At 42.9% G+C, this 72,089-nt stretch overlaps 1 protein-coding gene across 1 annotated transcript; it reads left to right on the top strand.

Annotated features, from left to right (window-relative positions):
* Positions 1 to 13,503: 13,503 nt before the first annotated feature.
* On the top strand, positions 13,504 to 67,842 carry AASDHPPT (aminoadipate-semialdehyde dehydrogenase-phosphopantetheinyl transferase). The gene is made up of 6 exons (XM_065418372.1): positions 13,504 to 13,571; positions 15,133 to 15,358; positions 48,534 to 48,655; positions 49,251 to 49,412; positions 61,424 to 61,501; positions 67,471 to 67,842. The coding sequence occupies exons 1-6, from the start codon at positions 13,509 to 13,511 to the stop codon at positions 67,627 to 67,629; spliced, it is 810 nt and encodes a 269-aa protein (XP_065274444.1). The 5' UTR covers positions 13,504 to 13,508; the 3' UTR covers positions 67,630 to 67,842.
* Positions 67,843 to 72,089: the final 4,247 nt, after the last annotated feature.

Here is a 72,089-nt window from a genome sequence, read left to right as displayed (position 1 = left end):
ACGAGGCACTGCATTCCATCCTAGGTGCGGCCGCCACCACTACCCCACCAGTGACCGTGGACTCAGAGGATGGGATACTGTCCACGGCCGGTTCCTCGTCGGAAATGTTAGCGGACGGGGAAGATGAGGAAGGAGATGAGGAGGACGAGGCAGTCGACAGCGCTTGCACCACTGATTTCCCCGACAGCCAGGAGCTCTTCATCACCCTTACCGAGATCCCCTACCAACCATCCACAGCCGTTACCCCGGACACCGAATCAGGGGAAGGATCAAGCAGTGAGTGCTTTAAACATCTAAACATGTAATTTTAACATAACTGGTCCACCGTGGTAACACACGTTCCCACGCCATGAGTCCAGTAAGTAGTCTGGGATCATGGCACGGCACAGCATGGCGGCATACGGCCCTGGCCTCTGCATGGTCTCCCGAAGCATTCTTCCCCTCTCGCTCTCCGAGATCCTCATTAGAGTTATATCGCACATGACGCCCTGCTTTAAATTAGGGAGGGGAATGTTAGTATTGGGACTGCTTTACAGCCACGCGGTGGAGGCGGCAGAGGGGCAGCATACAGTGATCTTTCCCGGGGACAGCCGCGAGGTGGTGGGACAGGGGCAGAGCTCATGCTTCCCTGATTGCTGCCAGCAGAGAGTGGCCTTGCATTCAGTGCGAAAGGAGCCCAGTGCTACTATTACATTTTTAAGCTGCCACAAGTCTACGGCTTACCATGTTTTCCTGCAACAAAAGTAGAGGTGTCCTGCCACGCTTCTCTGATCGCAACTGCAAGACCCCAGGCACTGAAGGCGAGGGCCGAAAATTCGACCTTGTCCTGTGTGCGCATGTGAAAGGTCCAGTGCATGGTGTTGTTCACAGAGAAAGACTATGTTCTTTGTTAGCAACTTCATTTATCTGTCTCAGGAATTTACTCCCTTTTTCCCATTCCCACAGACACATCTGCGACTGTCTCCCAACCCAGCCTGGCATCACACTCCCAGAGGCTAGCGCAGATTAGGAGAAGGAAGAGAAAGACGCGTGAAGACATGTTTTATGAACTTATGGAGTGCTCACGAGAGCAGGCAGCCCAGACGACACAGTGGAGGGAGAACTTGTCACAAATGCACAGAGCAGTCATGGAACGGGAGGAGAGGTGGCGCCAGGAGGACCAGCAGGCTACTCGAACCCTGCTTGGACTAATGAGGGAGCAAACGGAGACGCTCCGGCGCCTAGTGGATGTTCTGCAAGACCGGAGGCAGGAGGACAGAGCCCTGCTGCTGTCTATCTCTAACCGCCCTCCCCCGCCACCAAGTCCCACACCCCCCTCACCAAAAGTCCAAAGAAGGAGGGGCGGCAAGGGCCGTTAAAACTTTCAGTCGGCCCCTGCACACTGCTGCAGCAATGGAAGGCTCTCGTTCCAAAGTTTGAAAAGCCCTTTCCTACCCATCTCACAATAGCCCACGTCCAAGTTTCCTCCCCCCCTTTTCATGTGCGGTTCATAATAAAACATCTGTTTCTGTTAAGTACTGTTTCCGAGAGTGTCTTTTAGAGGGGATTCTGTCTGAAGGGGGGGAAGGGGTTTGTTACTTGGACAGGACAGTCACCTGTAGCAGGCTACAGAGGCGGGGGCAGGTCCAGCATCAGGACACATACACAGTACAGTCACCAGTTACCCTGGTCAGTCTGGGAGGCGGTTTTCATGTTCTGGGGTGCGAGGGGGTTGATCTGTGACTTTGTGGCGGGGGAGGGCAGTTACAGATCTTCTGCCGCGGTCCTTATCCTGGATCACAGAGCCACGCAGCAGGGGATCTGTTACCCTCCGCCCCCTGCCAGAAAGTCACTTGGCCGACACATACATGCAGTCCCGCCCAGGACTGCTGGCAGGCTGCGTTGAAACAACCAATCCAGCACTGCGGAGCCTGTCATTCCCGGAGTTTAGAAGCATCATTTGCATCAAAACAATAAACCAGCCCCCCGCCACAGTCTGCGTCCCCGGTTTAAAACATTCCCGCGAAAACAGTAAGAAAGAGAACCTTGTTCAGTAACAAAACGGAACAGATTTTATTTGTTGGGAAGGTGGGGAAGGGGGTATGTAACTTGGAAGGATAGTCAACAGTAACTGGGTAAAGAAACGGGGGCAGGTTCAGTATCTGTGTCCACAAAGTGAACAGTCACTGGAGACCCTGCTCAGTCAGGAACCTGGCTTTCAAAGCCTCCCTGATGCACAGCGCGTCCCGCTGGGATCTTCTAATCGCCCGGCTGTCTGGCTGGACGTAATCAGAAGCCAGGCTATTTGCCTCAAGCTCCCACCCCGCCATAAAGGTCTCCCCCTTGCTCTCACACAAATTGTGGAGCACACAGCAAGCAGCTATCACAATGGGGATATTGGTCTCGCTGAGATCACAGCGAGTGAGTAGGCTTCTCCATCTCCCCTTGAGACGGCCAAAAGCACACTCCACCACCATTCTGCACTTGCTGAGCCGGTAGTTGAATAGTTCTTTCCCTGAGTCCAGTGCGCCAGTGTAGGGCTTCATGAGCCAGGGCATTAGCGGGTATGCAGGGTCCCCGAGGATGACTGTAGGCATCTCCACATCCCCAACAGTTACTTTGTGGTCCGGGAAGTAAAGACCTTCCTGCAGCCGTCTATACAGACCAGAGTTCCTGAACACCCTAGCGTCATGAACCTTGCCAGGCCATCCAACGTAGATATTGGTAAAACGTCCCCGATGGTCCACCAGTGCTTGCAGCACCATGGAAAAGTACCCCTTTCTGTTGATGTACTGGCTGGCCTGTTGGTCCGGTGCCAGGATAGGGATGTGAGTCCCATCTATAGCCCCACCGCAGTTTGGGAATCCCATCTCGGCAAAGCCATCTCTGATGAGCTCCACGTTTCCCAGGGTCACTACCTTAGATAGCAGTAGCTTGACGATTGCCCTGGCTACTTGCATAACAGCAACCCCCACGGTAGACTTGCCCACACCAAAGTGGTTAGCGACGGACCGGTAGCTGTCTGGCGTTGCGAGCTTCCAGAGGGCTATGGCCACTCGCTTCTGGACAGTCAGGGCTGCCCGCATCCGGGTGTCCTTTCGCTTCAGGGCAGGGGACAGCAACTCACACAGTTCGAGGAAAGTCCCCTTCCGCATGCGAAAGTTGCGCAGCCACTGGGATTCATCCCAGACCTGCAGCACTATGTGGTCCCACCATTCTGTGCTTGTTTCACGGGCCCAGAATCGCCGTTCAACAGTATCAACAAGACCCAGTGACAGCGAGATGTCCTGGGCGCTGGGTCTCATGTTCTCAGAGAGGTCGGAGCTAGTGTCCGACTTCATGCCGTCACGGTGGTGCCGTAGCCTCCTCTCATGATTGATCTGCAGCTGCCTCTGGTACAGGTGGAGGAGAAGCTGCGAGGCGTTGAGAACTGCCACAACTGCAGCGATGGTCGCAGCGGGATCCATGCTCGCACTGCTGTGGCGTCCGCGCTGTCAGTAATCAGAAAAGCGCGCGAACTGATTTCCCACCGGCGCTTTCAGGGAGGGAGGGAGGGAGGGCGTGAGTGACGGACGGATGACGACAGGCGCCCAAAAGCACCCTCGACACATTTTTTTACCCAGAAGGCATTTGGGGCTCGACCCAGAATTCCAATGGGCAGCGGGGACTGCGGGAACTGTGGGATAGCTGCCCACAGTGCACCGCTTCCAATGTCGACGCTTGCCCCGTTAGTGTGGACTCACAAAGTCTCACAAAGTCGAATTACTGTCCTTAGTGTGGACACACACGTTCGACTTAGTAATATCGATTCCACATAGTCGAATTAACTAAAATCGAAGTACTCTCGTAGTGTAGACAAGGCCTTAGGTAAAGTACTCAGATAACTCAAGTGGGTATGTGGCGCCACCTACTGTCGTGTTGAGTGATAACAAGGACTGGAGAGGCTGGCTGGGTCACCAGCAGAGCAGTGTGAGAAAGGCCAACCCAGTTGAATAGTTAGGAAGCACAGCGGTTCCAACGGCTCCCAGACTTCACCCCCAGGGTCACAACCCGTCACACAGATAACTTACAGTTTTCTATATCTTAGGGGAAAAAGAAATGCCACCAAAGAAACCAGAAATCTGCTGGGAATTTAGAGAAATATCTACACTTTATGTAAGATGGGGAGAATTTTAATTTTCTCTTCTTCTTGGTCCTCCTATTTTAATACCAAATATCATTGCAAAGTACAACGAAGGTTATTTAAACATATTTATTATCTTATTAAAGCATAACTGCCTTTGCTGCTGCTAGATGTAGTTTTATAGAAACCTGTAAGTCGCTCTATGGGACTCCAACACTTTAAAACCTGATACTAAAAACAGACTATTACTACAATTTTACAGGATATTTCTCTAAACTACAAATATTAAGTCATTTTTTCAAAATGTAAGTTTTTTAGAAGGATTACCTTCCTTCCTGATTTCCTTGTTTTGTGCCAAATATTAAAAATTGCTTTACCTTGGTGTGAGCTCAGTTACTTATATGTAAAAAACAGCAAACGTCCCCATCATCTCTTCATAAATAATGGAACTTTACAGGCAATTAATATTGTCAATCATTTTTTTCAGGTAACAAAACATATATTGGTGACATTCTGAGATATTTGAATTCACAAAATGGCATTTATCAATATTATATGTTAGATTTAGTATTAGACAGAAGGGAAACAGATACGCTTTAAAGCTTTTGGATATTTATTACTGCCTGAAGAAAACAGCATGGTACCAGTATGAAGCACTGAAATCGCATTGATTCCTGGTGGTGTTGCAGAGATGGAAGATTTCCTCTCTGCAAGTAATGATCTTTAATTGCATATCCTAACATGATTATATTAATCCAATGGGACCAACCTCCCCCCTTGCTCCCCAAGTTAGACGTATTTGGAGAGGGATTAGATTTGCTCGTACAGCTAAACTTTCTCAAGTTTAGACGTTTTAGGGTTCCAGGGGGAGGAGTTATGCAGCAAGTCCAAGATCTAGGAATTAAGAGTATAAATATAATTTCACAAGGAAGTTCCTTTGTGGAATTACACCATTAGTTTTGGACTCCTGCTCTGGAAAAAAAAAAAATCTTCTCAAGGGGGGAAACTTACTGTTTTTAATGGGTTTTGTAGTCTTGCCCTACTTCATTTGATTTAAATATGGAAATATATTAAAAGATGTATATAAATTCACTATCTTTTTATAGTATTTTGTGCTCATTTTATGTGCAAAATGCAATTTACACAAAGTGTAAGTTTTTCAATGGATTTTCTTTAATAAAAAAGTAATCTATAATTAGAGAGACAAGGTGGGTGAGATAGTATCTTTTATTGAACCAATTTCTGTTGGTGGGATTGACAAGCTGTCGAGCTACACAGAGCTCTTCTTCAGGTCTGTGAAAGGTACTGAGGCCTTGTCTACATTACAGAGTTTTGTCAACAAAAGTTATGCCAATGATCAAAAAGTGCTAAAATTACATCACTTGTGCATGTTCACATTACGGTCCTTCTGTCAGCCGAGCAAGTCCACACTTGGTGCTCTAGCATCGACAGTGAGGGCAGTGCACTATGGATAGCTATCCCACTGTGCTACTTGTCACCTTCTGCAGCTAGGTGTTGTGGGAAAGCGGAATGGATCACAGTGCATCATGGGTGCAGGCTCAATGTCCCATGATGCAGTTCTTTCTATCCCAGCATTCCATGAGATTCTGACTGCTTTCTGTGACATTTTTCAATGGCCCCCATTTACTGTTCACCTGCCACCTCTGTATGAAAGGATGGATCCCACACTACTCTACTGTTGTAGTCATTGTGTATAATCACATTGCAGATGGTCATGTGGTATATCATGAGCTCCCAATCTGAACAGGAATCAGAGTTGCCTAACCGGCGATGTGCCATGGAAAGAAACACCAGATTACTTCTGGCATTCATGGAGCAGCTGAATACAGTGGACTGTCGCTTTTGGGCTTAGGAAACAAGCACTGACTGCTGAGATCGCATTGTTATGCAGATCTGGGATGATGAGCAGTAGCTGCAGAACTTTTGGATGTGGAAAGACACCTTCCTGGAACTGTGTTCGGAGCTCGCCCCAGCACTTTGGCGTAAGAACACCAAAATGAGAGCTGCCCTCTCAATGGAGAAGTGCATGGTGATCACGGCGTGGAAGCTGGCAACTCTGGACTGCTACTGGTTGGTCAGTTTGGAGTCGGTAAGTCCACGTTGGGACAGCATTAACGCAAGCATGCAGGGGCATTAATTGCATCCTGCTACGAAGGACCATGACTCTTGGCAATGTGCATGAAACAGTGGATGGCTTTGCTGCAATGGGATTCCCTAAATGCGGAGGGGCGATACATGGCATGCATATTCCAATTTTGGGCCTGGACCATCTTGTGACGGAGTACATCAATAGAAAGGGGTACTTCTCTATAATATTGCAGGTGCTTGTGGATCACCGTGGGCGTTTCACTGATATTAAAGCAGGGTGGTCCGGGAAGATGCATGATGCACACATCTTCAGGAACACTGGCCTGTACAGAAAGCGGCAAGCAGGGACTTTCTTTCCAGACCAGAAGATTCCAGTGGGGGATGCTGAAATTCCTATAGTGCTCCTGAAAGACTCAGCATACCCCTTATTCTCATGGCATGGGAAACCTTGACAGCAGCTAGGAGTGCTTCAACAATAGGTTGAGCCGATGCAGAATGTGCCTTTGCCAGATCAAAAGTGTGCTGGCACTGTCTTTATGGCAGGTTAGACCAAAAAGATGAAAACATTCCCATGGTCATAGCAGTCTTCTGCGTGCTCCACAATATTTGTGAGACTAAGTGTGAAAAGTTTCCCCCGGGATGAAGAATGGAGGCAGATCACTTGGCTTCTGAATTTGAACAGCCAGATACCAGGGCTATTAGAGGGGCATAACCGGGGGCAATTCAAATTAGGGAGGCTTTGAGGCAACATTCTGACAATGAGGATCAGTAAAGTGTCTTTCCATACAGCACTCTGCCATGCTTTGTTAACTTGCCACCTTGCATGAAAATTTTGATGATTCCTAACCATGATTTGTAGTCAGCAAATGATCAAATTGCCACTGTGTATTAATTCCAGCCACAACCCAGTGTATGAGGGAGACAAAGACTGGTTATCTTTCAGAAAAGGGAGATAATCGTGAAGGGCAGTGTAGCCAGCTATCATTTTGGAAGCTGTCGAAAAGGTGGAGTGAAAGGGGTACCGAGACAGGCCAGGTGATTGCAAGGAATGTGTAGGAAGAGTTTGGGGAGGACATGGAAAGCGGTTCTATATCAGCTGCAGGGGGGACAAGCACACATCTCTTCAGCCTGGAGAGTGATTAGGGACTTCAACATCTCTGTTTGCGCCTCCATTACTTTTATCATCTGCTCCTGGCCTTCTAGATTGTGCTCCTCACTCTCCTTTCTGTCCTGCCTTTTTATTTTAAATTTCTCCTTGAGAGTCTCTCTCCATTCCCTGCGTTCTCTTTTTTTGCTCTCTAAGGATTGGAGGGCCTCTAGGAACATGTCCTCTTTGCTTTGCCTTGGTCGCTTTTTTATCTGGCAGAGGCGCTCCACTGGTATGTAGGGGGTTCCCCTGAAGGCCACATCTGCAGAAACACAAGAAACAATATACAGAAGCCTGATTGTTGGTTCATGCAGGGCATTGACTCATTATAGTAAAATACACTTCTTGTAACATAATCAATCACTTTCTCACTGTCCCTTGGTAAGCACACATCTCAGCAAACACCCGAAACATAGCAAGTTCAGCCTAGGTGGGGGTTGGGCATTCAAGATAGGGCAAATGGTATAAGTGTTTTTTTAAGTGGATCAGTGAAGGCGATTAGGGACAATATTGTAAACTCTACTACCATTTTCCACAGGCGGGGTGTGGGGGGGTCACTGAAGCCGATATCTCACTCCTGAGGGTGAGCAAGGATGCAAGGGTGTATCTACTATATGCATGTTCCTTCAGACACGGTGCCTATATTGCTCACCTGTGTGCTGCTTTGGTCTGTGTAAAGTGGTGGGGGAAAGTTCCCTGCTCTGACAAGGAACCTTTGGAAGAAGACTGGCGAGTACCACCAGGAAATTTTCCTAGAGATCTCTCTGGAGGATTCCAGTGAAATCTTGGTTTTAACAGTGCATTAACACACAGTTCCACTACACTTCTTATCTGCAGCAGAGAATGTGGAGCACGCTCAAACACAGCTAGTTATGCACATTTGTATTCCTTCACCCACTTCTACAACATACAGAGCAAAGCACAGCTCCACCTCACATAACCGAGCAGCATCAACTCAAAAAGATCACTTACCAGGGCTCTCCTCTTCTGCATCATGTGCGCCAGAGATGGACTGTTGGGGCTGGCTAGACCCCTCCGGAGTAGAAAAGAGGTGCTGACTCACCGTGCCACCGTACGACCCTGCCATGTGCTCTACATTGTCCTCCAACTTGACCTCCTCCAACTTGACTTTGTCCTTGGGGTTAGATCCACTATCTGCCACCCCCAACCCTGCCAAAGTATCCACGGGGCTCTTGGCAGTGGAGGTGGGGGTCGCCAACAAGGATGGCATCCAGCTCCTTATAGAAGAGGCAGGTCTTTAGCACAGCACCAGAATGATGGTTTGCCCCCCTTGCCTTCTGGTATGCCTACCTCAGCTCCTTTATCTTCGCATGACACTGCACCACATCCTGTTCATAGTCCTTATCCAACAAATCACGAGAAATCTGCGTGCAGGTATCTAAGTTCCTATGGCTGGAGTGGAGCTAGGGGTGCACAGCCTCCTCTCCCCACAGTGTCAGCAGATCAAACAACTCAGCTGTGCTCCAAGAGGGAGAGTGTTTGCTGCGTTGAGCCACCATGGTTAAGATGCAATATGAGCTCTCCACACCGAGCAAACAGGAAATGGAATTTCAAAAATTCCCAGGCCTTTAAAGGGGAGGGGGCGGATGCCTGTGTATCTGGATGCACAGGAGCAGATTTCAAACTGCTGTCCAGAGCAGTTAGGATGGGCATTGTGGGACACCTCTTGGAAGCTATTAACAGTGACAAAACCAAGCGCAGCAACTACACTGACACTTTGTTGATCTAACCTTGCTGTAAAATGCTCTATGCCTCTCAGGTGGTTTTATTTTGTCGGCAAAGCATGAGAGTTTTGCCGGTGGGAGGAGCATTGTAGTGTGTACACCTCCAATGTTTTGTCAACAAAAGCTGCCTTTTGCTGACAAAACGGTGTAGTGTAGCCAAGGCCTTAGGCTATGTCTACACTGCGCACCTTACAACGGCGCGGATGTACCATTGCAGCTGCGTCATTGTAAAGCAAGCAATGAAGCCGCTCTTCATCGCCAGAGAGCTCTCCTGACAACAAAATAAAACCACTCTGAATGAGGGGCGGTAGCTTTGTCATCGGGAGAGCATCTCCTGCCGACGAAGCCCTGTGCACACAAACACTTTTTGTTGTTAAAACTTTTGTTGTTCAGAGGGGTGTTTTTTCACACTTCTGAGCAACAAAGGTTTTAATGCAGTGAAAATGCAGTGAACAAAAGTACAGTGAAGACATAACTTTATATCTCTGCCAGAGATCTTGAGTGGGGAAAAAATGATCATAGGAAATGAAACAGACTTGCATCTACAGAGATAGATTGTGAAGGCCAGAGTTGAAACACACCATGTTGCCAATGGGCTTCAGTTTCTGGAGCTGTTAATCTGGACCCTGTCAGAACTATTAAATTCATTCATTTTAAACAAAGAAACATGATCTTGAGAAAGTGGCAAAAGGTGCAATCATTCATCATCCATTTTCACAGGTACCTCCCTCCCACAAGTCCAATGCTGGCACTGGGCTTGATGAACGCTGCTTTTCTGCTCCCTCAGAAGGATGGACCCTGCAATAGCAGCCACTCGGGGGAGGAAGAACAGGAGTACTTGTGGCACCTTAGAGACTAACAAATTTATTAGAGCATAAGCTTTCGTGGGCTACAGCCCACTTCTTCGGATGCATATAGAGTGAAACATATATTGAGGAGATATATATACACACATACAGAGAGCATGAACAGGCGGGAGTTGTCTTACCAACTCTGAGAGGCCAATTAAGTAAGAGAAAATCACTTCAAAAGTTTTTTTCTCTTACTTAATTGGCCTCTCAGAGTTGGTAAGACAACTCCCGCCTGTTCATGCTCTCTGTATGTGTGTATATATATCTCCTCAATATATGTTTCACTCTATATGCATCCGAAGAAGTGGGCTGTAGCCCACGAAAGCTTATGCTCTAATAAATTTGTTAGTCTCTAAGGTGCCACAAGTACTCCTGTTCTTTTTGCGGATACAGACTAACACGGCTGCTACTCTGAAACCTGTCATTATCGGGGGAGGAAGCAGCTCTGGGATTATCCATCAGTAAGGTTAAGATTTTGTCATGGGTATTTTTAATAGAAGTCAGGGACAGGTCGCAAGCAATAAACAAAAATTCACAGAAGCCCATGATCCGTCCCTGACTTTTACTAAAAATACCCGGGGCGGGGGACAAACAGAGCAGTGCTGGGGTTTGCAGCTGCTCCAGCCCCACTGCTGCTCCTCCTGGCCCCCAGTCAGCTGTTCGGTGGTCCTGGGCTGACCACTGGTAAGATGTTTGGCGCTCGGGGCTGACTGCTAGTCAGCTCTTCTGGTGGCCACTGCTCCAGCAGCACTGGGGCTGACAACTGCTCCAGCCCTGCCACAGAAGTAGTCCCGGAAAGTCCCAGAATCAGTGACTTCCGTGACCGAATCATATCCTTATTCATCAGGAAAAACTGGTGGAGTGAAGCATTACAAGGGCAAGATGGTGCAGGTGAGTGGGAGGGACTCTCTACACTTGCACAAAAGTAGGGAGCGAGGGTGGAGTGGGCAGACTAGAGACCGATATCCCCGGGACTTGTCGTGGTTGTGCCTCTCCCTGTCCCATGTTACAACAGCACTGTGTCTCATCCCCTCCCCCCTGTCCGTTTGGTGCCCAATCCTGGGGGCAGCCATGGAGAAGGGCAGGGCTTGCACACCTGGCCACGCACCCATGCTTGAGGACAGTGTGGGAGGCGTTGGGGGGTTTTCTAGGCACTGGGTATTCCTGGGGGAATTCTGCACCACTGCGCATGCGCAGAACTTATGTTCCCTACAGATTTCTTTGCTTCCCCGCAGAAAAATGACTTTCTGACAGGAAAGCAAAGGGAAACCACAAGAGCGGTCATACAACCCTCCCCAGCAGTATGTTTCGGGTACCCAGGGCAGCCAGCCACGAGGTAAATCACTGTGGGGCAGGGGGTGGGACTGGGAAAGACCTGGCTGGTGGCTCCTCCCCTGCGCTGGGCTCAGCTGCTAGTCCCGGCGGGGCTGGGAAGGATGGGACTTTCTCTTCCTCTGCACGGCATCCAGGGCCGGTTCACACCCACCCCCAGATTTCTCCCCTGGCTGCAGGAAGCTCTGCAAACTGCCCCCTCTCCCCCGTGCTTCCTGCACCCATCGCTCCTCAGTTGCAGGGGAAGGTATCACTGTAAAGGGAGCTGCTCCCCCATCCACCCAACCCCCATGTATCCAGACCCCCTCATACCCAGACCCTCCCATTAAGCCTTGCCCCCACACTCAGAACCCCCCTTGCCGAGTTCTACTCCTCCTGCACCTGGATCACCCCAATGAGCCATCCACACCCAGATCCCACCCCACCGTGCCCCAAACAGCTGCACCTGGATTCCCACCCCACCAAACCCCACACCCCCAGCACCTGGACTCCCCCACTCTGCCCACCACACACAGAACCCCCACCGAGCTCTATCCCCCCCCACACCCCGGCCCCCCTGCTGAGTCCCACCCACCTTCACCTTGACCCTCTGCAGAGTCCCATTACAGTTGCACCCAGAACCCCACAAGAAGCCCCTGTGCATCTGGTTCCTCCCTGAGCCGCCCATACCCAGATTGCCCCCCACAGAACCCTCTCAACCCACACCTGGATCCCCCCCACTCTAAGTTCCTGCGTGCCCACACCTGGTGCACCTGGCACAGAGGGGGACAGGCTCTGTCCTTGTGTTGTGTCAGGGTTGGGTGCTGCCTCACTGCTGAGTCCATGTCCCCAGGGGAGCTGCACAGTGATCTCCCATCTCGGTGCAGCCAGTGGCCTGTGCTCCCCAATGCCATGCTGGAGTCACCACATTTATTTGACAAATAAAATATGCAGATTTTTTCAGAATTTTAAATTGTTTGGCGCCGCATGCCCTCAGGAGTAACTGGGCTAGATTCGTTGTGACTACAAAGCAGACAGCCTGCATAGGGGGCGCTGCAGAGCCCCGGTCCTAGGAGTGTCTCTCCCGCGCACCCCCGCTCTCGCTGCCATTAACTCAGTGAGCGGATTCGGGCCGGGCTGGCTTCAGCCGTTGCCACTGCGCATGTTCGCACAGCTCGCGCATGCTCGGTAACAACACGGCGCTCATTCTGAAGGGAGGTAAATTTTGACACTACGGGCAGGCGGATGCTGACCGGGCCTCACCACAGGAGCCGACCCGCTGGATGGGGTGACCTCCAGCACCCACCCGCGGCGGCTGACCTTTCAGAGACCCATTGCCCCATCTTCGCGCCGCCTTCTCAATAACGCGCAGACACCCACCTGCAGCCAAGAGCAGCAACGGTGCGGCCTGTCTTGCCAACCCGCTATGCGGCCGCTGCACGCTGATTGGCTCAGCCGGCTGTCAGTCTCTCCATCCCTGTGTTCGGAGTGGCTTCTGGCGTTGTCCTCGGAAGTAACCCCGCCCTCTGTTAACTGCTGCTGGGCTCCTCCTCGCCCGCCCCTTCACGTAGCAGCCGCCGTCCCTGGTAGGCTGGTGATTGGTTCGTCGTCCCGTCACTTACACTCTTGCCGGCCGGGGATGTGTTCTGGAAACAAGCTGGGACAGAGAGATGTGCGCGCCGGGCGCTCTTCCCAGGGGCGGGAAGGCGCGCGCCCTGTTAAGTTTTTCCCCAGTACCAGGGACGCGCACGGCCCCGAGTGGCACAGGAGCGCGCTTCGTTGTCTGTAGGCAGGTGTAGTTGACTGGTCCACGTGCCGGGTGGGGGCGGGGCTAAGACGTCCAGCCACTGACCCTGTCGCCTCCCCCCGCATGACCCCTGCCCCCTTCAGTCAGGGGCGCTGGCCACTATACTGCCCCCGAGTGGGAGGGCTGGGTTCCCCCGGCGCCCCCTCGCGCCCAGCGTCCCCGGCAGGGCTAAGGGGATTCTGACACTGCAGTCCCCTAGTGGCCAGGCGCGCTCCCGGAGCAGCCGTAGGCCTGCGGGCTCACGAGAACTGGGGCGCCCAGCGATTCCGTATGGGCAGCGTGCGCTGGGCCTTCCCCTGCGCCGCCTGGGCCCCGCGCCGGGACGAGTGGCTGCTGGCCGCGCGCCTGGTGCAGCCCGAGGAGAAGGACCGCGTCCGCCAGTTCGTCTTTGCACGGGATGCCAAGGCTGCCATGGTAGAGGAGGCTGCTGCGCTTTATGGCGAGAGCGCGGGGGGAGCCGCGTGTAAAAAGGGAGTTACTAGGGCAGGAGGAAACGCGGGTAATTTATTTAACGCAGTGCCCGTTTTTGACCCTAGTGTTTATTATGGTTATTAAGAGCCATGCACGTGCATGGTGCTTTGCCTGTGTAAAATAGAAGGTCCCTATCCCCGTCTGCTGGAAGATACGGCAAACGCTGTCTTTTCCACCAATTGAACCTGCGGCAGGGCGGCCAGAGTGTCCCGCTGCCAGCACACGTAGCCAGCACTACGTGCCGTATACTGGTTTCTGGGAGGAGTTCAAAGGGTATGTCCATACTAGCACTGCATTTAGGAACAAGCCTCCCGACTCAGGGCCATAGACTTGCAGTAGCAGTACCCCCTCCCTGGCCTTGAGACCCAGACTTAACCTGAAGGCAACCTATACACAGCCATTTTTCAGCATTCTAATACAAGGCTTACAAGCTCCGGTAGCACAAGTCTGGCCCTGGGTTGTGAGGCTTGTTCCTAAATGCAGTGCCAGTATGGACATACCCTTCAAGTCTCAGTCCCAGGTGTAGCATATGCATAACTGGCTTAGGTCCTTCATACCTGAGATACTGCCTGTCTCACCATGACATGCTGCCATAGTTTAAATCAGCTGAAGTTCTGGAGGCAGCTGCAGGCTGGGTTTTGCTATACAAGAAAAGGGACTACTTGCAGGGTGTTCTCTTGCTCAGGGTTACCTCTTTCCTTTAGAATGTACTTCTCCCTCCCCTAATCCAGAGTAGCCCAACTTTTGACCTTCAGTGTATGCTGCAAGGCACATCTTTTTCGGAGGCAGTTTGAGGAATCAAATGCACCAAACAATGACCAGTCTCTGTTGTCTTAGTGGTATTAGTTATAGCAGGGGGAGGGGTTCTGTCTGTGGACTATTGACAGACAACAGGTCACAAGGGATTGTGAAAGAATTCTCTCAACCTTGTTTTATAATTTTATTTCATGAAATAAAAACCAGCAACAATGTGAGGTTGTATAACTAGGAAGCATAATGTGTAAGAATATGACTGTATCTTTTAAAACTCTGCAAAGGTGAAGTTCAAGCTTTATATCAACAACTTGAGTAGTATAAATTATAACTAATTGTTTTATTAATGATCATTTTTAACTGTTCTACTTCCACAAGCCCTTCATTTAGCTTTTAAATGATTTTTAACAAAAACAACATTAATAGGAAAGGTGAGAGAGAGTTTTAAATCAATGCAAAGAAATATTCACTGTTGGGGGCAGGGGAATAAAACATCCTCAGCAGAAAGTTAATGAGCTGGTAAAAGGAGGGAAATCCTATTTCAGATAATACGAATCTTTCGAAGGGGGATTGCGTTGTACTGTGCTGCATAAATTATTGATACATCACAAATAAATGCTTGTGTAAAATGTATCTGAGCTGGTAAACATTTTAGCTCTTTCATTTATATCATGCTATGGTTTTTGTAAATAGCAAGTTTCTTTAAGTAACAAGTAAAACTTAGCCCTACTTCCCAAGTAAGTAAACTAACTGGTATTTTAGCAGTTACAAATTGTTCTTTGTACATGGCACAATGGTTCCATATGCATCGTTTTAAACTTTTTTTTATTTCATAGGCTGGTCGTCTGCTGATAAGAAAATTAATTGCAGAAAAACTATGGATACCTTGGAATGAAATACACTTGCAAAGGACATCAAAAGGAAAACCCTTCCTGGTGAATGACATACTCGGTATCCATCCCAATTTCAATTTTAATGTCTCTCATCAAGGGGATTATGCAGTTCTTGCAGCTGAGCCTGAGTTTCAAGTTGGCATTGATATAATGAAGACTAATTTGCCAGGTAATGTGTTACTGTTACCAAAGAAATTTTAGAGAGTCTAACTATTGAGTATTTTAAGGTTTCCATAAAAGTCAACCAAAGTTCTTGCAATTTAGTGTTGTTAAAATAGAGAGAGTTAGCCAGCACTTCTGATTTTTTTTTTAAACCATTCATTGAATTTATTTGCTGATTTATTGCTGTAAAGTTTCTGAAGTATATATTGGACATTTTTGTTGCATTTCTGATTGTGGATCTTTCTATTTATCTTTCCAAGTTTGAAATACAACCATGGATCAGTAAGGCCTTGATCCTGCAATGAAATCAGTAGGAGCAGGCATCTGCAGAAATCTCATTGTAGGATTGGACCCTAGAAGATGTTTAAAATACTAAGCCTCACAGAAGCTTCCAGTTAGCTCATTCATTGGCATAAATCTGAAAGATAACTGGGTTGTAGATTAATGAAATGCAGGACAAAACACTGTAAAAGGAAACAGTCTCAAATGCATTCCAAAAAAATTCAATTTTACAAAGAGCTCTTCATAAAGATAGCTCAGATTTAAACATGACTGGAGTAAAGGAGCGAGATACTGGAACTTTTACCAGCAAGTTGTTTTTCTGGCATTTATTCCCACTGTACTAAAAACTTCTTCAGAAAATTTACAAGCATAACAAAAATGGTCTGAAACTCTGGAAATTTTGTATCATTTCTTGTGAAGAAAGTTTTTCTGCAGTTTCTCCACAATCTTCAGTTTGTCCAGTATTCTGTGTCACAAGAAATAAAAAATAATGGTAACTTAGGTACAAGTGATCATGACATGATCACGTTTATAATATGTTAACAGAATAAAGTTCAGACCAGTAATGCATATATACTCACACTCACAGGCGCTTGGTGCTTTAAAAGGGCCAGTTTCATAAAGCCGAAAACAATTATGAGCCAAATCATTTGGGAGGAAGAATTTAATCAGAAAAATGTGAATGATGATTGGGAATTGCTTAAGAACACTTTACTAGATGCCCAAAAAGCCACAATCGAGGAAGAAGGTTGTATTGTTTTTGTTTTTTAAAGAGCAACTCTAGAGGGGAAGTGAAGGCAGGTAAAAAAATAATATATAACAAATGAAAGAAAGGGGAAGTTGATAGTAATGAACATAAATCAGAACTTAGACATTGCAGAAAATTGATAAGGGAAACAGAGGGACTCAAGGAGAAATCTGTGGCCAGCAGAGCTAAGGACAATAAGAGAGATTAAAAAAAAAAAAAAGTATATTAGGGAAAAAGAATTTTAACAAGGGTATTAGTCTATTACTAGATGGAAATGGTAGAACCAGCAATAATAATGCAGAATATGCTGAAGTGTTCAATAAATATTCCTATTCTGTATTTGGAAAAGGAACAGACTATGTAGTCTCATCATATGATAACACTCTTTCCATTCCAGTAGTATTTCAGGTGGATGTTAAACAGAGGTTACTAAAGTTAGATATTTTTAAATCAGCATTTCTAGATCACTTGCATCCAAGAGATTAAAAATCAGCTCTCTTAAAAAAGTTTTGGAACACTGAGGAAGTTCCAGAAGGCTATAAGAAAGCTAATGATGTGCCACTATTTAATACAGTGTAAATGGGATGACCTGGGTAATTATAATCCTGTCAGTCTGACATTGATCCCAGGCAAGATAATGGAGTGGCCATACAGGACTTGATTAATAAAGAATTATAAGAGGGTAATAACCTATGCTGATTGGCATTAATTTTTATGGAAAATAGATTTTGTCATACTAATTATATCTTTTTTTTTTTTTTTATAAGATTACAAGTTTGGTTGAAAAACACAATAGTGCAGAGGTAATAATCTTAGACCTGTGTAAGGTGTTTGACTTGGTAATGCATAATATTTTGATTAAAAAACTAGAATGATATACAATTAATTTGGCATATATTAAATGAATTAAAAACTGGGTAACTGATAGGATTCAAAACGATAGAGAATCGTCATCTGGTGGGATCCTGCAGGGATCAGTTCTTGGCCCTACTCTATTTAACATTTTTATCAATGGCCCAGAAGAAAACATAAAATCATCAGTGATCCAGTTTGCAGATGATACAAAAATTGGGGGAGTGGTAAATAGTAGAGGACAGGTCACTAATTTAGCGTGATCTGGATATCTTGTTAAATTGGATGCAAGCAAACAATATGGCTAAGTGTGTGTGTATATATATATATATATTATATGTATATGTGTATCTATGAACAAGGAATGCAGGCCAAACTTACACCATGGAGGGGAGAACTTTATCCTGGGAAGTGGTGCCTCTGAAAAAGTTTGGGGGTAGGTGGGGGGTGTTGGTGAGACACTGTGCACAAAAGGGCTAATGCAATCCTTGGATGCATAAACAGAGGAATCTTGAGTAGGAGAACAGGTTATTTTACCTCTATATTTGGTACTGGTGCGACCGCTGCTGGAATACTGTGTCCAGTTCACAATTCAAGAAGGATGTTGATAAATTGGAGAGAGTTAAGAGAAGAGCGACGACAATGCTTAAAGGATTAGAAAACCTGCCTTACCGTGATAGACTCAAGGAACTCAATCTATTTAGCTTAACAAAGAGAAGGTCTAGCAGTTACCTAGCAGAGAAGGTAAAACTGATCCAGTGGAGCTATACAAATTCAGACTGGAAATAAGGTGTATACACCTCTACCCTGATATAACGCTGTCCTCAGGAGCCAAAAAATCTTACCGCGTTATAGGTGAAACTGCGTTATATTGAACTCACTTTGATCCGCCGGAGTGCGCAGCCCCACCCCCCTGGAGCACTGCTTTACCGCGTTATATCCGAATTCGTGTTATATCGGGTCACGTTATATCGGGGTAGAGGTGTATTTTTAACAGTGAGGGTAATTGAGCATTGGAACAGTTCATCAAGGGTCATGGTAGATTCTTCACCACAGGCAATTTTTAAATCAGATTGAATGATTTTCTTAAATATATGCTCTGAATGCTTCCCCAAAATAATTCCATGACCTGTGTCATATAGGAGATCAGGTTGGATCTTTTGGCATTGGAATCTGTGTTTATGTATAAGAAAATATTTTATTTGTGAGAATGACACATCATCTATGCATACATAATTTATTAATTGTTTTAAGTAATATTTGTAAATATCTATGCACGGAGATTGGAGAAGCAACTTATTATGATAGTCAGTTTGGGGTTTGAAAGATCTGGCCTTGATATACAGAAACTTTAAATAAGATCTGGCAATATCCGGGTTCTAACCCTGGTATTTGCGTGCAGCTAAGCCCTTGTTTGGGATTCAGTTCAGTCTCTCAAGACCCAGACTGTCAAGGGGAGGAGAAGGTACAGTGCCTCAATAGCAGTAACTGGAGGCATTATGCCTTGGAAAGATATATTGCCTCCTGAGAGCTAAGGTGCATAGGCAGCACCTTGCCATGCATTTTAAAAAGCCTTTCTGTTTCAAAAGGCAAGGGACAAGGCCCCACCCATACACCTTCCTCACAGGGCTAGTTTGCACTGCAAACAGCATTAGTTGGCTTCTTCTCCTTGCACACTAGGAAGCTCGCAGATTATATGTATCCATGAAGGCTATGGCTACACTAGCACTTTTGTCGGTAAAACTTATGTTGCTCAGGGGTGTGAAAAAACACACCCCTGACCAACATAAATTACACCAACAGAAGCGCCGGTGTGGACAGCGTTCTGTTGGAAGGAGATGCTCTCCCACTGACATAGCTACTGCCACTTGTAGGGGTAGTTTAATTATGTTGACAGGAGCACTCTCTCCCGTCGGCATAGAGGGCTACACAGGAGGTTTTACAGTGGCACAGCTGCATAGGTACAGCTGTGCTGCTGTCAGGTCTCTAGTGTAGACATAGCCTTAGAAGGAACTGTGGAGGTGGGGGTATTCTGTCCTCTGCTGATTTTAACACAGTTCTGTAAAGCAGGCACGATTTACTGCTTGGCACTTTGAAAGATTTTCCTTTAAATGGCATAGGTGTTCTTGCTCTCTTCTCTCTTTCTCTCTCTGGTTTTTACGTAGATACTAGTGTATAGCGTGGTTTTACAGCCATTTAAAATCCCTGTGTTTGCCACCTTGTGTTTAATTGTCCAAAACCTCTCCATTCTCTAGCAAACCAAAAGATCAATATGAATCACTAACAGATTGTTGAAGTCTTTGTTTTTTCCCTTCCCACATCCATTTCTAGTATGTAACAGAGTAAAGGTATAAAAAGACGTCTAGATGTCAGTTAATGTCAGGATTAAAAAAATGCACACCCTAGAACACTTTCAGAAAATCATTTTAATAAACGACATGAAAAGAGCGAGAGCCAGATTAATGTATAATGATTAAATGGCATTTTAAACACATTTCTGTACTCTACCCAACTGGTCTTATGAAACTAATTGAACTGTTTGATTCTAAAAGCAGCAGATCTTTCCCAGAGGGCAGATCATAGGTTTAATTTCACTTTTTTGTTTTTGTAAGACTATCTTCACCTTTTTTCCTGCCCTCAAATAAAGAGGGTATTCCAGTGTTTAAGGGGAGGTTTTATGAGCAGCTTCTCAGTTAAATAAAATTATATATTACTGTTATTTAAAACTGCAGGAGTAGCTGAAACTCCATAGTCTCCCTTTACCATCTTCCTTTTTACTTTTCTTATCTTTTATCTGTTCCCACCACCACCCTCCTTTTGGATTTTGTGCGGATTTCTTCCTTAGCCCATCTTGTTACCTCCTTTTTGGAAGAGTTTCCTTATTTATCATCTCTCCCTTCCCTTAAAAAAAGTATATGGTGAGAAATGTCCATTTGGTTATGGAAGGCCAGATACACCCTGGTCCATTGCTCATTTAATGAGCCAAAGGAAGTCACTTCAGATCAGCCTGAGGTGCTCCTTTGCTTTGTGGCTGAATGTTCTGACCCATGTTCCTGCCGTTCATGGGATCTGATATGTGCTTTCATGCACTCCATATCTGTGCCTTCATTAAAGGGCTAAACCTGTGAAATAGCGCCAATGTAAATACTAATGGTGCATTGTATCCATACTAGCCATGCTGTGTTGGTTGCTCTTCTGCCTCATGTACATACTTGTGCTGTATTGCATCATTGCAATTGCACTGCCTTTTGATTACCTGTCCCTCAGTTCCCAGTATAGCTACGTGAAGCAGTGGCTTGTGGGGATTTTGAAATCAGGGACACAATGTGAACCCCAAAGAATTGTTGGAGAAGTGGACAGATTTCCATATATTACTAATCTATTCCTATAAATATCAAAGTAGTGGGTCCATTTCTTCTCCCTTTTCTAAAAATACAATTTTTTAAAATTTCCCTTTGGTCTTCTAGATAGTGAAATCATCTGAGAGGAATGTGAAGGAAGATCTGTTGTTTGAATTATATTGAACAAAGTTCTCGAAGTACTGTAAGGGACAATCCTTCATTAATAGGGAGATGAACCAGAGATAAATCTGTTTCTTTTTAATTCTAAAATTCTGTGAAGTTAAATATTTATAGTCTGTCTTCTTATAATAACTGAGCTGTCAATAACCTTTACACAACATTTCTTTTCACTGCCTCTCCCTGATAAAAGAAGAGAGCTTTAAAACCTGCTTTGCTACTGGCATTTAACTGAATAATAAATATTTAATAAGTGAGAAACAAGATGTTTTTTTTATTTCACATTACAGAAATTACAAAGCATAGCTTTTCGATAGAAATTATTTCTATAATATGTGAGTTCTCGCCTAGTTTTATCATTTTACCACTATGGATTTGCAAGGGGAAAACGTAATTTTCAAATTAATTTAAAAATAATTAACAGTTATTGCCATATCACAGTCCTTTCCAGTAGACATTTATAAATGAGATTTAAAGTAACTACAACAATATTTATTAACCTTAGTGGTGTAGTATATTTCAGTGGGCAGACCCACAATACATATTCAGTATAATGCAGTTCTTCTAATGTTTTATATGTACGGTAGAAGATAATTAAATCAACAGTATCAAGGGTGGCGCTTGAAACTACAGCCACAATACATTGAGCCATTACTAATAGTTTTCCAAGTCACAGTTTGTCTAAAGACAATTTTCCTTTATTGGCGTCACACGAGGCATGTTGTTACTGCTATCTTCTGTGTTATGAATATGTGTCTTTCTCTTTAGTAGGGATTGTTGTAATTGAAAGATCCACAGAGTGGTGCTGTTGCCCTGTGATTGCCTTTGTGTTCCAGGTTCATCATGTCTCAGAAATTGAAGTCTTACATGTGGCCATCTATAATCTCATTCTCTTAGCTGACTAGGACAAAGGGTTTAATACACATGTACAATGTACATGAAGTGTGTTAAGATGTTCTTTGAATACTGTATACCTTGTAACTGAATATAAATTACATCATTACTGCATTCTAGTGATTGCCATACAGAATCTTTAATGAGATCAGTTGGCTGTCATTGTATTCAAGTTAGTGTTCCTATTTTTATAATATTCCTTAATTGTATAATATCCCTAGGTTGCACCAACCTGATATGATTTTGTTGTTGTACAGTCACTTTTGCACAAAAGATACTATACAAAATAAGTATCATAAAATGTTTGACATGCGTTTTGAGAACCGTTGTACACTTAACATGTTACTTACCGTATAGATGCTTAAGTATTACTTTTTCACTGTGTTGTCTGTTGAGTTACTGGAATAACAAAATAGACTTTCTCCTCCTTCTTACTCTTGCTGCATTATAAATATCTCTGAAATGAGACTACCAAAAGAAATAGCCTTGTTAGGGAGTGCAATGAAAGAGAAAGAAATTGGTCTGCAAATGCAGAATAGTGATGATTTTCCAGTGCTTGCAGGCTACACAGGATTACCGGAAGACTGATCTGCAGCTGTTCTATATCACCATTTCCCTCCATTTAGGTTTATGTGTTATAACAATGTAACAGTAGTGTTGATAGAGGAAATCTTTTCTTTATGCATTTTATGTTGGGTTTTTTTTTTTTTTAAATCTGCCTACTGATCTAGCACGTTATGGTTGTAATAGGTTCACCTAGTCTAGACTGGTTGAATACAATTGTTTAACTTCCTAAGGGTATGTCTACACTACAGGATTAATTCGAATTTATATAATTCGAATTTAGGAAACCGATTTTATAAATTCGAATGTATTCGGCCACACTAGGCACCATTAATTCGGTGGTTTGCGTCCAAGCTACCATAGTAGCATCGATTTCCAGAGCGTTGCATTGTGGGTAGCTTTTACATAGCTATCCCATAGTTCCCGCAGTCTCCACCCCCCTTGGAATTCTGGGTTGAGACCCCAGTGCATGATGGGGCAAAAAACATTGTCGCAGGTAGTTCTGGGTACAGCCTCCCCCTCCCTCCCTGAAAGCAACGGCAGACAACCATTTCGCGCCTTTTTTCCTGAGTGAACTCTGCAGACTCCATTCTGCATCAAGCATGGATCCCGTTGTGCTCCAGAACGCAGTCTTGAACATTGTAAACACCTCGCGCTTTCTCGTGGAGTTTATGCTTACACAGGACCAGAAAAAAGAGGCGAGGAGGAGGAGGAGGCGGCGATTGCAGCGCAGCGACCAGCGTGATGAGGACATGGACACGGACACAGAATTCTCTGAGACCGCGGGCCCCGGTGCTTTGGAGATTATGATGTTAATGGGCCAGGTTATAGGCTTTGAACGCCGATTCTGGGCCCGGGAAACAAGCACAGACTGGTGGGACCGCATAGTGTTGCAAGTGTGGGACGATTCCCAGTGGCTGAGAAACTTTCGCATGCGTAAGGGCACTTTCATGGAACTTTGTGACTTGCTTTCCCCTGCCCTGAAGCGCCAGAATACCAAGATGAGAGCAGCCCTCACAGTTGAGAAGCGAGTGGCGATAGCCCTGTGGAAGCTTGCAACGCCAGACAGCTACCGGTCAGTCGGGAATCAATTTGGAGTGGGCAAATCTACTGTGGGGGCTGCTGTGATGCAAGTAGCCAAAGCAATCACGGAGGTGCTGCTACGAAAGGTAGTGACTCTGGGAAATGTGCAGGTCATAGTGGATGGCTTTGCTGCAATGGGATTCCCTAACTGTGGTGGGGCAATAGATGGAACCCATATTCCTATCTTGGCACCGGAGCGCCAGGGTACCCAGTACATAAACCGCAAGGGGTACTTCTCAATGGTGCTGCAAGCACTTGTGGATCACAAGGGACGTTTCACCAACATCCATGTGGGCTGGCCGGGAAGGGTTCATGACGCTCGCGTCTTCAGGAACACCAATCTGTTTAAACGGCTGCAGCAAGGGACTTACTTTCCGGACCAGAAAATAACCGTGGGGGATGTTGAAATGCCAATTGTTATTCTTGGGGACCCAGCCTACCCCTTAATGCCATGGCTCATGAAGCCATACACAGGCAGCCTGGACAGGAGTCAGGAGTTGTTCAACTACAGGCTGAGCAAGTGCAGAATGGTGGTAGAATGTGCATTTGGCCGTTTAAAAGGTCGCTGGCGATCCTTATTGACTCGCTCAGACCTCAGCCAAACCAATATCCCCATTGTTATTACTGCTTGCTGTGTGCTTCACAATCTCTGTGAGAGCAAGGGGGAGACCTTTATGGCAGGGTGGGAGGCTGAGGCAAATCGCCTGGCTGCTGATTACTCGCAGCCAGACACCAGGGCGATTAGAAGAGCACACGATGAAGCGCTGCGCATTAGGGAAGCTTTGAAAACCAGTTTCATGACTGGCCAGGCTACAGTGTGAAATTTGTTTGTTTATCCTTCCTGAAAACCCGCCCCCTTTATTGACTCATTCTCTGTAAGGAACCCACCCTCCCCCTTCCCCCAGCTTGCTTTCAAAGGAAATAAAGTCACCATTGTTTAAAAATCATTTATTCTTTATTAATTGATTATAAAAAGAGGGAGAGAACCTGAGTGGGGTTTGGGAGGAGGATCAGCGGGAAGGAAAAGCCCAGTAAAAAAAGGTTAAGAAAATGGCAGCCTTTTGCTTGGGCTGTCCACTGGGGTGGAATGGGAGGGTGTACGGAGCCTCCCCCCCCGTGTTCTTACACATCTGGGTGTGGAGGCTATGGAACATGGTGAGGAGGTAGGGGGGTTATACAGGGGCTGTAGCGGCACAGAACCTGAGTGGGGTTTGGGAGGAGGATCTGCGGGAAGGAAAAGCCCAGTAAAAAAAGGTTAAAAAAATGGCAGCCTTTTGCTTGGGCTGTCCACTGGGGTGGAATGGGAGGGTGTACGGAGCCTCCCCCCCCGTGTTCTTACACGTCTGGGTGTGGAGGCTATGGAACATGGTGAGGCGGTAGGGGGGTTATACAGGGGCTGTAGCGGCACTCGGTTCTCCAGCAGCCGTTCCTGAAGCTCCACCAGACGCCGGAGCATGTCTGTTTGCTCACGCAGCAGCCCCAGCGTTGCTTCCCGACTCCTCTGATCTTCCTGCCGCCACCTCTCATCTCGAGCGTCTCTCCTCTCCTCACGTTGGTCCCTCATGTCCTCACGTTGGTCCCTCATGTCCTCACGTTGGTCCCTCATGTCCTCACGTTGGTCCCTCCTGTCCTCACGGTCACTGGCTTCTTTCCTATACTTGCAAACCGTCTCCTTCCACTCATTCAGATGAGCTCTTTCATTCCTGGTGGATTGCATGATTTCGGAAAACATCTCTTCTCTCGTCTTTTTTTTACGACGCCTTATCTGGGATAGCCTTCGGGAAGGAGGAGGGAGGCTTGAAACATTTGCACCTGCTGGAGGGAGTGAAAAAAGGAGAGAATTTTTTTAAAAGATACATTTTTCAGAACAATGCTTATACTCTTTCACGGTGTATACTATTCACATTACATAGCACATGTGATTTCTGTGCAAGGTCGCATTTTGCCTCTTAATATTGAGTGCCTGTGGCTTTGCTGCTAGAGATCACAGACGCAGGTCGGGGCAACAGAATTCACCTTGCATGCTGCCATGGTAAGCCACTGTCTTTAGGCTTCTGCGCCCTGCTTTCCCACATACCAAGCAAAGCCCGTTGTGCTGCAGTTTTCCTGTTAGCTTGTTTTCTGCTGCTGAAGGTTAACACCCCCCCCCCCCCCATCCAATTCTCTGGGATGAGTGCTTTCTCCCTCCCCCCACCAAGTGGCTGGTATCAGGGAAGATCGCTGCAGGAACCAAACTAACACCCCCCCCCCCCCCACCCGCCATGAATTCTCTGGGATGAGTGCTTTCTCCCTCCCCCCACCGCGTGGCTGGTATCAGGGAAGATCCCTGCAGGAACCAAACTAACACCACCCCCCCCCCACCCGCCATGAATTCTCTGGGATGAGTGCTTTCTCCCTCCCCCCACCGCGTGGCTGGTATCAGGGAAGATCCCTGCAGGAACCAAACTAACACACCCCCCCCCACCCACCATGAATTCTCTGGGATGAGTGCTTTCTCCCTCCCCCCACCGCGTGGCTGGTATCAGGGAAGATCCCTGCAGGAACCAAACTAACACACCCCCCCCCCCACCCGCCATGAATTCTCTGGGATGAGTGCTTTCTCCCTCCCCCCACCGCCTGGCTGGTATCAGGGAAGATCCCTGCTAGCAAAACGCGAAAAGCTCTGGGCCAATCCTCCCCCCCCCCCCCCCCTTGCACTTGGCTAAATGCAGGGAAGGATTTCTTTTCAGCCACAGGCAAACAGCCCAGTAGGAACGGCCACCTCAGTCCCCTTAATTAAATTCCCTTATTTCAACCAGGTTACCCTAAGCGATATCACTCTCCTGAGGATTACCCAGCAAGATAAAGAACGGATGTTGCTTGAATGCCAGCAAACACCGGGACCATACGCTGCCAGGCTCTGTCAGGCAATGATACCAGATTACTTGCTACTAGCATGGCGTGGTCAAGTGTCCTACCATGGAGGACGGAATAAGGCTGCACTGCCCAGAAACCTTGTGGCAAGGCTTTTGGAGTACCTCCAGGAGAGCTTCATGGAGATGTCCCTGGAGGATTTCCGCTCCATCCCCAGACATGTTAACAGACTTTTCCAGTAGCTGTACTGGCTGCGAATGCATCCCAAGTGCTCAGGGCAAATTAATCATTAAAAATGCTTGCTTTTAAACCATGTTTTATATTTTAAAAGGTAAACTCACCTGAGGTCCCTTCCATGGGGTCATGGTCTTGGGTGCTGGCTTGGGAGGCTTGGGAGGGTACTTCAGTCAGGGTGAGAAACAGATCCTGGCTGTTGGGGAGAACGGAGAGCTGGGTGCTCTCTGCCAGCTCGTCGTCCTCCTCCTCCTCTTCCCCTTCCGCGGAATCATCAGGTGTACCTGATGAGATTATCCCCAGCTCGGAATCCACAGTCAGAGGTGGGGTAGTGGTGGCGGCCCCCCCTAGAAATGCATTTAGCTCAGCGTAGAAGCGGCATGTCCGCGGCTCTGACCCGGAGCGACCGTTTGCCTCCTTTGCTTTTTGATAGGCTTGTCTGAGCTCCTTGACTTTCACGCGGCACTGATCTGTGTCCCTATTGTGGCCTCTCTCCATCATGCCCTTGGAAATTTTTTCATAAGTTTTGGCATTTCGTCTTTTCGAACGCAGTTCAGCTAGCACTGAATCCTCTCCCCATATAGAGATCAAATCCAGTACCTCCTGTACGGTCCATGCTGGTGCTCTTTTTCGATTATCAGCCTGCATGGTTACCTGTGCTGATGAGCTCTCTGTGGTCACCTGTGCTCTCCACGCTGTGCAAACAGGAAATGAAATTCAAATGTTCCCGGGGCTTTTCCTGTCCACCTGGCCAGTGCATGCGAGTTCAGATTGCTGGCCAGAGCGGTCACAATGGTGCACTGTGGGATAGCTCCTGGAGGCCAATAACATCGAATTGCGGCCACACTAACGCTAATTCGAATTGACAAATTCGATTTTGGCGCTACTCCGCTCGTCGGGGTGGAGTACAGAAATCGAATTAAAGGGCCCTTTAATTCGAATTAAATGGCTTCGTTGTGTGGACGGGTCAAGCGTTAATTCGAATTAAGGCAGCTAAATCCGAATTAAAGTCGTAGTGTAGACCAGGCCTAAGGTTCTTAGATTCACATTGTGTTCCTAACTTACTTGATTCCGGATACTCACTGAGCTCAGTGCATTTTATTTTGTTTAAGATTGTTTTAAGATGAATTATGTAGTCATTTGAGAAAAGGCATGCAGTTCTGTTCATTGGCTGATGGAAATGGAAGTAATTGCATACAGATCATTTTCCATGACAGGCAATGCATCTCAAATGATTTTTAGAGTTTGGAAGAGTAGTGTAATAAGGGTTCTCAAATTGTTACTAACTCCTGTGAAGAAGTTAATTGGGCTCTTGACTTGCCTTTTAACCAAGGGGCATGAACTTCTACAACAGCAAACATTAGCTTGGCTTCAATAATGTGTGGAATGCTTATAAACCAGGGTAGACTGTAACATACGTCAGTTTTCAAAGACTTTTAAAATAATCATACATTAATAAAGAGCATGTTTAGGATTTGAAATATTCAGAACTTTATTTCCCTGCTGTGATAGTGAATTTATTTATAAGTATTGCCATGTATTTGTTTAAAATGGAATTATAGAAGTAGATCATTTATCAGTTTATTTCTGGTCTTCTCTGGGCTAATTAGACTCTGCCCACTTCTCTTAGCTATCACATAAAAGTTACTTTTGATACTGAAATCTTCAGTCTCAGATTGATTCCAGACCCAGGTGTTTGAGTCATATAAAATTGTATCTTCCTTCTCCTCTTCAATATTTTTGATTTATGCTGGTAAAGCTTATTAGAGTTCATGAAAACCTAGTTTTTGAAGTTTGGTCAGCCAACCAGGAGCAGGATTTGAAGTTTGATGTGAATTCTGCTGCCTGTAGAAATTTAATTTGAGACTAAACGTATTTCTTGAGATTTTTCTTTCAGTAACCAAACTATCATCTGAGAATACCTGATATTGCGAAGCTTGCCTTTCTCTTGTACATGTACAGTAAAGTGAAATGGACACAGAATTAAATTCACTTTTTTTTTTTTTTTTTTTTAGATTTTTGAATGAATGATTAATGAATAAGAATTAGGCCAAACTTTGTATAGAAAGAGTACAGAAGAATACCTGACTTCCATTCTTACTACTGAAGGAAAGAGAGCTTTATATCCAGCATGCTGAAAGAGGATTTTTGATTCCTTTAAGAACCCTAAAGTAAATTCAGAGGGTTGGACGCACCTGCAGTGTGGTCAAGGCATTTGGCATGAGATCCAGCACTGTTGAACTTCTGTTGAGTTTTCTGAATTTCTAAAAAAATTATCACAATTTTTCTTTGCTGTGGGTGTTCCTTGATCCTAGTAGAAATGTCAAAAAGAGAATTTTTTCTAAAGAGTGCATTTGTCCTCCCTCTGACTTTGATTCTACCTTCATTAAAGTTTTAATTTGACTTAGGACTTATTGCCACGCTTCAGTACTTTCTCTGCAGTTAGCATCTAACCTTTGCTGGAGGAGATCTATTTAAAAAATAGGTCAAACTAATATAATAGCAATGTATGCAAAGCTGGGTTATTTGGTCTCTTGCCTTAATAACTGGAGGGTTGAGTTGTAGAAGTCCAGAATGATTTATCAAAGAAGGAAATCAGAGTTTAAGAATATGTATGCAAATGATCACATTAATATCTACAGCAGTGTTAAATATGTGGCTCTTGCACAGTGTCTGGAACGAATTAAAAATCATATTTGGCATGAGTCTTCTATTGAGTAAGGAGGGAGAAATCTGTTTGTGTTCCATTGAAGATACAGAGAAACAGACATTTTAAACTATTGTACATAAAGAATATATATTATACACTAGCTTTATTATTATTACCTCTTAGAAACTTCATCTCTAGCTTACTGTAGCAGTATATCTCTTCTACCAATGAAATATTGTTTCTAATTATGGCATTAAAAAGAAATTTTCATATCCTATTATGTGAGAAAGCCCCATGTCCTAGTATTTAGTAAAAGCAAAATATTCTTATATACCATGAAATGGAAAACCAAATTTTATTTTCTTTTTATCTTTTGTCTTTCCCTTTAGAGGCAGTCCATGCTGTGACTTTGTAATAGTCATGAAGAATGACTTCATCTTAAGATGTTTTTAGAGGGAGGTAACAGCATTTAAGAGATTGAAATTTGCTTATGGGAACATAATTGCAGCAATAGTGGAATAATTGTGGAATAGTTAGGAGGGTTGAAATGAATATTTGGAGAAAGGAAATGTTGAAAATGAGGAGTGAAATAGTATCAAACAAGGTAGGAGAGGAGCTGATGGAGAAGGCATTGAGTAAAAAGAAGAGAGACTACAGGGATACTTGTCTAGATTGTTAGTGAGGTTTTTCTTCTGCACACTGCATTTATAGTGATGATTTGTTGCCTCTAACTTGTCTTTTCAGTAATTCAGTTCTAAGTTTCAGAGTAGCAGCCGTGTTAGTCTGTATCCGCAAAAAGAACAGGAGTACTTGTGGCACCTTAGAGACTAACAAATTTATTTGAGCATAAGCTTTTGTGGGCTACAGCCCACTTCATCGGATGCATAGAATGGAACATATGGTAAGGAGATATATTTACACATACAGAGAACATGAAAAGGGCTCCCACATATATACACACACATACAGAGATCTCCTTACTATATGTTCCATTCTATGCATCCGATGAAGTGGGCTGTAGCCCACGAAAGCTTATGCTCAAATAAATTTGTTAGTCTCTAAGGTGCCACAAATACTCCTGTTCAGTTCTAAGTGTTCAGATTACCAAAGTAAAAGCAAAGCTAGAGAGAATTGGCTCTGTTTTTTTTTCTTACAGAAAGCTAACGATTATCAAATAAAGAATTTAATTTTTGGTAAACTGTTGGCTTAAAACTCTACTTGTCTATTTAGTGAAGTCGGCCTGATCAAAAAGATGAAACAGCAGAACCCCAGATTAACTCATATATGCTACAAATTGCAGTTTTTTAACATTACTATCAATTTCCACTAGGAATACTGGCTTCAGCTCTACAAACTTTATTTGTTGCAAGAAGTTTGGAAATAGTGAAGGAATCCTGCATTGTTAAAAGCTTCCTTTGGAAGTGATCTGTCAAGAGAATACAGTTTAGAGCTCTGACTTATCAATTTCAAAGTTAGGACAGAGTATTTTAGAGACAACTGCTGCTTTGCAGGCTGACTTGTGAAGTGGCAGAACCATATCTTAAAGGTATAGCATCCCTGCTCAGAAACTGAAAAGATTGAGCTTCAAACTGGATTCCCCTGACATACTTCATGCTAGGGGAAACTGATTTTCAACAAAGCAAGATGTTAACAGCTTTCCTTAGAAGAGTGACATGTTGCTACTGTTATGGTAGTTTTTCAGAAATGCTTAGGATGAGGTAACCTTTTGATACTTGCATAATATTAATGTGCACTTTTATTGCTTATATGATCATAGTGTATTGGACATGGCCATCTGTTTTGTGCATCTGTCATTGCAGTGTATACTGTAGATCTATCTTGTAGTCATACAATTAGAATATCTAATCATGAAGTGCAAAAAGAGAATTGTAACTGATGCTGCATGTTTTGTCATAGTTTCATTTGTTGATATATGTTCAAGTTTTTTTCTGTAAGACTGGTTTAGTGAGGAAGCCATCTGGAGATAGTGTTTAAAAACAGCATTCTACCACTGAGTTGAGAATTTTTCCTTCTGTGCCATTGATGTGGTCCCTGAACATGTAGTGTGTCTATGTAGGTTCTGCCCCTGTGCTATTGAAGTCCTTTCCACAAATAAAATGACAATAATAATTTTCTTTCCTGTTAGCAAGGAGTAAGATTGGGTTTTGTTTGGGATTTGGTGGATTTGTTTTGTTTGTTTGCATAGGCATGAAAGTGGGGGTATTATTGTGTATAACCTTGGAGAAAAGGTGAGTTGCATTTAGCTCTAAATGCATGGGGAATAGTGTTCATTATTTGTTCATCTGGCAATGAGTTACATATTCTTGGACAGGTTTCAGAGTAGCAGCCGTGTTAGTCTGTATCCGCAAAAAGAACAGGAGTACTTGTGGCACCTTAGAGACTAACAATGTACATGGCAGAGGGGCATTGCTGGCCAAACCGGACAGTCTCTACGCAAAAGAATTAATGGACACAAATCTGACATCAGGAATCATAATACTCAAAAACCAGTGGGAGAACACTTTAACCTGTCTGGCCATTCTATGACAGACCTGCGGGTGGCTATCTTAAAACAGAAAAACTTCAAAAACAGACTCCAACGAGAGACTGCTGAGCTGGAATTGATATGCAAACTAGACACAATCAACTCAGGATTGAATAAAGACTGGGAATGGCTGAGCCATTACAAACATTGAATCTATCTCCCCTTGTAAGTATTCTCACACTTGCTTCTTATCAAACTGTCTGTACTGAGCTATCTTGATTATCACTTCAAAAGTTTTTTTTCTCTTACTTAAATTGGCCTCTCAGAGTTGGTAAGACAACTCCCACCTGTTCATGCTCTCTGTATGTGTGTATATATATCTCCTCAATATATGTTTCACTCTATATGCATCCGAAGAAGTGGGTTGTAGCCCACGAAAGCTTATGCTCTAATAAATTTGTTAGTCTCTAAGGTGCCACAAGTACTCCTGTTATTCTTGGACAGGCTCCTATGAAAATTCTTACTCCTGCAGTCACAAGGACCCCCGGAACAGTTTCATTGTTGCAGTCAAACATAGCTGCAGTGGAAGACCATGGTCCTAGTCAGTCTCTCTCTCAAGTAATTAGGACTTGTCCCATGCTGGGCTTAGAGAATCAGGACAGGAACCTTTACCTGGGCTCTGTACAATGGAGAACAAGTGACTAATTGACATGATGTGTTGCTGAGCAGGCAAGCTGATGTGTTCTGAACCACCTTGAGCTTTCTCATGGTATGGAACTTCATTCTTAAAATATCTGCGGTAGTCAAATAGATGTTACAGAAGCATGAATCACTGTAGCCAGATTTGGACGGGAATGAGTTTGGTAGATCTTTATCTCATAGGAGTATCTTGGTGTTAGATGATAATGGTTCTGATAACTGTTAACATGTCTCTCTTGTGAGTATAGTAGATAGATTTAAAGGCCAGAGGTTTTTATTAAGGTTTTTATTTCTGGATGGTAATTTACCAAAGTGGTTTATCTTTCAGGGTTTTTGCATGTGTAGCAGGACTTAGTAGTACAGAATTTCATCAAATGAATAAAATGTTTGAGAGAATCTGGTAGCTTAGCAGAAATATTGTAGTGTAAGACTACAGTTCATCAGCAATATCTGGTCATAAGTGATGGATGCCTCTGTCCTAGTATCTTATCCCCCCACAAACACACAAAAAGAGAGACAGACAGACAAATGGAAGGTCTTGCTCATCTAAGGTAAGTAATGCTTCCAAAAACCTGTCATCCAGCAAGAAGTTCTGAGCATGTATGACACTTCTGACATCTGCAGTCACCCCCTGCAACTACCACCATGTTTGCTCCTTTAAATAAAATCAGCTGAACACCATTATATTTACTACAAGTGTTGAACAACAATCAGAGCTCTTGCTATCTTGAAAAATATGAGATGATTGCTCTAATCATGCTGTGGAAGATGCTAATTTATTCATAGACTCATAGACTTTAAGGCCAGAAGGGACGATCTTGATCATCTAGTATGACCTACTGCACGTCGCAGGCACAGAACCTCGCCCACTCCTGTAATAGGCTCATAGCCTCTGGCTGAGTTACTAGAGACCTCAAATCATGATTTAAGGACTTCAAGTTAGAGAGAATGTACCACTTACTCTAGTTCAAACCAGCAAGTGACCAATGCCCCACATTGCAAAGGAAGGCAAAAAAAAAAAAAAAAAATCCAAGGTCTCTGTCAATGTGATCTGGGGGGGAAATTCCTTCCCAACCCCAAATATGGCAATCAATTTGACCATCAGCATATGGATGAGACTCACCAGCCAGACACCTGGGAAAGAATTCTCTGTAGTAACTACGAGCCTTCTTCATCTGATGTCCTATGCCATTAAAGGCAATTGCATCATACCATCCCTCCATGAATGTATCCAGCTCAGTCTTAAAACAAGCTAGATTTCCCCCCTCCCCCCAAATACTCCCCTTGGAAGGCTGTTCCAAAACTTCACTCCTCTGATAGTAAGAAATCTTTGTCTAATTTCAAGCCTAAACTTATTCATAGCCATTTTATATCCGTTTTTGTGTGTGTGTGTGTGTGCTGGCGTTGGCCTTTAACTTAAATAAACACCAGGCAGTTATCCCTCTGATGTATTTATAGAAAGCAATCATATCTCCCCTTAGCCTTTGTTTTGTTAAGGAGCTTGGCTTGTTTAGCCTCAGTATCCTCTCGTAAGGTAGGTTCTCTATTCTTCTGATCATTCTAGTAGCCCTTCTCTGCACCTGCTCCAGTTTGAATTCATCTTTCTTAAATTATTGGAGACTAGAATTGCACACAGTATTCCAGATGAGGTCTCACCAGTGTATATATCATTAGTATAAAGCTAATAACACTTCCCTATCTCTACTGGATATATCTCACTGGATTCATCCTAGGATAGCGTTGGTTTTTTTCACAGCCGCATCATGTTCATGCCTCATAGTCATCCTCTGATCAACCAATACTCCCAGGTCTTTCGCTTCCTTTGTTGCCTTCAATTGATAAATCCCCAATTTAATCCCTAAATCCAAGATTTTGCTTTATTAAATTTCATCCCATTTCTATTACTTCAGTTTTTAAGGTCATCCAGATCTTCTTGTTTGATATTCTGGTCCTCCTCTGCTTTGGCAATACCGATCAACTTGTGTCGTCCACAAATTTTATTAATGCACACCCACTTTTTGTATCAAGGTCATTAATGAAAATGTTAAATACATTTGTTACCAAGACCGATCCCCGGGGAACTTCACTAGTAACGTCCATCTGGCCTGACAGTTCACCTTTCAATATGACCTGTTGTCTCCTTTTTTAACTAGTTCCTTACCTGCCTTTCAATTCTTGTATTAATTGCCATCTTCTCCAATTTAACTAATAATTTCCCATGTAAAATTATTACTGAAATCCAGGTAGATTAGATCTGCCGCATTTCCTTTGTCTAGAAAATCAGCTCTCAAAAAAAGAGGTCAGGTTGGTCTGGCACAATCTACCTTATGTAAAACCATGTTGTAGTTTATTATCCCAATTATTGTTTGCCTTTGTCCCTAAACTACTCTTTAAAAAAAAAAAAAAAAGTAAGACCTTGCATTCAATTGAGGTCAAACAAATGGGCCTGTAGTTGCTGGATCACTTTTTTCCTGTTTCTTGAAGATGGGTACTATATTTGCAGTTCTCCTCCCACAGAGTACGGCCCTGAATTTATGGATTCATTAAAAATCCTTGCAATTGGGCTTGCGATTTCATGTGGCAGTTCATTTAATATGCATGGTATAAGATTTCCTTATTCGGGGGAAATGTTATTAATTGACTTCCCAGTGAAAGTAAAGTCTCACTATGGGAAAATAGCCTTCTCAAAAATCTAATGTATGTTCTTGGTTTTCAATATGCTTTTAGGAAGCTTGAATTTTACAAAACCTCAATGATTCAGGCAGGGACACTTTATTTCCTTATTACACAATTATCAGATGAAATTAACATTTCTTTCATTACCTGCTAGAAAAATCCACTCTTCTGGCCTAAATATAACTGACTCTTTGTTACCAACTTTCTCAGTCTTAGCTGATAATTTCCAAGAAGTCTGAGCAAAGATTATACAAGCCGTATTCTGCCAAGGAATACTCTTAAGATGTTTCTTTTCAGGGACTGGATGGTTGAGAAAGCTGATAATGAGATACAGAACTTTTAACCTCTGGTTCATTAGTCTGAATCTGGAACTACAATTTAAGCAACTGATTAGCTGTGAAGTGGATGGTGGGAAATAATTTCATTTTTGTCCGGTTTTGAATGGTCAGGTATATAGCAATATCTTTCTGTCATCATTTGATTGAAGAGTATTTACACTACATACCTAAAAGATTAAATAGGGAAGGGTAGGGTTTGAGCCATGTTATCTCTGAAGTTGTTAAAACTGTGCATTATATAGACCCTCAGATGTATTATCATTGTCCTAAGTCCCAGGTAGTTTGTTTAATGCAATGGAGATACCACTGTGCATTTTCCTTCAGTCTGGATTGATGACTCTAAAGTAGCAGAAAATATTATCTTATGGGTGATTAGTAAAGAAAATAATATTAGGCTTGTACTTTTAACGTTATGATCTTTAAAGAGAGACTGAAAGTTTGGAGTGAAGTGGAGAAGAGGGTTCTCTTCTCTGCTTATTTTTTTTAAAACTGGTAGACATATCTGGTAGATCACTTTTTCCTGACTGTATTGCTGGAACTTTTGATTTTCTCCAAAGCATATTTTTAGGGTGCCCACTCTTTTTCAATGATTAACAAAAAGTTAATCTGTCATTGAAGTTAGAGATGTTAACACAAACAGATTTAAACACAAAGCAGGTTTAAATAGTCTGATCAAATAAAATCCCTCTCTCCTCCCCTTAAGTTACTTAACTTTCACTCTAGCCTCATATTTTCTGGATGGTAAAAGTTAAAGTGAGTTGGGAAGACCTTTAACTTTCAGTCTTTTCCAAGAAACATTTCAAACAATGAATGGAAAGAGAGAATGTAAAACTAGTAATGGCAGCAGGGAAAGAAATTCCTTTAAGCATTTTTTCTTCATGAATCTCTGCTGACTTAGGGCATGGCTACACTTGCAAGTTAGGGCACCTGGGGCTGCTTTAATGCGCTCTAACTCCCGACCTGTCCACACTAGCAAAGCACTTAGAGTGCCTGGACTCTACAGCCGGAGTGCTCCTGGTAATCCACCTCCACGAGAAGCATAACGCTTGTTGCGCCTTGGCTGAAACGCCCCAGCGTCAGTGTGAACGAGGTGTTGCATTACTGCGCTTTGATCGGCCTCCAGAAACGTCCCATAATCTCCTTAAGTCAAGTGACCACTCTTGTCATTGTTTTGGAATCGGCTGTAGGAATGCGGATATCCCCTTTCAAAGCTCCGTTTCTGACAGCGGGCATGCTTATCTGCTCTGGGACAAAGCAAGCCATTAGTGTGGAATGTTGCTTGCTGTGAGTGTGTGAGAGAGAGATGGGGGGAGGGACTGAACTTACAAGACAGCATGCTGACACACACTCAGCCCCCCAAAAACCCACTCACTCTCCCCCCCACTTACACACAACACATTCCCTGTCACACTCCACCCCGCACCCCGCATTTGAAAAGCACCTTGCAGCCACTTGAATGCTGGGATAGCTACCACAATGCACTGCTCTTTTTGGCATTGCAAGAGCTGCTAATGTGGCCACGCCAGTGCGCTTCCAGCTGAGAGCGTAAACACTCGGCAGCATTTTCCCTGCTATGGTCTCCGAAGGCTGGTTTAACTTCCAGCGCTCGACATCTGCAAGTGTAGCCATGCCCTAAATTATAGTCCAGAGTTAATAGATCCATAACTCGGCTTGCTGTGAAAGTTTCCAAGTCTCTGCAGTAACTGAAATTAAGGAATTTAGTTACAAGATTCTTATTTAATCCTGTCTTAAAATAGAACTATGTTAGTGATCGTCTAGTGATCTAATACTGTTCTTCCATTTTCTTTGGCCAACTACCATAAAAATCTGTCAAAAGCCATCTTGTTCACTTTGCTATCGCCTGGAGAATTCTGTGATATAACTCTTCAGAGTCTGGTTTGCTGTCAGCTTTTCTATTTATTTCAGTTTTAACATTTCACTTCAAACCTTATCCCCAATGAAAATATATCAGTCTCAAGGATAAAACTTCAGCTTCTGTGAATACCAAAACAAAGAATTCTTTCAGACTTCCACTAATATCCTTGTCTGTCAGCAACTCACATTCTTTAGTGGCCTCGTTGGTTCTGCCTAGCCATTTTGCCTTTCATACTTATTGAGAAATATCTTATTTGTGTCTGGGCTTAGATTATTTTTAAGTTTATTTTTCCTTATAAAATTTTAACACGCTCCTTTAACTCTTTCCCTTTATTTTTGCTTGCATATATTTCTTGTAATTTTATCTGTTTCATGTAAACAGTTTAATTTTCCTTACCTTTAATTTTCAGTTCTGCATTCCTATACATACAACAGGGTTATTATGCTTATGGTTTCTGAGTGGTAAACAAGGGGTACGTCTTCACTACCCGCCGTATCGGCGGGTAGCAATCGATTTATCCGGGATCAATATATCGCGTCTCGTTAAGACGTGATATATCGATCCCCGAACGCGCTCACCGTCGACTCCGGAACTCCACCAGAGCGAGCGGCAGTAGCGCAGTCGACGGGGGAGCCGTGGCTGTCGATCCCGCGCCGTCTGGACCCCAGGTAATTCGATCCAAGAGACTTCGACTTCAGCTACCTATTCGCGTAGCTGAAGTTGCGTATCTTGGATCGATCCCCCCCGCAGTGTAGACCAGCCCAATGATAGCAAGCATGGTTCTGAGTTCAATTACTAGCTCTGCTATAGACTTCTTGTGTGAGGTTGGGTAAATCATGTAATTTTAGTGGTGCTGAGAGAATAAAATTATCCATATCCTTAGTTGAAAAAGTGGTATTTCTATATAAAGTCTGAAGCTGGACTAACCAAAAAAGAAAATCACTTAAACCTGTCTTTCCCTTTAAATACAAAATCCAGGCACCTAACAAAGATTTATATTTTGGATGACAAGTGAACTTTAACATTTAGCTAAATCAGACCACAGAGAGGATAGAGTAAAACGAAGTTCATATAATTTATAAAAAACCTCACCAATCACGATCAGTGTCGCACCACTTACATTCTGAAATCCACCTTCCTGGACTTCCTTGCAGCAAACTCACTTCCCAGGTGCATATGGTCTCACTATCCTCAATGGATTTTTTTAAAAATGTAATTACACACTCACAACACTAAGAGTCCATGTCTTGGGAACTGGGTGGTTCTTGGAGGGCCTATGTGTGCCCTGGTGCTGGGGTACCCCAGGACCCTCCAGCATGGAGGAGGGCTCTAAGATCTGTTTTCTCTGGGGGCCACAATGGTGAGCGGAGGCGGAAAAGCAGATGGATGGAGGACCCCAGTCCTGTGGGTGGTGGAGAGAGGAGAGTTGTGGGACCCCAGGTCCTGGTACTGCAGGGAGGGGGACCCCAAGGCTGGAGAGCTGAAAGGCAAGGAGGACCCTGAGGCAGGGGGATGATAAGGGCTGGCCTTGGCCTGGAGCTGGCATTGGAAGACCCCACTCAGTGCTGGGAGAGGGGAGAAAGGGCAGTGGAAGGGGGAGGTGTGGGGTACTGGGGGGGGACACCAGTGGTAGGCAACGGGTGATGGAGACTACTGGCTACCATTCACCTGTGCTAGGAGCGAGGGGGCCCCCCTGTGCTGGTGGAGGGTCCTGCTGAAAAGGGAAGAGTCCATCCGAGGCGGAAGGGCAGGGTTAGTGTCAGCCTGGGTCAGCCTGCCCTGGCACTAGTGGTTGTGGGGCACTAGGACCCTGTAGCAGCAGGCGACGCCAGGAGCCGTTGGAGCAGGCTGGGCCTGAGTCGCTCGCTGCTGCTGCCGCAGTGACTGAGCCTCCTGGGGGGCTGCGGGCAAGAAAAATAAATAAATGCCCAGGCCGGTGAGTGCGCGCCTGCCCCCTGCTGCTGGTGCCAGGCCGCCCGCTGTTCCCCTGGGCTGCCCTGCCCCCTGCGTTCCCCTAAAGCGTGGCACCCCCCAAAGTGCGGGTCTCGGGCTGATTGCCCCGGTCCGTCCTATGGACGGGACGGCTCTGCCCCCAGTGGTTGCCTCTCTTGTGGGGAGCCACACATCTCTCTCTTTTCTGACAGGGGTATCTCCAGGCTGAACTGTTCCCTGCCTTCACTGTGTATTTCCCAGCAAAGAGTCTGCCTAAACAGTCTTGGTTGCTTTCTCTTCAGAGACTGGTAAGCAGCAGAATGATTGCTGCAGATATAAGATACCATGCAGCACTTCCCATGCAAGCCTACTTTATTCTTAGTTAAAAGCATTAGAGAAAACATATTAAAAATAATAAAAGAATGCTACACACATGCTAATAAGCTTACCAGGCATCACACCACCTTAGGGGTTTCTTTGTAGTTCCAAGTTCCATCAGAGCTTGAGCTCAAAACAAGCACAAACTGTTATGAGGCCTCACTAGGCCAAGTCTGTCCTTAAGGACTGGGGCATTCGGTGGACCAGGAGTTGTGTCAGGCTAAACTCTGGACTTTCATCCAAAAGTATTTTCTTTGTCTGTTGCTTTTCGGATAATTCAGTTTGAACTAGAATATTCATTTCTCCTCAGGGAGTGACTTGGAGGGCTGATAACAGAGGAAGTTCATTAGGATCCCCTTCCCTACTACAGAAGAAACACAGTGCAGCAACAACACATGCACACTTGCATTTTAAATGCATTGTACTCCAAAGGTATTAACCCCTAATTCAGTAAGGTTTCACTTAACTCAGTAAAGCTTATCTTAATTCTATGAGGTTTGTTCAGGGCACTACAGATATTGTCAGTCTGTCAAACCTCTTACTATGCATTCTTTTCCACTGCTTCTGCCCAGCTGAACTGGACTTTTCTCTATCTATTCACACAGTCTGGACACAGTTGGTAAGAACCTTCTCCTTTTCATCTCTTGCCCTCTGGAGCAAACTTCCTGTTTCTTTTCAGACTGTCATTTTTCAAGTCTCATAAAAAACATGCCTTACCTTCCTTGCCTGTGACTAAAATTACAAAAATTAAATTTATATCCTGCTGTATTGTTGATCCCACAAGCTCACTAAATGCCTGACCAATCAGATAAATATTGTGCAGCTTCCAGATGCTTGTCAGTTTAGCTCTAATTGTATTATTTGCAAACAAAAATAATATCTCTGAAATAAATATTATATATTGTAGGAAAGAAAACTGTTTTGTCCCTGAGATAGACAAGATGACCATAAAGGTCTTTTCTGTCTCTAATTTCTGATCCTATGATTCATGAGCAACTAAAAATACATGAGTATCTGTCCAGAAGGGTTAGTGACCATTAGAGATGCAATTATGTTTTTCTAATTGAAGGCATCAGTAACACCCTCAGCTAGTATCTCAGCCTGACAACTTCAGTGCTGTTTAAACATCCCTGAACCCTGAGAAAGCATCCCAAACTGAAACTCATGTAGAGTATTCCCAGTTGCTGCAGCTGAGACTACTTGTATGAGTATGTCTTGCAGAAATGGGCCCTGGATAATATATTCTGTAGGAGCTACTCACCTTGAGTAAGCGTTGCAGAATCAGGCCCACAAAAAGCAATATACCTAACATATACATGCACATAACTAATCCTTTAAACCATGTCGTATATGGTAGTGCTTTGGAATGGACTAAGAATTCCCCATGGATGTCTGACATTCAGTTTGTTACTATCACTTTAAATCTATGCGAATCCTTTTTCAGCACTGCCTTGAGTTAAGTAAGCAGCAGGAGTACTACTGCAGCCTTGATGATGCAGAACTTTAGCATCACTTTGCCAGCCTAATTATTCTTCAACAATCATAAAAAAATTCTCCAGCGTGTTTCTACTGTATTTTTGCAGTATAAATAAAATAATTGATTCCAAAGGGGAAAGCAGTGGACGTGTTATTCCTTGACTTTAGCAAAGCTTTTGATACGGTCACCCACAGTATCCTTGCCAGCAAGTTAAAGAAGTATGGGCTGGATGAATGGATTATAAGGTGGACAGAAAGGTGGCTAGATAGTTGGGCTCAACAGGTAGTGATCAATGGTTCCATGTCTAGTTGGCAACCAGTATCAAGCGGAGTGCCCCAAGGGTCGGTTCTGGGCCCGGTTTTGTTCAATATCCATTAATGATCTGGAGAATGGCGTGGATTGCACCCTCATCAAGTTTGCAGATGACACTAAACTGGGAGGAGTGGTAGATACGCTGAAGGATAGGGATAGGATACAGAGAGACCTAGACAAATTAGAGGATTGGGCCAAAAGAGATCTGATGAGGTTCAACAAGGACAAGTGCAGAGAAGAATCCCATGCACTGCTACAGACTAGGGACCAAGTGGCTAGGCAGCAGTTCTGCAGAAAAGGACCTAGGGGTTACAGTGGATGAGAAGCTGGATATGAGTCAACAGTGTGCCCTTGTTGCCAAGAAGGCTAACGGCATTTTGGGCTGTATAAGTAGGAGCATTGCCAGCAGATTGATCATTCCCCTCTATTCGACATTAGTGAGGCCTCATCTGGAGTACCGTGTCCAGTTTTGGGCCCCACACTACAAGAAGGATGTGGAAAAATTGAAGAGAGTCCAGCGGAGGGCAACAAATGATTAGGGGGTTGGAGCACATGACTTATGAGGAGAGGCTGAGGGAACTGGGATTATTTAGTCTGCAGAAGAGAAGAATGAGGGGGGATTTGATAGTTGCTTTCAACCACCTGAAACGGGGTTCCAAAGAGGATGGATCTAGACTGTTCTCAGTGGTACCAGATGACAGAACAAGGAGTAATGGTCTCAAGTTGCAGTGGGGGAGGTTTAGGTTGGATATTAGGAAAAACTTTTTCACTAGAAGGGTGGTGAAGCACTGGAATGGGTTACCTAGGGAGGTGGTGGAATCTCCTTCCTTAGAGGTTTTTAAAGTCAGTCTTGACAAAGCCCTGGCTAGGATGATTTAGTTGGGGATTGGTCCTGCTTTGAGCAGGGGGTTGGACTAAATGACCTCCTGAGGTCCCTTCCAACTCTGATATTCTAGGATTCTTAAGTTAAATAGCAGTCTCTTACTGTCCTGGGATTCCACTGCATAGATAGTAGGTTTTGCCTTGAGAATTCCTCTATTTTTAGTCTGGATTCATTACTATCTTTACAGTATTTTATTATGTACAAAAATGCCATATGCATACATACACATAGCGCTGCCAAATTTAATTTGCAAAGCAGAGATCTTTTTTAATATAAAAAGAGAAGATGTACTACATATGCCCAAACTAAGTTTCAAACCCTCAAATCTTACACTGGAATGTCAAGAGGGAACGTGTTTGGGGCCTCATAAAACCAGAACATAGCAAAGCTTTGCCAAAACCAAAACATGGCAACATAAGGCTACATTTAGTTAAAAATAAACTACCTGTTAATTAAATGGTCCCTAGTGGATGCTGAATTTTGTATGGCTCTTTGTAATTCTTCATCTGAGCCTGTAATCCTCCATTTGTGAAAGAAGGTCCTCTTAGGATTTTTACTTTTAAGGCACTTTGTCCAGTAACTTCTCAAGTATCTGAGATGGTAGTATATGCTTAAAAACATATGTTTGCCTCGCTTTATTTTTATTTTCCTTTAATGACAAGGTATCCTAAGTACTATAGTATTCTTTGCTCACAAGCTCCCCACTATTTTCATCAAAACAAGAATTGCCCTTTCTTCAACATGTATGTCTTTCTCCAACAATGCTGAGTATGTCTAAAGTACCATGAAATTCTGTGTGAACAGACCTCAAATTTTTCAAGTGTAGGAGTTAAATTTATTTTGACATAGGTCATGAAAATGTTTCCAAACAGTCAGGATTGTGTATCTGAGAGTCATGTGGGGTCAGCCTTGTGGTCAGATGATCGTAACACCTTTTGTGAGAACCAGCTCCACCTCCTGGATTGAAAGGAGCAACACTTCTCTAGGACAAATCTGCAGAGCTGCTGTATGGTCATCTGTGTATACATTACATGTATGTGACAGGGTAGCATGCATGCAGATGGAGCTTCTGGCAGAACTTTTCTAGCTTTATCAAGTATAGAGTAGGGTATAAACACTGCTTGTGTAGTAATGCAAGTTTAACCAAATAAAGGGCCTCTGTGCTGATCATACTTATTTAGAAGTAAGTCCTGTAGGAATCTGTGTTCTTCTATTGCTAAGTAAGAAATAATATGCAGCTATAAAACCTGCTTGAAATGCACTATGCAGATGTGCTGTTTCTGGTTTGCTATAAGTAATAAACTTTCTGAAAATTCAGTTGCAGGAGAGAGAATTCTTTATCTGCAGCAGGATCTCCCTTCTCACCTGTCTAGACTGAGAAGGGCTTCTCCAGAGGTTCTTCACTGCCCTCTGCCCCTTCCCAGGCTGAGTGTTGCAGCAAGGGTGGGGGTTGAGCAGAGGAGCTGTCATGTTGCTCACAGGATGGGAAGAGTAAGAAGAGCCACACTGAGCTGTGTGTGTATCTTTTATAGTAGTTGTGAATGGCTAGCCAACTACAAGGCAGAGAGGGAAATGAAGATGGGGAGGCATCAGAGGAGGAAGAAAGCGGTATCTGGGGCTTGCAGAGGAGAGTGACAGGATTTTGCAGTGGAAAGGAAAGGATTGTTGAGGATGAGAAGCCTAGGAAGCATGTCAGGGAGTGAAACTGGGTAGATGAAGGAAACTAGGACCAAAGAGAAGTAGGGAATCTGAGGGGCAGAGAGTGCATGGGGTCTGGATGGGGAAGGGACTATGAGAATGGGAGAGAGGGAATGGCAGGCAACAATCTGAAAATTGCATGGGTGTGGTGGCTCTGGACTGACGGAGGTGAACGAGAGGAAGAAGCTCTGAGAGCTGAGGGGTAATGTTCTGAGTAATCGGATTGTGAGGGAGCAGGAGACAGCAACTCCAGCAATTTCATGAATTTCCAGCCCTGCAATTTCTGGGCTGCAGGGGGAGACTGCAGCCCAGTCCTTCACAGGTCTTAAACTGTGGAGTCTCTGGAGCAGGCATTATTGTAGTTTCATGATCATGAAAAGGATAAGGGGAGGTGAGGGGTTGGGAAAGGTGGTCCATAGGACAGTCTTTCCCTTACCTGAGGTTTTCAGAACTCCCAACAGGGGCAACTTAACGATTTCACTCCAGGCGCTGTAAGGAATAAATCAACAGGAACACAACAATTCAGTCTGCAGTTTATTAGATTTAAGCACACACAAACATAAGCAATAGGTTTAGAGCATCCCAGATATTCACCTAACATCTGGAACGGTATTGAGTAATTAACAGCAGCTTTGCAGTGGCCAGTTTCTCACTCACCGGGGAGAAAAGGTGTCAGGAAAAACATCTCAAGATGACTTCAGAGGACTGCTCCCAAGTACAATCTATTACCTAATCTTTTATAAAACACCCCTACTATATCATCACTTTTCTAACTTTCCATAAACTTAATATCAGAGACGTCTAGACTCAAGGTTTTCCAACCACCAAGGTTTTTAGTCTCACTTGTTTACTTGTTTGTCCCTCCTCCTATTCTGATTAGCAGAAACTGTAGCTAGTTTTGACCTTGCTTCTAAAAGCCTGTCTCCAAATTAACCCTTAAGTACGTGGTGTTCTATTTCATTACTTCAGAGTGGCTGAATGCACACAATATGGTTGCAATTAGCTTGATCACATTCTGGGGTATACACACCCCTCAAATCCAGGGCAACTGTCCATAAGACAGTCTTTCCCTTAAGAGGTAGTCCATATTATTGTTGTTGTTGTTTATTTTAATTGAGAATACATTACCTGATCTAGGTGGATCCTTTGCCTGATGAGGCTTTTCACCAGCACATTAATTTTTCTGTTAGTATGGCATGCCTCCAGTTTTAACAGCACTTCGCCCCCCACAGTAAGAGCAGGACATCTGGCCTCCTTGGGTTGTTCTGGATCTTTCTATCAGTTGGTTATTGCAACTTCTATCTAGTTACCTGTCAGAGAACAATTCTGCTTAGCTATAATCTATGCTTGAACCTGGTTAGGGCTGCCATTATCACCTTCCATCCAAAATATCACTCCCATGTAAGACATTTTGCAACTAATAATTTGGTTCTTGCTAAAATGGAAAGCAAAATAACAGGTCAGAAAACCTAAATGTGTGTTTTAGTGTGAGGTATACTTTAGCCATATTAATTGAATACAAATTAGTGAAGACATTATGACAATGCCATAGTATTTATTAGTGGCAAAAGAAAACCCCAGAAATGAGGCTGAAATAAAAACGTGTATTTAAAAATATACAACAACCTGTCAAAATACAGAAAATTCTACGTATTGAAGGTATGTAGATTTGGATTATCCCTGCTGAAGTAAATAGATTGCATTCTGCCATGTCCATTTACTTATCTCTAAGACCTAATGGGCAGATTGCTTGGTTATGCGGATTAATTATACCTGTCATCGGGGCCGATTCCCCTGAATCGGGCCCCACGCCTAAGAGGGACTCGTGCCCTTGCCGCCGCCGGTACGCCGTACCGGGGCGGCCCGGCTTCCCCAGGGGACAATTTAAAGGGCCTGGGGCTCCCAGCAGGGGCTAGAGCCCCAGGTCCTTTAAATTGCCACCAGAGCCCCACTTCTGGAGCCCTGGGGTAGCGAGGGGCTCCGGGGGCTATTTAAAGGGCTGGGGCTCCAGCTGCCACTGCCGCCCCGGTCCTTTAAATAGCCGCGGGAGCCCCGCTGCTTCCCCAGGGCTCTGGCAGCTCTGTAAAGGGCCGGGGCGGTAGAATCAGGGGAGCCCCTGCCCTGCCCGCAGACAGCCCCTGCTGCACCCCCTGCCCTCACCAGCCCCGCACCCTCTGCCCTGCCCACAGCCAGCCCTGCACCCCCTGCCCGCAGCCAGCCCCTGCTGCACCCCCTGCCCACACCAGCCCCGCACCCCCTGCCCTGTCTCCAGCCAGCCCCGCAGCCAGCCCCTGCTGCACCCCCTGCCCACACCAGCCCCGCACCCCCTGCCCTGTCTCCAGCCAGCCCCTGCTGCACCCCCTGCCCTGTCTCCAGCCGTGCACCCCCTGCCCTGCCCGCAGCCAGCCCCTGTCTCCAGCCAGCCCCTGCTGCACCCCCTGCCCTGCCTGCAGCCAGCCCCTGTCTGCAGCCAGCCCCACACCCCCTGCCTGCAGCCAGCCCATCTCCAGCCAGCCCCGTACCCCTTGCCCTGCCCGCAGCCAGCCCTGCACCCCTTGCCCTGCCTCCAGCCAGACCCTACCTCCAGTCAGCCCCTGCCCTGCCTCCAGCCAGCAATTGTACGTAATATATAATTTTGTTTTTATTTATATGGAAAGTAAATAATACATGGAAGAAATGAAAGGGGTTTTTTTTTTTTTTTAAGTCATCCCTGCCGGGGCCCTGCTGAAAATGTTCAAATTGGGCCCCACACTTCCTTAAGCCAGCCCTGCCTGTCATGGCTGTGTAGCTAACCATGCTGTGATTTCCATTGCTTCCAACATATCATTGAAGTGCTGTTAACCAATATAACTAGGGCCCTACCAAATTCACGACTATGAAAAACGCATTACAGACAGTGAAATCTGGTCCCCCCTCTCCCCACCGTGAAATCTGATCTTTTGTGTGCTTTTACCCTATACGATACAGATTTCATGGGGAGACCAGCATGGGGGTCTTGAGCCAAAAGAGTTGCAGGAGGGTCACAAGGTTTAGGGGGATCAAGTATTGTCACCCTTACTTCTGCGTTGCCTTTAGAGCTGGGCAGCTGGACAGTGGCAGCTGTTGGCTGGGTGCCCAGCTCTGAAGGCAGCACCTCACCAGTGGTAGCACAGAAGTAAGGGTGGCAATACCATACATTGCCCCCCTCCCCCTTAATTCTGCGCTGCTGCCTTCAGAGCTGGACAGCCAGAGAATGGCGGCTGCTGACCAAGAGCCCAGCTCTGAAGGCTGCAACCACCCTCTACAATAACCTTGTGACACGACCCCCCACCCCTCAGCTCCTTTTTGGATCAGGACCCCTACAATTACAACACCATTAAATTTAAGATTTAAAATATCTGAAATAATGAAATTCACAATTTTTAAAATCTATGACCGTGAAACTGACCAAAATGGATGTGAATTTGGGAGGGGCCTAAATATAACTGCATATTCTGCAGCATCTTACTGCAAAGTAAAATTGAGCCTGGAGTGTGGAGGAAAGTGTTTCAGCCACTGGAGAACTGCTGTTGAAAACCACGGCTGCACTGATTTTTAAATGAAGACTTTTATTTTAAATACATGTAAAATACTTTTTCACCTTCATGCTTGACTATTTAAACATATTTAAATGTTAACTTGAAGAGGCTTCTTGTTTATGCTCACATAACTATATCCTGGACTTACTAAACTCTGATGCAGAAGGCCTAAGTTAAAATTGATACCAGGTTAGCAGAGAGCTCCTTCAAGTTGCTGTTATACTGCAATGTGCTCACTATGCTGTAGCTACTATAAATCATTCTGCTCATTCGGAGACGTACATGGTGATACCAACTTCTGAATCCCACCACGCCAACACACGTTTGTTGCCCTTTAAGCAAGACTTACTCCCCCTCCCCCCCCCCCACCACTTTCCCTCATAGTCCTCTTTCATTGTCCCTTCTCGTTCCATTAGAAGGAACTACTTTTAAAATTAAATTTTTATATTTAACGAGAATTTGGAATAATGGGTCTCAGCCAGTCTGAGTACAGTATTTGCATATTGTATGATTACTGAGCTATACCATACAATGATAATGCAGATCATATGCTGAGTGCAGGAGAATGCACATATGAAAAATAAGTGTATAGTTGCAGGTCAGCTACTATACAGCATCCCTGCACTTCAGGTGACTCAGACAATCTCATTTTAGTACAGTGATAGGTAGATAGAAATACTATATAGCATATTGATTTATTAATATTACATTAAGCAATCAAATATAGAAAGCTGTGTGCCCTATGCTGACTATTTTCACAGCTGACTAATGACTGGGTCAACAAAATGATTAGATGCTGTCACTTTAGACTGTGCTGAAGGTGTGGGATTTTTTTTATGGCTTTATTCCTCAAATGTACATCTTTTAAAGTTAGCACTTTAGCTGAGGGAAGACTTTTTTTGCTCTTTTACTTTCCTTAAAATGTATAATTTGTCATAGTAGGCTTTCATCAACATCTGTACAGTTTTAATATGTTGGCTATATTTACATTTCTTTGTATTGACTACAGCTGCATTTGCAGTCTTGTTTAGTTTTGAGATTTTCAAAGCAGCTTAGTTCAGAAATATTTTTTCTAATGAATAATATGTTGTACTGTGGCAGTTATTTCTTGGAGCAGTAATATAAGGCAATTCATTTGCTTATAACTATTTTTTGTATTAAAATATTTGTTGTAAATATTTCTGATTTTACAGGTAGTGGTTCAGTTCCGGATTTCTTTCGCATTATGAAACGACAGTTTACAGAGGCAGAGTGGATGGTAATCAAGTCCATGAATAACGAATGGATTCAGCTAGATATGTTTTATAGGCACTGGGTAATATATTTTTCTTTTTTAAAAACACAAAGTATAATCTGTCAGAGAACACACTTTATCAAAGTAGTACTTAATGTCATGATGTAAAACTTCATTAGCTGCACACACAGATACGATTATCGTTAGATTACATCCTTGGTGCCTCAGGATATCTGTAGGTGTGCAAGGTGGTCTGTGCTGCAGCTGGAATTCTTAGGAAGAACTGTGGCTGGCCTTATGCATACATGAAAGTACGGTGGAGAGGTTCCTGGTTCATCCAGCAGAGGACACAATCTAGCCCTTGATTATTTCAGAATTGTAGGTCATTTTGTATTTATATATGCATTACAGCACCATGGATTTGTACTGTTCCTACAGATGAGTAAACTGCCTGTGGATGGATTCTGCTCTTAATAATTATACCAATGTAAATCTGAAGTAATCTCAGACTTACTTGTCTAAGAATAGAATTTATTTGACCCACAGTTTCTGCTCAGAGATGACCTTTCAGTCTAGATTGAGTGATATGCTACATGTAATTGTTGTGTTGTAGGTAACAATTTTAGCCATTAAAAGCAACAAATGTGGATTAAACATATGTCATTCTGTATTTTAGGCACTAAAGGAAAGCTTTATAAAGGCCATTGGGATTGGAATAGGCTTTAACCTGCAAAGGATTGAATTTAATGCCTCCCCATTGCAGCTGGAAGTAGGGAAGGTTTACAAGGAGACAAAAATGTTGTTGGATGGAGACAAGGAAGAAGGGTGGACTTTTGAGGTAAGAAATCTACCAACAATTTCTGTAATATAATTCTATCACATCCTAGTGAGCAGGCTCCCTTGCAACTACCCATTATAACTGCTTAGAGAAATCCATGCCTCTGCTGCTCTGGATCCCTGTGGTGTTTTCATGCTCCTAGAACCTCAGCAGACTGCAGCACTGATTCCTTTCTTGGCCTCTGGCATATTTTCTTGGCACTGACTGTCTACTACCACTTCTTGGAAATGGGGCTCCTCAGCCCACCTATCCCAGGCTTCAGGATGAGCACTTATTCCAAACTACCCCAGTTACTTAAAGATACCCCTTTCCCAGATTTCCATCCCAAAGGTGTGACACTTCTGGTTCACAATTTAACTCTGTCTAGGGAATGCAACGGTTGTGAAGTAGTTAATGTACAGAGACACACTTTGTTCAGAGTTTAACACCTTTATGCTCTTTTATACTTATTTAGAGCACGTGAGTACAGAGCATACAAAATAATAAACATCTGAAATAGCAATATCCCTCACTTTCTATCTCACCCTTTCTTTGTCAGTCCTTGGGCAACATCTGGGTTTAGGAAGGCAGGCAGGCTGGGTGTCGTCTGCTCAAGCAAGCTGTTGTGTGCTAGCTGGTCTCTCTCCTTCATGAAGTCCCTTCCCAGCTTCAGTGACCTTGCTTTTTCCTTCCACACCCTTCTTTCTGACCCCTGCTCCTGTACATTTCTTTATCTGAAACCCTTTCTGGCCACCTGGCCTCCTTTGTCCTACTCCTGGTAAATTTCCACTGCTCCTGTCTTCTGCTCTCCTTTCAAAGGAATCAACTAAACTGATTTTTCTAAGGATGCAGCACATCCACTGTCCCAGATGTTTTCACCTGAACAGGGTCACTTGCATTATGGCTGCACTGCAGCTGAGACATGCATCCCAAACAGGCAGATAACCTCCGAGTTAGCATGCTAAAAATAGCAATGTGGATATTGTAACAAGGGCAGCAGCTCGAGCTAGCTGCCTAAGTCCAAACCTACCTGACCCTCTGGGTCTGAGCTCGGGTGTCCTAGCCCGAGTCACCACCCATGCGGCTATGTCCACACGGATATCTCTAGCCCAGTAGCTAGAGCAGAGCTAGTGCAAGTCTGTCTACCCAGAATTGGAGGCATATTCCCAGCTAGAGCCCTGTGCAGGACTAGTGTAGAGCCCTGCAATTGGACTAGGGTCCCGCTGCCATAATAGCAGGAGTGAGATTAAAGAATAGTCCCGTGCAGGGCAGATATACCCTAAGTCCCAAGCTCCTTCTATAGTATCTGGTTCATACACGTTACAGGACTTGTCAGCTGTGCTGGACCCACATGTATGTAGGCACTCGTGACACAGTAGATTTTCATAATACAACTTCACAATATCAAATCAGAAGTCTTAAATTATACAGATATAGCCTCAATTCATCACAATAGTTATAACTAATCTCAGACTGTACATTATGGTTGTGTTAGAGTTCAGTTTGAACTGGAGTTTTAAACCTGATTGAAAACCTGAAGATCAAAACATTAGAATATAAACATTGAGCACTAATAGAATCTTTCATGGTGGTTGGAGGAAAAATGAATAGATACAGAGAGAAAAAGAAACCACAACTATTTTTGGTGATCCACTCCCCTCCGTCTCCTGGAGCAAGAGAGACAGACTTCTTCATCAAATATCCTGTTAGCCTCGTGAAAAACTCCCTATGCTGAGGGAGAGACCAGGAGTTCATATCTCACTTCTTATAACACCTGAACTGTTTCCATTTTGAAGACATTACCTGCAGCTTTGTAAATCACGTGTGCGGGTGGAGTTTGCTGTAAACAGCCAACTTCTGATATACACCTGTTTTAAAATTAATTATATATAACAAGAATGAATGTACCAGTATAATTTTAAGCCTTGTGGGATGCCAGCTGGCCTCTTTGTATTCCTGACATGCAGACAACTGTTTTGTGCATTTCTAATGACATTTAGGCTTGCACTTTTTAAAAACTCTCCTTTTGCCAACCTGTACCTACTGTATAGAGTGTCCTGGTTTCCAGAGGGTCATTATGTCAGGGATTCATAGTAATCTGAGCTTTATATAAATAGGAAAAATCTTAGAAAAGATTGTGACCGATTTTGTAGTATATTTACTTCCATGGTAGATCTAACAATATGTAACTAGTGTTCTGCAGTTATTTGCTTTTCATTATTGTACCACAATATGACTGTTATTTTGTAACTATTGCCAGTAGGTTTTATGTCTGGGGATCTTTCCTTTTCCCTTAACTCACCCCCAACAGTATACCCTTTCAAATAGGCGGGGGGGGGGAGGATTTATTTTTCTATTTCTTTTAGTCTTTTCAGTCCCATTAATCCAGTTAATCTAATTTTAATTAATGCTGATAGAAGGAATAGTTAGTTTCAGCTACCAATCTCCAGCCTAAAATTAAGCACTGCTTTTCTGTTGTTTTTTCTTCCCTCTTGCATTTTTCATACTTCCTAAATGACATCTTGTTAAATTAATTTAACAAGTTTAAATTAATACTTGTTACCAGTATTTTTTTTTCTATTTTTTACGCTGAGCAACAATTTGTTAGCATATTGTCTAATTTAAACCCAGAAAAACAATATAATTAATAATTATGTTTAAAATAACAGGAGTACTTGTGGCACCTTAGAGACTAACAAATTTATTAGAGCATAAGCTTTCGTGGGCTACAACCCACTTCTTCGGATGTAGCCCACGAAAGCTTATGCTCTAATAAATTTGTTAGTCTCTAAGGTGCCACAAGTACTCCTGTTATTTTTGCGGATACAGACTAACACGGCTGCTACTCTGAAACCTATGTTTAAAATGTTAGCAGACATTGCAGTCTTTATTAATACATAACATTTAGCTTTCTTTTCTGTCTCTCACACACAATGATATGAATTAAAATCACTATTTGTACAGATTTCCATTCCCATTCTCTCCTCAGCTCCTTTCTTTCTTTCTTTCTTTCTTTCTTTCTTTCTTTCTTTCTTTCTTTCTTTCTTTCTTTCTTTCTTTCTTTCTTTCTGTGCCCCATTTCTTTATAGATAGAGGCTAGGTCTCACTTTTTCTTTTGGCTATGGTAGAATTTACTAATTATTTGTTGTCCTCGATACAAACTCTTAAAATAACCTTTTAACTTATAGCTTGTTGTATGGAATTGTGAGAAATCTAGTGTGGTGTTCAAATCATTCAAGTAAAAGTCACCTGGCAGATGGCATATTGGTGTGATTTCTTACTTTGTGGCCTCTGTTGTGTTGTTAAACTGAATCAACATCCTCTGTCAAATGAAAAGATATTTGTTAGGGAAATTACAGCTTAGCTTATTTTCTCTTATAGGAGATATATCTGGGAAAGCAAGGCTTGTTATAGTCTGGTTATTCTCATGGGGTGGGGGGTGTTTAGTCCATTTTTATATCTGGTATAATTTATCACAAATACAGAAGAAAAAGAAAGCTTGTTAATTTTTTTCATTTTATTTAAATTGTGTGTTCTCTTTGGTAATGCCTATCATAAAAAACTACTTGGGAGCATAAAGTCAAGAATAAGTGGAGATCTCTTTTCTACTCACAAAAAAAGTCAAAAGAAACAGAACTTTCTTGACTGAAATATCCAGTGCCTCATGCAGAGAAGGATCTTCCCTTTCATCTTGAAATACATAATAGTCTGACCTACAAGTAGAAACCCACCCTGGATACATTGGACCTAACTGTTGCCTTGTGTCAAACCTTCCATTTCTGAGCAATGTCAGAGAAGATAGCAAAAAGCTGCCTTCAGGTTCACCTTAGTGAAGCCAGTATCCTAGCCTGACACAAGCTGGATTCAGGGCATGGAATGGAAATCGAACTAGTGGTGCAAATGGATGATTTCTTGCTGTTGATGGATAAAGGGCAGACATTCATTCTGATTCTCCTGGACCTCTCTGCAGCTTTCAAGGTGGATAAAAAGCAAAAGTTTTTTGAAAATTTTTGATTTTGTTGTTTAAATTTTTTTAAAAAAATAAACCGGTTTAAAACAAAATCTGAGTTTAACATGAAGTATGTTAAGGCCTAAACTGCTTATTATAATCTCATAAAACATTTAAATAAAAATAAATACGCTGAATTCATGAGCTTTGATCAAAATTGAGTTAAAGGCTGCTGTTCTATATAAAGAAAGAAGCAGGGAAAGACATCTGAATTTTGAGGTCAAGATTTAGGGCACAAAAGGTCAGCCTAAGTAATTTACAGTAACTCCTCTCTTAAAGTCGTCCCGCCTAGCGTTGTTTCATTGTTAGTTGCTGATCAGTTAGGGAACATACTCGTTTAAAGTTGTGCAATGCTCCCTTATAACGTTTGGCAGCCGACTGCTTTGTCCACTGCTTGCAGAAAGAGCAGCCCTTTGCAGCTAGCTGGAGGGGGCTTTGAACCAGGGTGGACTGGCAGCCCCTCATTAGCTCCCCGCTCCTCTAAGTTTCCTGTGTGGCAGCTGCCCAGCAGGCTATCAAGTGCCGGCAGTTCAGCTGTCCCTCCCCCCACTGCCATGTGCTGCTCCTGCCCTCTACCTTGGAGCTGCTCCTGGGAGCCTCCTGCTTGCAATGTACTTAGAGTGGGGTCAGTATACTTAAAGGGGCAATGCACCACACACACACACACTCTCTCTCTCTCTCTCCTCCCTCCCCCCCCCCCCGCCATGGTGTCTCCCCTCCCTCCAGTCATGCTGCCTTGTAGAATATGAGGCTACATTAACAACAATGTGTTAACCCTTGAAGGCTCAGCTGAGTTCTAGTTCATCATTTAGCAGTAAGGCATTCCCTGGGAAATATCCCACCCTCTGACTTCACCACCTCAACCAAGCTTCACAATGATCATTGCTGTGTACAGTATTAAATTGTTTGTTTAAAACTTATACTGTGTATACATACATACATACATACTACAGTCTTTTGTCTGGTTTAAAAAAATTCCCTGGAACCTAACCCCTCCCCCCCCATTTACATTAATTCTTATGGGGAAATTGGATTCACTTAATATTGTTTTGCTTAAAGTCGCATTTTTTAGGAACATAACTACAACGTTAAGCGAGGAGTTACTGTAGTAGACGGTCTCATTTACAAGAAGTTTAGATGAGTAGGAACTTAAACTCCAGTCTCTTAGGCATATTTGAGTATTTTCCCAGGCTGACCTGAAATCAGTTTAAATTTACTGACAACAGTTAATCCCTCTGTTTAATAAATCATTTAGTTGTGAACGTGAAACATGTTTTAATAAGAGAATTGTATGTATCCAAAACATTTAAATATTGTTTTATAATAAATTCATATACTGTTCTGTATTTAATTAAATTCCAGTTACCATCCTAATGGAGCTTGACACAAATCATGAGCAAAAAGTTAACTATTTAGTAAATAAGCAATAAATCATTCACCATTTTTTAACATCCTGAAAATGTACAGTTAATAAGCATCTAAAAATATTAAGGTATATATTTCCTAGATAGCGAAAAGTACCAAATGCAAAAAGGAGATGGATTTATTTTCTATTACATTTCATAGACATAAAAAAACCCTTGAAACAAAAACTCGAAACAAATCAAGAATTTTCTCAAAATAAAAGAGTGAGGGAGGATGTAATTGCTAAAAACTAAATCCATTAAAGACCAAAAATTTTGAAAATAGGATTGCCAGTGTGGAAAAACATGCCAACTAAGTCTGTGTTTAAAAGTCTGTGGTTTCTAGTTAATCAGCTCTATGAAGAGATTAGTTCCCAAACTAATATTTTGTTACAAAGCAACATTGGGCTACACAGGAATCACAAGCAAATATAAATATATCAATCTCGATGTGATTTTTGTGGTGGGCTTGATATATGTTAAATGTAAAAGTTATGTGCTTTAATCTCCAGTGTAAAAAAATAGTATAAGCTTAGTAAAATCTGCAGGTGGAAAACACAAATGTCTACACTTGCATTTCCAAAGTGCTCCTTACTGTTACTCTAACTCCAAAATGAAACCTGTTATAAACACTCCATTTAAAAGTGCCTAAGGACTTCAGAGGATTCTGCTCTGGAACAAGCAGGAAACCTTGATTTAAATAATTGATTTTAATCTCGTTTTGTATTTGTACTTTTTAGTTATTTTCCAAAGAAAAGTTAATTCTCATTTGTTGGTAACCATAAAAATGTTTATTTGCAAACACATATAGCCTTTACACTAAATTTGGTACTTTTGTGCTAACTAGGAGGATATGCTATCTATTTATGCAACTATATATCTTACATGTATACATTAATTATGAACTTATACATTTATTTAAGCAACTATATAGCTTAATTTACATTTATTCAGATTCTTAATATTTACTTGTTAGAAAATGATGAATGATGCATTTCTTATTTACTAGTTAATTTTTTACTTATGATTTGTGTCAAACTGTTTGGATAGAAATTCAAGTTAAATTAAAAATACACAGAGAACACTTAGTTTTATGTAATAAAAATTATCTTAAATGTCCTGGGTACATAAAAAGGTTTATCAAAAATGGTTTGCATTTAAAACTGATTTATTAAGCAAAGGAAGCATTATCTGTAGTTAATGAATTTAGCTGATTGTTTCTGGTCACCATTTCCTTCAAGATTTTAGAACTAGTTTTCTCACGCCTAGTTTTTATTCATAATATGGAAGAGGAAAGCAAGATTTCCTGTTTTTTCAGCTCCCAATTGGTTTCTTAACTTTGAATGATGAACTAGTCATTAAATTGAATTAGCTGAATAAACTCAAATGGAAAAAAATATTCTTTCTGCACCTGCAAAAGATGCTACTGCTATCAAAAGCTGGATTAGCACTCAGCAAACTCTGGTACCAGGCGCTTAGCTAGTGACTTCCACCAGTTCAGTAGTTTGACCTTCTTTAAAACTTCAGCAGCAAACATGTACTGCTTAATACTATTTTTTTATTTAATTTAAACTATTTAATGTATTCTAATGAATAGGATTTAACATAAGTTGTCAGTTTCAACTTCAGTTTTAAATAGATTTATTTAAAGAAAACTCCTGTATTTAATTTAAAAGTAAAAAAAATCTGATTTAAATTAAATCCAGTTTTTCTTTAAAAAAAAATAAAAAATCATTGATTTTTATCCACCTTGTTGTTGTTTTCTATTAACTAGAATTTAAAGATACATTTTTGAAGTGCTTTCTGCATGTGGGAAAAGATAGAATGCTTCCAAACTCAAGTACAGAGGGGGGAATACCCGTCTGTTTGCACAGATGGGAAACCACAGGGGGAAAAAAAAAAAAAGCATCAATTAAATTCTCTTTTGAATCAAGCTCTAGCGTTCTTGGTAAATTCAGAAATGATGTTATGTGTAATAGAAACAGCAACCTCTTCAGGGAATGAGTAAACAAAAATAAGGGGATTAAGAGAAAAATTGTTACAATAGCATTTGTTTACAACAACAAAAGCCTGATTCTGCCATTCTTAAATTGAATAGTACTTTGTTGCGGAATTGGTCCTATTAATTTCAATAAGATTGTTTGTGCTAGAAATTACAAGTATAACCAAGATTTTTTTCTCTAACTTTCCATAATTGTGAAAATGTTCTTGTATTTTATATTTGGTGCCCCCTCCAGGTACTCATCCCCAGTTCCATCTGCCTTTAATGAAGGATTCATTAGGGAAAAAACCTCTACATTTTGTAGTGATTATTTCCCATGTACATTTCAGATATATGGATGATTGATTTTTAACTGTGCTGAACAGCAGCATAGAGGAAATTTTGAAAAGCTCTATACTAAATATTTTGTAACCGTCCTTCTTCAGTCTTCATTCACTGTATGTGTGATGCCAAATTCTGAACTTTGAGCTGTGTTTAGAAGCAAGATAGAAACTGCAGAGACACAATGTTGGGGTTGAATTAAAATAATAAAAAATTCTGATATTAATTCTGCTGATTGCATAGAAGGTATAGAATTCAGCTCACTCATTATTGTGCTAACACAGGTAAGTGTCAATGACAAATGTTTGTTGCTAGGGTAATCAGATATAACAGAATACACATAGTGAGCAGTTCTGTTGGAAGAAGGTGCCATTTTTATGTAAGCATTTCTCAGAGTAGAACTGCATTTTTGAGTGTGCTGGTAGTTGGGTTCAACTAACACAACAGGTTGTGGTCCTTTTCAAGCCCCAGCACACACTACAGTCAGAGCAGTTCACGGAGCACTTTGCTTCTGCTCAGAGGAGCAACAAATAGTGCTCCACAGCACATCTCCTGGTTTGTCAAGCGAAAACTAACCTGCACTAGTAAGAGCTCTGTTGCAGAGGGGGACTCCTCTGCTATTCTCCCTATTCACCTTTGTTTAGTTTTAGTTTTATGCCTCCATCAAGGCAGGATTTAGCCTATAAGTTGGCTTCCTCTTCACATACATTAAGTGAGGTAACAAAATAAGAAAAGTATACATATTACAGGCAATACAGGTGGCATTGGACATCACTAGCAGCCAGTTATACAGACAAGATATGGTAAATTCACAAGTATTCACTGAGCAAAACTTACATTGCTGTTAATTTGTTTTAAAACTACAGTGCATTAGATTTGGGATTTCCAAATGGACTAGAGCAGGGGTTCTCAAACTGGGGGTCGGGATCCCTGAGGGGGTCGCGAGGTTATTACATGGGGGGTCGCAAGCTGTCAACCTCCACCCCAAACCCCGCTTGCCTCCAGCATTTATAATGGTGTTAAATATATTAAAAAGTGTGTTTAATTTATTAGGGGGGTCCCACTCAGAGGCTTGCTGTGTGAAAGGGGTCGCCAGTAAAAAAGTTTGAGACCCACTGGATTAGAGGTACTGATAAATACATTCTGCCATGTGTTCTAAACTCGTCAGTCTTTCCCCTCGAGGACATGTAGGAAGTGAAAGAGGGAAAAATGAGGTGATAAAATCTAGCCATTTCACCTTTCCAAGAAAATTACAGCAGTATGGGCTATGTGTGCTAATGATGAGGCCTGATAAATCTGCAATAGAAATCTTTCTGCTTAACTTATTTTTGGGTTTTGTGTTCAAGGAGGGAGTAGAAAACAGGAGAACATAGTATAACACTTCACTGTAGGCAAAATGGATCAAAATATGGTGTTTTCATTCCAGAGGGCAAATTTCAAATATGCTACAGCTCCCACACTGTTGTATGTATTATTGCAGATTGGTAGCCTTTTTTTCTTCCATTTTAATCGTAGCCAAAATTAAAGCTCTTATTTTACAGATGAGAACGGCGGGTAAGCAGATGCCAGTAATTTAGTCTTTAGACCAAGAGTGGGAGGTGCCATAATTCCTACATATCTGTTAATAGAAGACTGTTTTCTGTGTGAATATGACTTTCAATTTACCCCGCCATCTCTACTTCACTGTTCAAACAACTTGAATACTTATTTCACTCTGAAGTATAAATTTTTAATATGGGTTTAGACCTTAGCCCTATAGTTTTTAAATGATTAATTGTATTATTTGTTGTTGAAGCATAAATACTTAAATTTACTTTGAAGTGTAGATTTTGAGTTTTTTAAAAGAAGAAAAATGTCACCTTGAAAAGCATTTTGTGAATCATATAAATTGGGATAGTCTTGAAATGTACTCTATCAGGTCCCTGTGTGAAGCATTTAATGTCTGAATTTGAGGATCTCTCTAGAACAGTGGTTTTCAACCTTTTTTCATTTGCGGACCCCTAAAAAAATTTGAATGGTGGTGCGGACCCTTTTGGAAATCTTAGACATAGACTGTAGGTTGAAAACCACTGCTCTAGAATAACAAACGTTTTCATTCTGCATTAGCAGTTTATATTGGGACATCATGATATGTAAAACAGAGTTAATTTAAGATACTGAATACAAAATTTGCAAATTTCAATCTATGAAATTCTGAACTCTACTCTGATAACAATGTTTAAGTAGACAAAATAAACCAGTTTCTAGAAATCAGTGTCTGTATCCTAGTCATTTAATGGGACAACCGAAGTGATTAAATTGAGTAAACGTTTTTTGACAGGACATACTGAATGAGAGATTAATTGTTAAAGCTTCCTCAGTAACTCTTCCCCATTGTGCACATGTATTACAATAGGGTCTATTTGTCATCTCACAGTATATATGCAGTAATGCAAAATGGTAATATGTGCTTCCACAGTTATAGAAAAATGGGTAGCTTCTTTGTGGTCCATTCTGTTTTTCTGAATAGCATTTCTGTTCTCCAGTGTGGTATGTCATCAAACAATGAAAAAATGTTGTTCTAATGCATACCTGTAAAGGGGCCAAGTTAAGCTGACTGAACTTGACTGAATTTTCTTATCTTATTCAATTTCAAACTTAATATTATATTGGCAAGTATTTTTGCATACTGTTTCCTTTAAAATATATATAAAGGAGAAGTTAAATATATGAAAATATTTAAGTGAATTTACAAACAGTTTTTAAAAAGTGAGAAGTCTTGTAGAGACAGAAAAGTAAAACAAAAACCTTATTTCAGCCTTTACTTATAGCATTGCTACTATAACAAAATCATTCTAGTGAGCATTGGATAGTGACTGAGATCAAGGGTGTTGCTGCTTACATCTACCCCAACTAATAAGGAAGGCAAGATGGATCTCAGGCTGTATTTTGCTCTCCTGTCAGCTGTCTAATCTTCCTTCCCCTCACTGGGTAAGGGCTTATTCCATGAGGGCACAACAGACATCAGTGACTTCACTTCAGGAAGTACCTCTGCTTCCATCCACGTGTTTGTGAGACATTATGCTCTAGTACAAGGGTTCTCAAACTTCATTGCACCATGACCCCCTTTCTGACAACAAAAATTACTACACAACCCCTGGAGGGGGGACCAAAGTCTGAGCTCGCCCTAGCCCTGCCGCCCTGAGGTGCAGGGGGCAAAGCCAAAGGGCTTCAGCCCCAGGCAGGGGGCCTGTAACCTGAGCCCAGCCACGCAGAGCTAAAGCCCTCAGGCTTCAGCTTTGGCCCAGGGCGGCAGGGCTCAGGCTTCGGCCCCAGTAAGTCTAATGCCAGCCCTGGTAACCCCATTAAAAAGGGGTCCCGACCCACAGTTTGAGAATTGCTGCTCTAGTACAGGGCTCCTCCACTGATGCATCGTTTGGGATAGTGATCCTTCAAAGGGCTTTACAGCCTGCATCCTCGCACCCTCCTCCTACTTGAGTAATGCTTGTCAGTCACTCATCATGAATACTTATAAGGACCAGCACTCAAAGAAGAGGAGGAAGTTACTTACCTTAGTAATTGGAGGTTCTTCAAGATGTGTGATCGCTATCTGTATTCCACTACCCGTCCTCCTTCCCCTCTGCTTTGGATCATTCTTTAGTTCATTGTAGAGGAGGAACTGGAAAAGCAGTTGGTCCAGTCCGCCATTTATCTCCTCACTCAGAGGCACAAGGAGAGCGAGGTCACACGTGTGGACCAATGGACACTGCTTTCAAAATCCTCTGACTGCAGGCACATGGTGCACATGTATACACACGGTGGGATACAGGTAGGGACCACACATCTCAAAGAACCTCCAGTTACGAAGGTAAGTAACTTCCTCTTTTCTTGCCATATCTTCTTGTGAGTGGACATAAGACTGTAATTCTTTGCACCTTATAAATCTGATTTTAGTGAGGTCTCATATATCTATCCTCAGGAAGGTCAAATCTCTTTTATTCCGCTCCCTCCTAGTTTTACAGATTGGGGTAACTGTGGCACATTGAAGATAAGTGGTGTGCCCAAAGTTGCATAGAATATTTTCAGCAGAGCTGGGAGCAGAGTCCTGATTTTTTTTCACTATTGAATTATGTCTTTTTGACCAAATCTACCGAAGGCTTCTTCTCACTTGTGAATGTTGATGATTTTAAATGAGTGATGGTCCCATCTTTAAATTACTCCTTGTTTTTGCCCTGAATTCCAGTATATATATCCCTGTATTCTATTTCAGACATACACTAATGAAAATTAATATACTATCTTATTTTCACTTTTTTAGGAAACCCGGTTGGATGATCTCCATCATGTTGCAGTAGCTCTGGGGAAACCAGAAGTATTTGTACAGAAGGATTCCAACGTAAGATGTTATGAGTTTTGGTCTCTAAAATAACTTTCCTTTATTTAATTTCATATGGCATTACACAATTTGAATAGAATACTAAGTATTTTGGTCATAAATGTCATTTTTCCCTATCCTATAGCACAAGCTTTATAATAAGCGTAATGGCTCTACCTATCAGGAATCATGGAGAACAGCTAGTCAGAGTCCCTCCAAAGGAGTTAATCTGCCAATTTAACTTCATTTGGTTCATACCTCCTGGAAACAGAATTCAGCTCATGTGGCATCTCTGGTCTGACTCACCTTTCCCACCTTCAGTGGATGTCCTAGAAGTGCAACTCTTTGGAGCCTTGTACTTTAAAAATTCAGCCATAAAAGGGCAGACAACTCTTCCCGATCCACAGCTTGTGGTGTTTGTGCGTCTGGTCTCAAATCTCTCTGTCATCACAGTGATAAAGTGCAGGGGTTGTATGGTCTTTTATGGTGCTCAATCCACCTCTTTGTTTCTATTTAGACCAACAAAATTAAAGGACTTGTATCTAGGAACAAAGATTGTAGGTCACAATTATAAGATGGGGGCTTGTATCCATGAATGCAGTTACCCTGAAAGGGAGGTAGGGGTCATGATAGGTAATCAGCTGAGTGTGAGCTGTCAATGCAGTGCTGTAGCTAAGAAGGCGAATGTGATGCTTGGATATATAAGCAGAGGAATGTCTAGTAAGAATAGGGAGAGGTGGTGTTACTTCTGAGTATGGCATTAGTAAGGGCATTACTGGAGTGCTATGTCCAGCTCTGATGTCCACATTTCAAAAAGGATGTCGTAAACTTGGAAAGGGTTCAGAAAAGTGCTACAAGAATGATTTCAGGTCTAGAAAAATATGGTTTATGGTGAACGACTAAGGAAGCTCTCTCTCTTTCTCCAAGAGAAGGTTGAAGTGACTTGATCAGTCTACAAGTTTTTACATGGGAGAGAGACTTCTGATAGACAGACATCTCCTTAATCTATCAGAAAAAGGCATAACAAGATTGAGTGGTTGAAAGGTGAAGCTAGACAAATTCAAACTGGAAATAGGTGCAATTTTTTTTAATAGGGTCAATAATTAACCATTGGAACAACTTACTTCGGACTACTTACCTAAGGATGTGGTGGATTCTCCACCTGGAGTCTTTCAATCAAAACTGAATATCTTTCTCAAAGAGATGTTATAGCTCATGCAGAAGTTAAAGGCTGTTGCAGAAATTATTGGATGAGGTTCTTTGGTCTGTGTAATGCAGGTGATCACAATAGATGATCATAATGGTCCTTCAGGTATGGATCACATGGCATGTAGGCATGTGCGTCATGCATATGATATTGGATTCTTTTCAAAAGCAGTGTCGGTCGGGGCCACATATGACCCCCTGTGCCTCTTCATCCTCCCATGCAAGGGCATAAAGGGTGGAGCATCCGGAACCCTCTCTTCTTAATGTCCATGACATAAAGATGGAATCAAGTGAGTGTTCAACCCACTACTTATACAGAGCTTCAAACTCACCCTTTTCTTGACTGATTTGGTGAAAAGAATCTATAGTCCCCTTCTTATCCCCTTATTACATTAATTTGGACGTTCCATTTAAAAAAAAAAAAGTCTTCTCCCACCCCTGCACACACCCCTTTTGTTAAGCAGGGTGAGGTGCTTCATGCTAATATGGCAGACCCTAAGCCACTAGGGTTCAAACCCTGCTTGTCCTGTGATGTTCTCATCGCCTCTGCTGATGGACACAACCATTACCTCTTCTGCCCAGGGGTACACCCACCCACTTAGCATCCAGGCCCACCCATATCTGAGCAGGGGTGTAGTGTGGCCCGGAGCATCGCTTGGGCACCTGAAATCGAGGACAGAGCTATGCGCCCATCCTTCAGAAAGCTACACGCTGGCAGCTCTGCCTTGCTGTTTTCTGAGCTGCCCCATGTGTGTGCCCAGCTTGGCAGGTGAAGCCCTTTGTCTGGGGGTACCAGAGCTAGGAATAGGGAGTGGCATCAGGGGAGAAGCTGAGCTAGCACAGTCTGTCATTGCCCGTCCACCTGAAAGTCAGGGCCCACCCAAATTTCCACTCCTAGCCACACTACTGCTTCTGCCTGGGGGAGAACCACATCTCAGACAGGTATGAAGCGTGTCAGTCATTTTCTTCCAGGATGCGCAAGCCCAGGGATGTGCAGCTCAAGTTGCATCTTCTTGAGCAATCCATGTGTGTCAGTTCAGATCCTGAGGAAATGACAGCTGCCAAAGTGGAACCAAATAGTTTGGATCAGAAAGTGCTCCCTGGAATAGGCACCAGAGCCTGGGATCGGGCAGTGAAGAGGACACTGGCATCCTCAGCACTGTCAACCTTGGTGCGCTGGCAGCCTCACATCACAACTGGTGCCTACACTCTGATCATGGACGAGTGATGCCAAGAAACATTCCCTCCTGGAGCATAAGTGCAGCTCTGAACAACAAAAGGACCATAGCACAGGAGCACATCAAATATCACTCCTCCAAGGACAAAGCCTCCAAATCCTCCACCAAGGCAGGAATGGCATAGGGGGGAGGAGCTCTGGTACCGCTCTTGGTATCCATGACCAAAACAATGACAGGTCCAAGACCCATAGATCCAGTGCTCCTAAGTGATGATCAGAATTAGATGTGATGCAGAGGCCATATCACCACATGGCACTGTCATTCAAAGAGGGTGACTCATTGTCACCCTTGCCAGTTTACTCCTCCTCCCCACCTCAAGCAGGGTTGCCTCTCCCTCACCTTTGGAGAGCAACCCCAGTTACCTGAGGCAGAACCCCCTTGCCAAATGCTTTGCTTCAGGTAAGACAGGAGTAGCACTGAGCCGGCTGGCCAGCTGGCACTGGGCCAGTACACCCATGACATGCTCTCTGGGCCTCGCAGGGGACCGTTGTTGCATATGTCTCAGAGCACATCTCCCCATTTGTGCATCCAGAAAGAGAAGAAGATTTCACTCTACGACATCATTGGCCAGATCTCCAATACCAGAGTCTGATGTCAGCCATCAGGAGATGGAGATAGTGGAAGGCCAGCACCAACCCTTTTTTTCAAAACTTGGTTCCCAGATCAGTTTGTGGAAAAATACTGACATCCCAAGATGGAGTCAAGAATCATGTGGCCTGGTCACATGTCCTTGTAGAGTCATAGCACCCATTACTTACAGTCTGTCTGGAGTGCTCTCAGGAAGGCTCACCAGGTGGGAGATAAGCTTCTCCTAAGGCCTATTGTTTTCCCTAATGGCTCATTGCTCTGCATAGGCCCTTCACAACCAGCTATCTAGACTGAAAGCATCTTGTCTAGTGGACATTACCCCGGTGTAACTACATTTGAAGTACAGATACATAGTATTTTTAACTTCACATACAAAAATGAAACGTGTACAAATAGGATAATCGTGTTCAGCAAATCATAACTTTTCCAGTGACCTCTCACATGACCCGTCTTGCATAAAATGCATCATAATTATGCTATAACCATAACATAATATCACTATGAAGAATATGGGGTGCAGTGTCACACCCCTTTCTCCATCACAGGAGTCATCATCATCATGACACAGTGACACCAGTCCTTACCCCAGTGGTTAAGAACTTCAAATGCTTCCAGGAGTTCCTCTCCCAAATAGCAGACACCCTGGACATCAAAACAACAGTCATACCAAAGAAGACCCATACGCTGTTTGATATTCTCAATGTAACTACTCAAGTCAGAATTGCCTTTTCCATCTATGAGGGTGTACTAGACCAGCTAAGGTACCCTGGCCACTTTTCCTGCCACCTCTAAGTGCATGGAGAAAAGAGATCAGGTGTCCTCAAAGGGCTTTCAGGATATTTATGCCCACCCAAACACAGGGTTCCAAGTCGTGTCTGCAATCCAAGAGAAATCCTGGTTTTCAAAAGATACTCCTAAAAACAAAAACCCCAAGAAATTCGACCTGTTTACATTTAAAGTGTACTCCTCAGCTCACTTCAGCTCCAAGTGGTGAACTACCAGGCCTTGTTCATGAACTATGACTTGCTCCCCTGAGAGTGCGTCACTCCCTTCCTATCAAACACCCTGCAGGAGCACAGGGAGTAGCTAAAAAGAATAAAAGAAGGCCAAATTGTTGTGAGGATGGTACTACAGCTGTCCATGGATGCATATGACATGGCTATGAGGTCAGGGCCATGGCCATCATAATGAGATGGATATCTTGGCTGTTAGCTTCCAGGGTACCCCAAGAAGTGCAAGCTACCATCGAGAACCTGTCCTTTGAGAGGATGGAACTCTCTGATTAAAGAACCATCAAGTCACTTCACTCCTTAAAAGACTCAAAGGCTGTGTTAAGGTCCTTTGGGATTTGCACCCTGGTTCCTTACCGGAAACTTTGAGTGTCAGCCCCAGCAGGGACCTCATACTCTCATCGCCACAAGCTGAGTACCTGCCTCAGAAAAGATCTAGGTATTCCAGGAGATGCCCATTGACCTCCTCCATCATACACCTGACACAGTCACAAAGCCAACAGGCTTGACAGGAGTGTTGAGAGTCACACTGGAGTTGATCCTTGTCTGCTTTGTCCCTTTCCATGGGGCTTGATCGACCATTAGACAAATGGGTGTAAGACATAATTGCCCTCGGCTACCCTATTCATTTCCACACATTTCCCTGCTTATCCCCCTTCCCCAGCATCATTCTCATAAGATCCTGTTGCAAACAGAAGTGCCCTCATTGCTTCATCTATGAGTCATAGGAGAGGCTTCTGCTCTCCATAGTTCTTTATCCCAAAGAAGAACGGGTGTCTTCATCCTTTCCTAGACCTGAGGAGACTCAACTAATATGCTGCCTCAGATTCAGGATGGTAATGCCTCCATCATTCCACCTCTGCAAGTTGAGAATTGGTTCATGGCTCTCGACTTGCAAAAGGCATACTTCCACATAGGTACTACCTGTGGGCTAGATGGATGGCTAAGATGAGGCCCAATCATTAGCAAAACAAGGTACTGCCATTCAGCCTGTCCACTATGCTGACAGTCATTACAAAATGCCTAGTTGTGAAGGCATTGGGAAGGCAGGGCCAGTCACATCTACCCTTCCCTGGATGACTGACTGATCAGAGACAGGTCCCAGCAAGAGACAGCAAGGATCCCACTGTCCCTCCTAGTGAAATACAAAAATAAAAATAATCTTTTATCCTATTGCAAATGATAGACTTCATAAGAGCTACAGTAGACTCCATATCATACAGAGTGTACCTGCATGAGAACCACTTCCTGTTGTTGCAATCACTGCTACCTGAGATAAGATCCAATCTGTCTACAATAATAGGGATGTTCCTTGTGGCATTCAGTCGTATGTCGGCGGATGTATGTGCCCCTGGAGCTCTGGGACAGGTCTATTTACTCCCCACAGCAAGACACCAAATGGATAGAAACGTTGTGGTGCCAACTCATGCTCCACAGTGATGGTCTCCGCATCACCACCATGTGTGATTTTTTTTTTCCCCATGGGAGCATGAGCAGATGCAGGGTGCACACATTGCCATGACGGATACTGTTGTTTAGAAGAATCTGATCTCTAATGTGTGAGGCATATACACACCAACAGTGGGATCCACACTAACAACAACATTTCAAAGAACCACAGTTACTGTAGGATAAATAGCCCTTCTTTATAGTCCTTAATATCTATGAATCTCAGATTCCCTGGCACTTTTTTCCTTTTCCATTATATTCTTTTATTTTATTTTATTCACTAAAATGTAAGTCTCTAGGACTATATTATCTGCATCCCCACTACTGTGCATCTTAACGTATTTAAGGTTAATTTTTTTATCACATCAGTATCAATCTGAACATTTTAAAATTATTCTTTTTAGTATTTACAACAGTTTAAACTGATTGGGGCAGAGGGGAGGGAGAGGAGTGAAATTTGTCCATGCTTCCATCTAACTCTAAAATGTATTTTCCTTAGGTTTTTTCTAAAGACCTGACCCAGCCACAATTCCAGGTATTGACTTTTGATGATTTAGTTGCTACCGGTGTTCCTATGGCACCTGAAGACCCTGCATACTGGGATAACTTTTGTTCCAAGCAGGAGTGCCCAGCACGCCAGAGTACTCATTCAAGATAAGACTGTGTTTCCAAGAAAAGAAGCTGAAATCTTTCAAAGACCACACATTGTTCCTTTGCAAAGCTTAATTTGAGTGTGTGTATACATTTCCCCTTTTAGACCAATATTCGGTTTCCCAGCCTCACAAAGCTGCCACCTTTTACCCTCTTTACCCTATGCTGAGATCATTTCAGGCTAAAGAAACTGTGAAATAAATGATCTAAATTGATCCTGCACCTTTTTTTCATTGTGTAATTTGCATCTACCTCTGTGATTCTCTTATCTCCATGATTACCCCCTGCCAATAGCAGTGAACAGAGCTGCATTAATGCTGCTCTTGATGAGCAACAAGTGTTTAATATTTAAAGAAAATGTGTTATCATGCTTAATTTCTGCTGATGTTTAAGTGATATTATTGCCTCTCTCTCATGAAATCATAATTTTATTCCAAAGTGGCTGGGCAAAGCCAAAGTAAAACAGTTGGTTAATGATGATGGCACTATTACTTCATAGCAAAAGTTCTATGTGAAATTATCAAACTTATTTGTCATCACTGTAAGTGACGTTAATGGATCTACAGCTGTGTAAAACCAGTTTGAGAGTGTTCTAAGTCCTGGGCTTTTGGTGAGGTATGTCCTCACACAGTCAGCCTCCTCCTCACAATTGTCTGTACTGATTCTCTCCACTAACAGTATATAGGTTTTCTGCCTCTCCTTTAGATATGAGTCCTCTGAAGTGGATACGTGCCCTACAGTAGTTCTGCACTTCTGGACCCACATTTGCATTTCTGTTCTCTTTATTTCTGGGGACCACTATTTTTTAAATATATAAGCACTGTCTGCCCTTTTCCAAGGAGGACTGCAGAGCTGGAGCTGGGGAATGCAGAGTATTGCATTGTCATATAGACTTCAGAGAGACTTGGGAGAGAGCAACAGGTGCTGAAAGACAATTTTAGACTATTTGTCTTGTCCTTTTCAAAGAATACTTTTTCCTATTGTGTATCCTCCTTTTTAATCTAGGACGTGTGGATACTTGAGGTCATTTGAAAGGTGCAGGGAATGGATACTGACCAGAATCATTACCTCAGAATAAAAGGCTCAATTCTCTTCCCATTGAAGTCAAACAAAATTCATGTTGACTTCAGTGAGAGTAGGATTGTGCCCAAATTGGCTGTTGCCCTGCATTCTGATTGGGTGAAAGCCTGCTTGTATTATAACCATTAAACTTGCACCTCTGATGTTAAATAGGGTTTGAGGCAGGAAGGAAATGGGTTTTATGGTCTTACAGAAGCCCCCATGCCGCTGATGCAGATAATCACTTTTTCACACTCAAATAATACCTGTTAAAATTATCCTTTTGCCTGCTTTTACAGCACGCTTTTAAATTGAGCATTAATTAATAAATAATTACATAATTCTCTCTCAATCATTACAGCTTTATCCTGTAGGTAGGAGTGAATCTTAAAATTAAGAATTTGTAGTTCTAAAAGTGTGATGACTGTTGGATCTTGGGTTAGGATTCCCCCAGGGGCCAAGGTAATTCTGTTTAAAATCAAGGGAAATTTCTTAATGGAGAAAACCAGCATTAAGTCCATTGTACCCTGCTGATTGTAAAATTTTATTTTATTTGCTAAAATAATAGCCGTCATAAGAATTTGCTTTTCTCCAGACTACAATAGATGTTTAAAAATAATCTTGTTTATTAGTTATTAGTCTTAATTGTCCCTGCTGCTGGTGTTTCAGACCAAACTGAGAATCCAGTGCTTTTTAGCAGACCGCACTGCAAACACTAAGCCCCATTGGCAAGTGCATAATACATTTTATCATCTGCAGTGAAGTAATTCGCAGTGTTGTATGTGATCACATTTAGGCATGGGAGTTAACAATCCTGATAAATATGGCAAATAACACCTCTTTTGGCTGGCTAATGACTAATAAGGCTATATCTGTAACAAGAAAGTTTAGAAACTTAAGGGTTGGTTCTCCCCCAAACTCTCCCACCCCCCCAAAAAGCATTGATCCTGAAAGACCAGGCAGAATCACTAGGAAGACTGCAAATCTGCACAATACACAGATTTCCTTTACATTTGGATTTCTGTTACTTTGGGTAAAAAAACAAGATTAATCTAACTTTTTTGCAAATTTTAACAAGCAATAATGGTAAGAGATAATGTTGGCTTGTGGAAACTAAAATGAGTCATATGTATCTACAATTTCAGATCTTGGCAGTATTGATAGAATTATTTTACATTCATATGCACAGAAAAGGAGCAATCATAAGGGTATAAGAGTTTCACATGTCTATACACTAAGATCTTCTGATACACTGGGAATGTGAACAGTTATTCTCACAAGCATAAGAATTGTTTTCTGAGCATATACTACTGCTGTAAATAATTATTTAGAAAATAAACTGAATCTCCTCTTTAAGCAGTTATGCATGTGGAGCACACATTAAAATCAACATTACGGTTATGTATAGAAGAGTTAGTGTAATTGAATATCCAAGGTGAAATCATTAATATTACTGTAAATGATCTATCTATTTAATGCTTTAGGGAAGATTTTTAACTTTGTTCTTTACAGAAATAGCATGGTACAAATTGTGATAAATGTGTTTAACTTTGGCATATGTCGGTGGTTTTAAAGTTTATTTTGTCTTATGTAAAGATTATAGTTTAGTGACAGAAATACTTTTAAGACACTTTGCATCTTTGTGAAAAGAGTTATGTTGCTATTTGACATGAGTATATGTCTGTAGGAAGTAGCTCATATGACTCAATCAGGCTTACAATATCATGTGCAAGGTTTATCTTGTTACTATATTACAGAAGCACATGGGCTGAATGAACACGTTAGCTAAAGCTAACATTGGTGTTCAGTTTTTCAAAAAGAAAAAAGGTGTAAAGCACTGGTATGTTCACAGTTAATCACATTAACTAACAAATCAACATAAAAAAGATGTTGCTAGAAAGACCTGGATATGAAAACAAATATAAGCTAGAAATGAGGCTAAAGATCTGCACATGAGCATCATCTATCTTGGAAAAAACTACCTGTTGGATGACACTTCCCAGCTTTAGTGACCATGCACAACTCTGTTTACTTTGATGATGTTCGTTCACGTTGATTTTTAGTTTGTAACATCCTTAAGGCAGTAATCATGTTTTTGGCATATGTCATGCACATTCTATACAAAATTTTAATATCCAAATATTGTATATATTCTACATTATTTACTCTTACATTAATAAGAACATAAGAACATAAGAAAGGCCGTACTGGGTCAGACCAAAGGTCCATCTAGCCCAGTATCTGTCTACCGACAGTGGCCAATGCCAGGTGCCCCAGAGGGAGTGAACCTAACAGGCAATGATCAAGTGATCTCTCTCCTGCCATCCATCTCCATCCTCTGACGAACAGAGGCTAGGGACACCATTCTTAATTAATGAGACATTCTAAGGTTTCTTTTTATTGAAATAAAAACTTCTAAAATTGAATTGTTCTAGCATTCTGTATCTGTTCTGCTGTTTTTTAAATAACAAAGGTGGTTTGTTCACAGCCAAACACCTAAGTAGGGTTTGACTTGTGTTATTAGATAGGAGGTCTCCAAGGCTTGAACACCAAGAACCTGAGGCAAGTAACATTAGTGAGTCAATAGATATAATGCTTTGCTCTTAATCAGTATTGAATCTATGCTAGAGCACTGGACAGTATGATGCTGGAGGTGGCATCTTGCAGATGAGACATAAAGCTAGGATTCTGACCACTTGTGGTCATTAAAGCTTCCATATCACTTTTTGTAAGAGTAAGCATGTTATTCCCTTTCTTCTGGCCAAATACCAGTAGGATAATTATATTCTGTCTACCTAACTTTCCTCTGCAACTTTGATTGGGTAAAGTACAGTATTCTTCACTTCCTGCCTTAAACTGTGGCAGATGTGTGCTGTTGAACAGCTACTGTTTTCCACTTCAGAGGTAACTGCATTTTAGTGGTGGGAGAAGTAAGCCCCCATAGGGCCCCTGTTTAATTTGCAAGAAGGCTTAATTTGTTAATGGTGTAAGGAGCTTTGAGTTCTTTTGTGTGTGTGTGTGTGTGTGTACGCACACATACACACCCAGAGTGTCTTCAACTCTTGGCTCATATGGTAGCTTACACCTTTGTAACCAATCATACCTGGCTACACCTCCACTGCTTCCAGGGTTGATACAGAACAACCTACTGTCCAAGCAGGGACACCTGGGACAGGCAGGCGACTTGCCCCTTTCATGTAAAGAATTCCCTAAACTGGTGCAAAGAGCAACTCAACATTTGTGTGGGTGTCCCTTTCTCTTGCCCAACCACATCAGTGACTAAGAACCGACATATCCCTATTAGGATGGGGAGCCCACCTTGACACCCTCATGGTTCAGGGTGGGTGAACAACTCACAAAGCCAGTCTCCACATCAGCTTATTGGAGCTCAGGGCAGTCAGGAACACT

Source organism: Emys orbicularis, chromosome 1, assembly GCF_028017835.1.
Source record: "Emys orbicularis isolate rEmyOrb1 chromosome 1, rEmyOrb1.hap1, whole genome shotgun sequence".
In the NCBI taxonomy this organism is placed as follows: domain Eukaryota; kingdom Metazoa; phylum Chordata; order Testudines; family Emydidae; genus Emys; species Emys orbicularis.
Note: the sequence above shows the minus strand (reverse complement) of the source record. Positions and strands in the feature narration are given on the sequence as shown.

Coding starts and splice junctions, on each gene's coding strand:
- AASDHPPT (XM_065418372.1), top strand. CDS start 13,509: ATGGCGAGAGCGCGGGGGGAGCCGCGTGTAAAAAGGGAGTTACTAGGG. Junction 15,359..48,533: donor AATGAAGACTAATTTGCCAG/GTAATGTGTTAC, acceptor CTGATTTTACAG/GTAGTGGTTCAGTTCCGGAT. Junction 48,656..49,250: donor ATATGTTTTATAGGCACTGG/GTAATATATTTT, acceptor TCTGTATTTTAG/GCACTAAAGGAAAGCTTTAT.